The sequence below is a fragment of the Amphiura filiformis genome, chromosome 1, assembly GCF_039555335.1.
Source record: "Amphiura filiformis chromosome 1, Afil_fr2py, whole genome shotgun sequence".
NCBI lineage: Eukaryota > Metazoa > Echinodermata > Ophiuroidea > Amphilepidida > Amphiuridae > Amphiura > Amphiura filiformis.
The window spans coordinates 72,463,787-72,535,875 of record NC_092628.1 but is presented as its reverse complement, the minus strand read 5'-3'; the positions used below and the strand labels follow the sequence as shown (position 1 = coordinate 72,535,875).

General features: G+C 35.4%; 2 protein-coding genes across 2 annotated transcripts; both read right to left on the bottom strand.

The window, feature by feature from the left end:
• Positions 1 to 13,893: 13,893 nt before the first annotated feature.
• LOC140152869 (uncharacterized) lies at positions 13,894 to 42,271 on the bottom strand. The gene is made up of 3 exons (XM_072175399.1): positions 41,914 to 42,271; positions 33,128 to 35,188; positions 13,894 to 18,310 (listed from the first exon to the last, which is right to left on the bottom strand). Exons 2-3 carry the CDS (start codon positions 34,159 to 34,161, stop codon positions 17,332 to 17,334), a joined length of 2,013 nt encoding a protein of 670 aa, XP_072031500.1. The 5' UTR covers positions 34,162 to 35,188; positions 41,914 to 42,271; the 3' UTR covers positions 13,894 to 17,331.
• Positions 42,272 to 50,495: 8,224 nt separating this feature from the next.
• Positions 50,496 to 68,772, bottom strand: LOC140152859 (fas apoptotic inhibitory molecule 1-like). The gene is made up of 5 exons (XM_072175387.1): positions 68,656 to 68,772; positions 65,434 to 65,572; positions 55,615 to 55,837; positions 54,258 to 54,307; positions 50,496 to 50,898 (listed from the first exon to the last, which is right to left on the bottom strand). The coding sequence occupies exons 2-5, from the start codon at positions 65,545 to 65,547 to the stop codon at positions 50,743 to 50,745; spliced, it is 543 nt and encodes a 180-aa protein (XP_072031488.1). The 5' UTR covers positions 65,548 to 65,572; positions 68,656 to 68,772; the 3' UTR covers positions 50,496 to 50,742.
• Positions 68,773 to 72,089: the final 3,317 nt, after the last annotated feature.

Below are 72,089 nucleotides of genomic sequence, written 5' to 3'. Positions count from 1 at the left end.
TATAAAACGTTTTAATAACATTCCAAAAACATTTTTGAAAATTTGATACAAAACATGCTAAACAAAATGTTATTTTGGGGTTGAAAAAATATTTTGCGAAAAATGTTTGCCCAAAATATTCGCAATGTTTTGAAAACGTTTTCATGACCTTTATATAACCCGACATTTAAATGTTATTAAAACGTTTTGAAAAAGACATTTTAAGAACATTTCTGTGTTTGCTGGGTGCAAAAATTTTAACATAATGTTATTTAAATGTTGACAAAATATTTGGCAAAAAATGTTTGCAAAAATAGTTTATAATACCATTTTGAAAACATATAAAAATATTGTTGTAGTGTGTTTTCATAAAAAAACGTTTTAAAACGTTTTCATGTCCTTTATATAACCCGACATTTTAATGTTATTAAAACGTTTTACCTAAACCAAAAGCCAAAATATAACTTATTTAAAACGTTTTTAAAACGTTTTTGTGTTTGCTGGGAATGTGATCACCATTAAGGTCTTGCTATGTGTAGGAGAGTAAAACCTAAAGCAGTAAGATGGCATAACATATTGACAAACCATCCTCAAATACATATAGATTGTAAATTGCCATCTTTTCATGTCCTTTTCGCTTTTTTGTCTTTCATTATATTATCAATGAATAAACAGAAAAGCGTGTATACAGAAATTCAGCAAACCATTTCATAATTCAATACTCTAAACTCTGTAATTCGTAATGTTCTTTAGTCTAAAAAACCTTGAAGAAGTTATGTGATTTATGTGGACACATGCTTTAAAAAGGTTTGTAATTTCACATATGTTAAACACTGTCACATATAGTCAATACAATAAGGAAATACCGAGCCCCTCATCTTAATATCCCCTGAAACTTTCACTCCATTTATCTACATTTTTAAAGCGATAAGTTTTGTAGCAGACGATACGCCACTTTGAAGTTCAATGACACGTACATCCGCATAAAATTTCCCGCCATCCGCCATACTCATCCGTAATATCACCATGGCTGTATAATACGTGTACAGTCAAGAGGCAAAAAGGTATTCTACTTTCATAATTTGTACCAAATCTAACTGCACTCATATCAGAATACAAGATAAACATTATCTCTTGCTATGGGCACTTATATAGATATCATATTTCCCGTTCATGTCCAGAATATGAGCAACTGATTTGATTTAGTTCTCTTGGACGTATCGATTTTAAGCTTTTTAATGTTTTAAAAATATGTCATGGAGGGACTTCAGATAGATCGATTTTTTTGTAGGAAGTTTTGTTGGTCTTTTCATTGTTTCTGTTTTAACTGAACCTAACTTAGAATATCCTTTTGGGCATATTTTGCCCGATATTTTGGTACGTTATATAACATATATCATGTTTATCATGTTAAACATAATTAACGATATATACCATTCACAACATATACCATCCGCAAATATGTAGTTTTTATCAATAGATATTGCAATTTTTAGTTATCGACGGCGTCAATCTGTGAACAATTCAACACAAAAACATGTAAAAGCACTATTGTTTTATGCATGATATCTGTTTAAACAAAAGCTGTTTCTTATTATTCATTATTTAATTTACTTATCAATAATTAATCTATGATATTGTTTATTGTGTAAGCACTTTGAATTGTTTTTGTTTGGATACGAATTATTTTAATTCAATACTCTTATTGCATTATTGCAAGTTGTTGGGTGACAGTATAGATATAAATAAAAATATAACGATAGCACTTTTATTGCTTTTGGTTACTAAAGCCATAATGTTCGATATTTTAAAATGATTTTGGTCAATTTTTTAAAACCTGATTTTTTGGCATATTTGTAATGTTTACACATGTCCCAACTTAGCTCTTGGTTTCAGTCAAATTCATTGTGTTTTAGGACAAACAGAATAACTTAAGTCATAATAATGACTTTAAAACCCCCATGGAACACCACACTTAAGGGTAGACGAGATATTGTTGGTCGAAGCAACCTAAAAATCGATTTTCATTATCTAGATCAATATATTATTGACAAATAACACTTGATGTTTTGCAAAAGTTCATTCTACAAATCGTATACTTTGCAAACTTGCTTAATTTATTGTTGTTAATAAGTTATGTACGTTTTACAAAAGTGTTGTTGTTTCAGCCCTCTTTGCAACGTAACTCAAGAACCGCAGCAACTATAAAAGTATATCTGTGATGTTGTAATTCTTCTACACGCTCGCTATGAATTGAGCAATGCAGTTTTATCCAAAGCTCACTACCATTCGTAAGATGCTGTGAACTACCAAATCACAACAGTTTAAAATAGTTAATAACCTTAAGTCATAATAATGGCTTTAAAACCGCCATGGAACACCACAGTTAAGCGGTTAATTTTACCCCATAAAATCAGCTTTAAATGACCTTTCTGAGAGTTGTTACTTATAATATTTTATAAATATTTGGCAAAGACTAATCAAGTTAAAATTGACCGAATCGTACATGAAGGCTTTAAGCATGGTCTTATATTAAGAGCTGCCATATGAATATGTGACGTGTCATGTCAAAATCAGACACATTTGGGCAGGTTATAAATTTTGAGGTTTTTACATATCTTAAATATACCTCTTTTTTTTTAAACAACATTTTACTCAAGTTAGACTATCTTTTGAATAAAGTGCTCAATCCCAAAAGGGAGAGCGTATAAAAATTCAAAGAACAGACCTTCCAGAATAGGTAGTCGTTACTCTGAGTTTCATGCCTAAAAGGCAATCGTCAGACGACACGTCTTTTTTTTTAATATAGAGATATTTTGCTCCATAACGCCATTTTCCCCAATGAAATCGGACATTCCTAAGCGAAGATATGGTATTATAAAATTGGAAATTGAGATATCGGCCTTTAAACATATTATTGACAATGTTGAGAGTAGGAATTACCTTGAAAAATGTCTCAAAAAATACAAGATGCCAGTTATATTCCGGTCTGAAACTATCAAACAATATTTTTAACATTAATAACAACACAAATTCGCAACAAACCCAAATTATTTAAAAAATCACCCCGGGCAGATTTTTGGCTATTTCTCCATTTACGATCCTGCCCAAAAGTGTCTGCTTTTGACATGACACGTCACATATTTTCATTTTAGTTTATACGGTTTGAAGAAGTCCTTTACGGCTTTACCTTTCAGAAAAATTCTATAACAACCAAACTAACTAGCAGTGTGACATTTAATTACAGCCTCTTTATTTAATAATGTATCAGATGTGGCACCGTTAAGACTATTCAGTTAAAACATATATATCTCTGGTACACAAACTATGCCTTGTCTACTGTATACGTATGTCCTTTTGGTTTTCAACATTGTTGTTTGGAGCATCAGAATTAGTTAATTGGTTATGAAAATATGTTTATTGAAAAGGGGTGATTAAATTAACCCAATTGGCTATACAACAATATTTGCAGGCAAATATTTTTGTATACAAAGTATGAGCAATTACGTGCGATGACGATTTGATAATTCTAATATTACTTGATAAACATCACAACGGGTAGTTCGACATTTGCATGGGCTTATATCTTCTGCCGAATTTGTAATGCTAAAAACTTTAACGATCTACATTATTTCGGGAAAAGTATTATTGCGATGCGAGGAAAAGGGTTGCCCGTACCACAATAAAACATCGAATTTTGGTTTTGTTTTCATTAAGAGAATCAAATTAAGTTAATTACTTTCCAGAGCACTGAAAGCTCACTGCGGACTAATTCACCACCTATTGGGTTTCTGTTTAACATAACACTCGCAGATCCTCTGATTTGTCTGATATTGGGTCACTTAGATCATATCATTACACAGGAGTAGCTAAAAGGTATTCAACATTTTCAATATGTATTGTTTATTCAACTTTATTGTCAACTTTGGCATGTACATGTACTTAATAAATATACACACCTGTGACATCTCTCTCAAGTATAAGGGTGCAATCGGAATTGAGCAGTGAGCGAAACCCACACACATTTCGCTCGTGTCTCTAAGGTAAGCATGCTAAGGCGGCCAACTTGAGCAGGGAGTGGAACCCACATAAATACACATTATTTCGCTCGGTGTTTCAAGGGTACAATTTGTATTGATATTGAACACACATACATCAATATTCAGCAGCGATCAATCTACTTTATCGGAGTAAAATACCTAAACTGTGTATTTTGCAATGACCTCTTTGGTCAATTCACATGATCTTTAACTTGACTAAAAACGGAAGCTTCAATTATAATCAACAAAGACAAGCATACAATATATCTACAGATTGTCTACCATCCATTCATCTACTTGTTTTGTATTTCCTTCGATGTATTTCTATATCGCTACACGTATACGTAGTCATTGTATAGTTTCGTCTTTTGAAAGAGTAAAGTAAGCAAATTAATTTACTACACGCGGATGATGTGTACACACTCTAAAATCCTCATTTGCATGCTCAAGACGTTTCAAACCACCAACTACGGTATGACAAGATAAGGGCGTTGTCTTGATTTCATCAGTAAGACAACAGGTGCATCCTTAAATGAGATTAAGTGCTAGTTTAAATGTGTCTATCTTCTTACAACAAGTGTAATCATTCGAGGATCTTTTTCCTAGATGTTTACTCTTAAAATACATCTGCTAATTTGTATTCTTGTGTCATAAGAAGTTGTAAAACCTTGTATTAGGTATATGAAGGTAGGTAAAGCTGATGAGTAAATCAGTATAGTATTTGGAAAGTTTGAGATCCCTTTCTTCATAATTTTATTGCAGCAGCATCAAAAGATGACACATGCATGAACAGTTGTACTCATATCTCATGTTTATTGAGTTATGAGGCACCCGTATCTCATGGTTTTTGAATTATGAGGACAAAATATGGTGTAGATACTTCCTAGTTCATTTTGGAACTTTATGGCCTGAACTCATGACAGATTCCATCTTACATATACATTGTGCATCCATTTCCATCAACTCTATTTCTTGCAGAATGCAAGTTCATATAGAGTATAATAATTCAATATTTTAAACTGCGTTGCATGATGAGTATAGATGCATGAATGACTTTTCCAAAGCATATATAACTAAAATGATGTCAAAGTAGCTTTTATTGGACCGAAAAGCAAAAATACCATGTTAGTCACTTCTCGCCAATTTTAGGTCATTCTGATCCTATCAAGTCACATTCAGTTGTCGTATTTAAGATACATAATTTCATATATGTATGGGAATCAAATAATGTAAACGTAGAATGGACTCTGATATAATCAGACATCGCAATTACTGTGGCGACGCGACGTCTTTTTAAACTCTTCAGAAATGTGCCACGTAAGTATACTTCTTGAGAAAATGGAGTAGTACTAGCAAAACATGAGTATATGAGAATAACCACAGACAGGAGTTTTCACACTTATAATTTGTATAGGCTTTGGCGCCAAAACCTCTTTCAAACCACACAGCGTTAAAGTTGTAATTTACTTCTTCAAATATCAGCAAATTTGTGGAAATGGGTCTTAAAGGGTAGAAACGTGCTCTTGCATCAAGTAGATTTGGGGTTGCAGAGATTCTCATAAACGTTCTTTTATTAAAATTAGACTCCTGCAAAAGTAGGACATTCCTTGCTTCGCCATGCTATAGCATCTTATACATAAATTTATCCAAATTATACATGCAGTTTGTCTATCAATTTAACAGATATGAGCCAGTTTACTCGCTCGATCGTCCCATTTCTTCCATATGATAATGTCTTATTTTTTTACATAAGCAGGGAGAACATAACAGCATATCCAGGACAGGTTTTACACCTGCATATCGTTCTACGCTTCGAAAGGTCTATCTTTATACAGTTTTTATGCGCTCATGCAATAAAATGCACAACACGTTTAATTTGATCGTAGTTTTCGATTGATTGAGCAAGAGCTGATAATTCGATTTGGGTTTATAAACACGAGATTGCACTAAAATACTTTTTTGCCATTACAATGCCTCGTATAAAATGGCAGAAATAGAATATTTAAAAAGTGTGCTTTAGTTATGTTACCTATAGAAATTGCTCTTAATGTTTTATGCAAGCAAAGGTAGGTAAACTAAGTGTCTTAATGTAGTATAATGCGGGGAAATGTTTGCAAAGTCTATTCATAGTAAAACGCATAGAGCTCTCTAAGAAATCATTAAATCACCACGCAGTTTTGACACAGGTAAAGGGCAAATGTCCGGGGCAAATGTAAACGAATTGGTATTTAATACTTGGGGAACTATTGTGCGTCTGAAAGCATCGGCATCCGATTCCCAAACATTGCTCCTGTTGATTGTGTGTACTTCAACAAGCATACACGAACAATACAATAATTACAAACCGTTTGGTCGAATCAAGGTTGGTCAAATACGAAAGAGGTTCAATTACGGAACCACAATTGGAATATACACCGTATATACATGGTGTTATATTGATTCTGAAACATTCAAATAAATTCACCTTCGCATTGAGAGATTGCCGGTAGAGATTTGCTCTAATAATGGAATGAGTCGTGGGTTGTTTTTAAGGATTTTGAAAAGATTGGATTTTATAGCATATAGCTAATAACATTATATACATGTAAATTATATTGAGCTGGAGGTGGCTGTAAACCTGATCAATATAATATGTTTCGTCGCAGTCTTTACACAGAATTTGAAACCCTCATATGGACACAGGTGTGAAGCATTAATATAACTCCTTACAGAGGAAGAGTCCATCCAAGTGAACTATAAAGATACATGTACTTTTTATCATGCTTGGTACTCCTTAAGATATTTCGATTTTCCTCTCACTTTCTCAGATAAAAATCTTTGCACACGTGTGATGCAATATATTCGCCCCAGTTAAAAGCAAACTTTGGGTAAATGCTTTACAACGTACCACGCATAAATGTAGCTTGTTCCACACGTGCCATGAATATATGAAAATCTGAGGGATAGCTGTTAAGGAGTAATGCCAAGTAGGATAAACGTATTAAGTAACGACCGAGTGGTATCTGATGAAAGATATGATATCTATATACTTGTATGGAATGGGAAGACACATGGTAAATGAGGCAGCTTCAAGTTCTAAGAAATATGATTACTGAATTTGCTATTGTGATTTGTTGTAATGGAAATATCTAATTGCAACATGATTGTTCTTCTTCAAAATAATGAAATATAAAGCTTTGGTTAATAACCTCTTATTTATATTAATTGGCGCGCTGTTGTATCAAATGAAAGGAAGACGCAATGAAACGAGTAATTATTAAGAAATAAATCAAATAACTTTCATGTTTTATGCAATATTAGTTTAACAGGTTCATGATACTGTGGTATATTGATGCATATGAAATAGACTCAAGCAATTATTATTATTCATACATATATTCGGGAGAATATGGATAAGAAACTGTCAAGAGGGTTTGCTTTCAAACTTTCATTTACCTAAAAGAATAGTCGAGTAGCCACATAAAGCAAATGCAGCGTCATTCCAGGCAAATAATGAAAATATCATGGCATTTTGGATAGAAACAATAATTTTTATAATTCCGTGCTTCAGGATCAATTGCAAAAGGCCTGAAATGTTTCTTGTAACAGAATTCGTCATTTGCAGTTAAATAAACTACACACTGGTAGTGGTAACAAAAGTTATGTATATAGGGGCAAGGAATCCAATTTCTTCACTGAAATTTCAGTGATTCAAGACAAGTGGTTCATTATATATGTCAAGAAATGGAAGAAATGAGGTACATTCTAGCGGTACCTCTTTTCTTAGCATAAATAACGTACCGCTTTATCTTGAGTCACTGAAATTCCAGTGTAGTAACTGGATTCCTTGCCCCTATAATATGCATAACTTAATATAACATAACTTCCAGTGTGTTATTATTTTTTGAGAAAAATGCAAAAATGGTCACAAATTTATCAAGGGGTGTAGTACCACCTTAGACATTGTGTGAAAGCTAATCATGAACGCTTTAACTTAAATCATTTTAACAAAAACAGAAACATTTCTTTTTAATTAATCTGAAAGAGGTCTCAAACATGCAACGTTTGTTTGGCCAAAACTTAAACGGCACTATTTCTCAGTGACTGAAGATGATAAAAGGTAACAACAAAAACCCGCTCACTAATCAGTATGTGTTTCAAACTTTAAAACAAGAAAAATTATCGATTAGTTTGTGGATTATTCCAAAAAGCCTTAGGGAAACATTACTTCTTGGCAGCCATGTATCTTATTATTTATTAAACGTCATGATTGGGAAGGCCAGGAGTATAATTTCATATTCAATACGCAGGAATCCTGCATGCAGGGTTGTGTACTATTTTGATTGATATTGGCAGTCGTTAATGATGAATTGCTAATCAGGCAAGCAAAAATAATGGTACTTTGCAAAAAATTGAATGCTTCAGAATAACATAATAAAATTATCAATTAAAAATGGGATCTTTTGCGCTTATGTTTTTACCCAGGTTGAATTTTCAGTAAGGATGAACAAGAATACTTTTACATATCATCACTCACACCACCACCTCTGAATACTTCATTTTAAACCGCGTATTAAAATGGTTCATGACTATGGTGACAACGCGTTAATTCGTGGTTTTTCGAGATTTGGTGGTTTTCAAGGTCAACACATTTTAAGGGTAATAGTAATAATAATAATAATAATATACACTTATAATCATTATAAATATGTATACAATTATAGCACCAGAAACAACATAATAATATGCAAGCAATAAAAATATGAAACACAAATATAAGAACGAATTAGCCAAACAGAAATGCATTTATAAAATAACACTAATTGCCGTGGGAAGAGAAAACCGATGTTGCACCCGTCCAAGGCAGGACAAATAACACAAAAGACAGAACAACACCAATATAGCTCAACCCACTACAAAAAGCTAATACACAGGCATATTGATAAGTAATACATATAGCATAAAAATATAACATAATATAATATAAGACAGTCTGAACAGATCCAAAAAGATCAAACAATATTGCACGAGGATGAAAGATGGGGAAAACGAGGCGTCAAGCAAAGAAACTACCCTCGTGAAATACAGAACGATCATATCATTATAAATATGTATACAATTATAGCACCAGAAACAACATAATAATAGGCAAGCAATAAAAATATGAAACACAAATATAAGAACGAATTAGATATCCAAATCACAGGTATGTTTTTAGCAATGACTTGAACTGCTCAACAGATCTTGCTTTGCGAATGTCCATTGGTAGACTGTTCCACAGGTTGGGGCCCGCGATGGAAAAAGCCCTGTCGCCGAATGATTTAGTCCTGCTTTTTGGGACGACGAGAAGCTCGCGAGAAGCGGAACGAAGGCATAGAAATAGGATGGTATGGTTTGAGCAGTTCGGTTATGTAGTTTGGAGCAGCGTTGTTGAGAGCCTTGTATATGATCAGAAGAAGTTTGAAGATGATGCGTTTCTTGATAGGGAGCCAATGAAGGTCTCTTATGACTTGACTGATGTGATCACGTTTCTTTGCGCCTGTAACAAGTCTCGCGGCCGAATTTTGAAGTCTCTGCAATTTGGAAATGAGCTTATCAGGTAGGCCATACAGGAGGCAGTTACAGTAGTCGAGTCGAGATGTCACATATGCATGGACAAGTTTCTCTGTTGACTCTTGGTCGAGATACTTGCGGATTTGTCCAATAGAGCGAATGGCAAGAGAAGCGGCCTGGCACAGTTTGTTCACATGTGCTTTCAAGGAGAGGTGATGATCAAATGTGACCCCTAGGTTCCGGACCTGATTAGATGGTAAAATATCACTTTGTCCGATAGAGATAGCACCAATGGGGTCAGTGAGTGTAAAAGGAGAGGTGATGTGTACTACCTCAGTCTTGCTATCATTGAGCTGAAGCTTGTTCAGTAGCAACCAACGCTTAACATCAGCAATGCAGCTCTCCAACCGGGAAATGGCAGCATCTCTTTCATCAGGGTAAAATGAACAGTACAACTGTGTATCATCCGCGTAGGAGATCACATTGATACCATGTCCAGAAATCACATCTTCAAGCGGGGCACTGTACATGGTGAATTTTGAAGGTCCAACCACCGATCCTTGCGGAACGCCGTAAATAAGTTTATGAGATTGAGAAACTTGAGAACCAACTGCAATCGACTGCACCCGATCAGTGTTGTAGGACTCAAACCACTGTAGTGCAGTACCGGTAATTCCGTGCCTGGACTGCATACGACTGAGAAGTATACCGTGATCAACGGTGTCGAATGCAGCCGATAAGTCCAAGAGGACAAGGACTGCATCCTTCCTACTGTCCAATGCACAGAGAAGATCATTTTGTAGGCGCAGAAGAGCTGTTTCGGTACTACAATTGGGTCGATAAGCAGATTGGTGCGGTGCGTACAAGTTGTTAGAGGCAAGGTGTTCATGCAGTTGACTACATACAGCGCGCTCGTTCAGTTTGGAGATGAAGCTCAGGTTCGAAACAGGTCTGTAGTTGGACAAAACCTCCGGATTAAGGCTAGCCTTCTTGATGATAGGCGTTACACAAGCAACCTTCATACAGTCAGGAACATGGCCTTCACTCAGGGAGAAGTTAACGATTTTTGTCAGAGCAGGTAGGAGGTGATCAAGGCAACGCTTCAGAAGCCAGGTAGGTAGCGGATCAAGGACGCAGGATTTTGATGGCATGTCCGTGACAATTTTCCTGACCTCCTGTTCAGAAAGTTCTTGAAACTGACATAGAGATACAGGGCAAGCACGGTTATTGTCCTTTGTAACAGACGTCTGTGTGTCGGAATTGTCTAAGTTTGCTCTTATGGCAGAAATCTTGCCGGTAAAGTACTCCCCAAAGCGATCAGCGACGACTTGCTCCTCACCTGATGGTAAAACCGTTGCCGATTTGAGACCACAAATCTTGTTAATGGTACTGAACAGCTGCTTGGAGTTGCAATTTGCGATTTCAGCTCTATGGTGCTGAGTCTTTGAGTCCTCAAGCATGGCATGATATTGTTTACACTGTTCCTTGTAAGCTTGCCTGTCCACCTGAAGACCAGATTTAACCGAGCAATTTACTTAAATATGGCAAATTCTTTTGTTCCAGTACAAATTTTTGTTTGTTTATTTTCTTTGTTTTTGTTTTGTATGTCGTGTCCGACGGTTTGGTAAGTATTGTGTTACGTCTTGCAAACTATATCAAACATTACAACGTCATTACATTACTATACCCGCTGAATCTGCTTGATAACGGTAGATTACATGTGTCGTGTGCTGAAGTGATACACACCGCAGGTTTTGATATATAGGCAGACTATATCAGAATTATAAAATCACAGCTTATTATGGTGTAGTTGATTATAGGTTAGCTGGATGGAACCTCTCAAATATGGACCGGTTCATCTCAATTAAAGGAAGAAATCACTGTCAAAACTGGGTTGCATTGTCTAATCAAATAAGGTGCATAATTAGCCTCACTGATAGTTCAAAACTTGTTCACCTGCCTAAAAGATGGTTTGTCACTAGAAATACATTAGGATTAAGTTAACTGATATCGAGTATAATATAGGGTCCACAACTTATAAGTTCACCCCCCCCCCCCTAAATACTTTTTAAAATAACTCGAAAAATATTTGGCAAAATGCAAACGTGTAAAATGGTATGAATAGCCTTATTTGTTTTACACATTTGGTCCAAATTATAGCGTCACACGTCATTGCGTTTGGTCACAATGGTTCATTATGTAAACAAAAGAGACCGTTTTTAACAGTGTTAAAAGTTGCATCGGAGTCCATAGGAGGCAATTCTAAAACAAGACAGTAGGCCAGGAAAATTTATGTGTTTGTTAAAGAAAACTTAATCTTTGTTTTTCTTCATTTCAAAAGCAAAGCAGGTGTTTAATTCTTTTCTCTTTAATGATAAATGGCTGAGCTATGCGGGATATGTACTGCGGTGAGAATAGACCTTACATTGCCAGTAGTTCATCACATGCCAGTAGTTCATCTTCGCTTATACAGTTGCCTATATATTGAGAATACACGCGAGCAAATGACCGTGGGGACTATTTGCCGCTTGTTCATCAACTAAAAAAAAGCGCAGTGATTTATAGTGCACTACGCCAGGCACAACGCCTAGACGTTGATCCACAAGCCTCAGCACACTTTACATGTTGTCGCTGACCTCTACGGCTCCACATCATTCCATAAACCATTTAACAACAAATCAGGGACTTTGCTGCTACAAGAGCGCACACCCTAGACATTCCACAAATAACCATCGCAACCAGGATCATCTCCCCGAGTTTCGTACGGGTTACAACTAAAATACATTTGCTTTACCAACTTTCAAATTTGAACTTTGATTTGATAAACAAGTTTTCATTTATTGAGAAAGGCTGCAAGAATAAATTAAATAATTCTATCAACTGTTAAACAGGTATTAGAACTTAAATAAGAAGTTACAAGGAGGCTGAAAATGGCACCTCAAATCTGAAATGTGAAGGCGAGTGGGATGACAGGAGCCAACTTTTGCCCGACATCTGGTGTTAGCCATTAAACTAAAAAAACCACAGGGAACTGTAGCTCAAGTAACAGTCAAGTTAGCTCAATCGCTAAGGCGTTCGACTATGGTGCGAGATGTTGCGGGTTCGAACCCTGGCGGTGCCTAGAACGCTCTCGTGGAAAAATTGAGTCAGCTTTAAATTCCCCTGGACAAGGAACTTACTGCAAATTTGTCTCGTTGTAACCCGTACGAAATTCGAGGAGCTGATCCTGGTTGCGAAGGTTATTTGTGGAATGTCTAGGGTGTGCGCTCTTGAAGCAGCAAAGTCTCTGAATTGTTGTTTAATGGTTTATGGAATGATGTGGGGCCGTAGTGGCCATCAAAAACCTGTAAAGTGTGCTGAGGCTTGTGGATCAACGTCTATGTGTTGTTCCTGTGCGTAGCGCACTATAAATCACTGCGCTTTTTAGACAGCCCTTATATCATTCGACCACATTATAAAATGGATAAATATGTTTCCACTTGGATCAATAAAAAGAAAAGCCATTTTACTGTATGAAAATGATATATAGAATTTATGAAAAATATCAGAAATTTATATTGACGTGAGGGTGTTGTTTTAACACATCTAATTTTGAACTGATGCGGTCATATTATGTTACAGACATGCCAAAAACCTTCAGAAGGATTTTGTTTAAACACAAAATCAAAATGAAAATTTATTACTCGGCAGCAATGCACACAAAAAGTATCCGTACACTTAAAACAAAAGCAATATCTTAAAGATACTCAAAATTAATCGAAATTAATTACCAAATAAAGTAATCAATATGGACATTGGTGGATACCTTTGTTCTGCGTATTTTGATATCTCATGCACGATGCAACTTACTGAATGAAAAAAGAACATTTCAAAAGTGACATATTTAGGATATTTCCTCCATCACCCAATTTGGGTTGTATTGTGCGGTGGTTTATACCCCGGTAGTATATACCCGATAGAAAGCCATATCCACCTACAACACCGACCTGTCTTATCCAAATTTGTTCTCCTTTGGAGACTTTCCCAGTTTAAACCATGTTGTAAAAACACAACAAAACTATAATTCCTATATATTTCCTTATTTCGACATGCATACAAAGGGCACACTATCGCCGTAAATTAACATCTAAACTGTACATGGCAAACATCGGGACTTCAAGTTGGCCAATTAATTTAAAACACTCGGATACTCCATAGTGTGAAAAAGTCACGCATCTACAAGTGGGGTTCTCTTTTAGATATATTTTTTATAGCATGTCGCTTTTCTACATTTCAAGCACTTGTTTCCCTCCTCAAGTTCCATCAAGTCATACCCTAATAATAACAACACACCAAACAGTCGTTTTGCTATTGATTTGACAAGGTTTTATTTTGTATTTACTTTAAAAATGAAAATACAAATGATGAATATTTTTTATACATTTTTATCAAATGTTATAAAAAAAATTTAGCAGTGTTAATGTACGTGTTTCAGCAGGATGCCAAAAGGGACATAATAATAACAACCAGCGTGCCTGTTGCATCCTTAATGTTCTATAGAGATGTCACAAAGATGAATAGCTAAGAAATTCGAGCGCATTCCGCGCGAGCGTCGAAATCCCTCCAAATACTTATAATATATTGGTAATATTACGCCACGATCGAATGCTCAAATCAAAGAACATTATATCTGTTAGCAAAATTCATTTTGCATAAACTTTTACATTTGACAGAAAATTACCCTGTTTTGTATGACTATCTATATTTCAGCAATTGTCCGAAATTCGAAGATATGATTTAATATGTAAATAGATCACAGAAAAGACCATATTATACACGCTTGTGGTTTCATGTCACTTTTTACACCAGTTTTGTAGCGTATAACCCTTAAGCTGTACAACTACGGCGACTTGTAGTAGACGCACACCATTGAATTTATTATTTTTAAAAAGATGGAGAATGTGCACACAGCCTTTTTCACGTCAATGAATTGTAATGTAGCGACTAATATTGGACAAATCTTGAACATCTGGCGTTACATTTATGGAATGATTGGGCACATTCAGCAGTGGCGCGATGTTATTACCAAAAGTGTAGGCAAGTTGGCCAATGTAAGTCCAAAACTGGGCCAAAAACTTCATTTTCATTCCCAATTTCATGATCTGATGATAGACAGAGTTTGTGATAATTCGCCAATACACCAAATGCGTCCTATTGCGTAATTCACATTTCAGCGCTAAATTTCGGCAGCACGAAATTAAACCTTTTGTTACATTACGCGCAAAACGCGTGTGCCAAAACTTTTTTCAAATTTCGTATTCAATAATTCAATAATTCGATACGGTACATATTTCCGCGCAATACGTACCTCAAATTTTGTTAATTGATAGCAAATAGACACCGCCGTCTCCAGATCTGAGAATGAGGCAATATTCCAAATGAAGCAATATTACTGAATCTTGTAAATTGCTTTTAACTGGCCATAGAATATACAGCATTCAAATGTCTTTCTTTGCTACAAAAAATGTAAATACTTTGCAGTTGAACAAGTTCTAAATGACCAATTTAGAGAAGCGTGTCTTTTGCCCTGTAATGCTGTCTGTCTGTTTGGTTCGGTTCTCTTGATCATGTTGATGAGCAGCAATTTATGTTTCTTGATAACAACATATTACGATTCCCTTATGCCATGCAGGTTTTCTCTACGTATAACGAAAACACTTACCCACTCGAGACACCAGTCATAATTGTAACTAATCCCATTATACTTAAAACAAGAGATTCCAGAATAATATTATGGCCTTTGCTGAATGTTGCTTCAGACAAAATGATACATGTACAGTATTACTGTCGTCTCGTCGTCCCATTTGACAATGTTAACATTTTGAACATCGTGGAACAATACAGACATTGTGTCAACATGTCGCGTGGTAAAATATATGAGATTAATACAATTATTTTTAGATGGTGGTTACTGTGCCATGTTCCTGTCCTTACAGCAATCATGACGAGACAGACATTTCATACAGTTTGGACCTTTTTATCCACAAATTTCTATTTATATTGTGAAAACTTTTCCGCATTTCTCACATCGCTTTCTCACAAGGGTCAACTGGATTTCCTTGTTTTGTATATTTTTTGTATATTGTAATTTGCATTCATTGGATCAAATTTTTAATTTAATTGTTTAAAAGACAGATTCACATGTCGAAAGCGGGCAAGCAATGGAGAATGCTCAAATTCTTGACATTATTATGTTTTGATGAATGCAATTGTGTGAAAATATTGGATCCCAAACATAATAGTGATAACATTGGATGCTTTATACCCCAATATTTATTGGTTTCGCTATAAGTTTTAAAATATTGGACGAGACGTAGTAGTCATAGCTCGACCAATAAATATGGGCTCAATCGATCCAATTTTATATCAAACGTGTGCATTTTACACCTTGATGCGAACCAATCAAGTATTAATGGCATTGAGAGAGTCATCAATTTGACGTCTTCCATTACATACTCTTTACAATATAAAATAAAAAAGATTATAATAAAATATAGAAATTCATGAGCCCTTTATTAATCTGGTTCCCAACTACCTTAATCTCGTTTTAATTCGTATTCAATTCTGAACTTATACATTTATAGCACACACTTATTTTTGGAAGTTTAAACAATGTCTTCCTTTATGACAAACCCATAAAGAATAAGGAATAATGACGCAATGTTACCAGATAATAATGTGATCATCATTGGCTCCTCAAGCGGGACTTTTCAAACCGAAGATCATGCACAATGGATTCAGATAATTATTTAAATATTTCAACGAAATTCTCCACCAATACAATGGAAAAGCGACACAATTAGTTAAGCCAGGTGGCTTTTCCGGGATTGTAGATGGAGATCTTTCAGTAGTGCATTACAAGATAAATCTAAGGTCATTGTTGTCGTGCGACTAACAGCCCAAAAATAAGGTTCAGGTGCACAGATTGACGACATCATCATTAATTTTTGCATTACTTTCAGTAATGTTGTACATTGCACCATTGTCACTGATTACAAATTGAATATTGTACTCGTCACCTTTTCGTGCTTTATAGTATTAAATATTTTTCATATTTGTACAATACCCGTATTACTACAAACATGGTTATATTATTCATCAATATAGTAAACTCTCAGTTTTCCCGAACCAAACTAGACTGTCTGTTCTTTCCGAATCCAGGCAGTAGCTATAAAACCTTTGAAGGCAACGTTTATTCTGAGTCAGAAAGACTCCGAATGGTCATTGTTTATTTAAAAATCTTAATTTAGGACAACTTAAACATTCAAATGAGAGCCACTAGCACAAACTTTCTGAAGGTGCTCGTCGCATCAAGGTCATATGGAATATTCCAAGGAGCAAATTCTTTATTATGAAAATGTAAAACTTGTCGTGAAAATTATCAGCGAAAGTCTCACAATCTGTAATCTGTTGAAATAGTTTTACTGGCACAGTCAGTATCTCTTAAATTTACTTGTTTGTGTTGTCTGCAGAGAGACGACATGAACGTAACAAATTGTGATCTTTGAATCAAGGCAATAAACAAATTGTATCGGGAGACATGATCAGACTCATGAGCAGCCAGTTATGACTGCCGATATCTCTCAATAATGTAATAAGGTTAAATATGTTTCCTCGTTAAAACCCGTATACATTTCTGAGGCTATACCCGTTATGCATCCATAACCTGAAATCATAGTCAAATCGTGTCTCCTCAGTATCAAGCACGTTCCTATAAATAACAAATTTGGTTGATATAACATCATAGTATAACACAGGTTGTCGACATATTATTTGGAGGCAATTCTGTTCCTTTCTCTGGTGCTTTGTGAACAATTACGGAAGGCGTCGAAACCACAGACGCGTTGTCTCCTGATCTGCCTTTCAAAATTAGGGCGCCATTTTCTTTAGGCAAATGACTGTTACTTTTCCTTCTTTCCGCTTTCTCCTTTTTCCTCTCTGACTTTTCAGATTTATGTTTTTCATTATTTTCATCAGTTTTGGATTGCTTAGATCTTTTACTGTCCCGTCTTTTAATTGAAGGCGTAGATTTTGGCGATACAGAGTTAATAACATCAGAAAGAATGCTCATAGTTCTACTTGGTGAGCGTTGAAGGGAACTACTCCTGCTTGAATGCCGTGTCGATGAACTACTCTTTTTAGACTTAATAGGAGAAGATGACGATGATCTAAAGGACGATCTTGTAGAAGATCTTGAAAGAGCAGATAGTCTTCTAGATTCTGTTGAAGCAGTTTGATTACTAGCGCTGCTGGAACTTCTAGATGATGATGAAGATGATTTATCAGATTTATCAGAATTTTTAGATTTGTCAGACTTAGAAGATCTGCTTGAAGTTCTTGATTTACTAGGGCTTTCAGTTTTATTACCATTATCAGTCACACCTGTCGCAACGGAATTAGTTGCTACACTGGAAGCATCAGTCGTAGTTGATTCGCATATGCTCGTTGCGTCAGAGCCATCTGTGGTATAAAATGTACTTCTGCTCGTACTCGCACTCCTTGACGTAGCAGATGATGAGTCATCCTCATCGCTAGAGTCACTGTCCGAAGAACTTCCATCAGAGCTACTGTCGTCAGATGAACTGTCGGAGCTGGTCGATGTTGATGACGAAGATGTGGTGTACGATGAGTCGGTGTCAGAGTCTGAGTCTGAGTCGGAACCGGAATCGTCGGAGTCGGAACTATCAGTTGTCCACTCGCTCGATGAACTGTCACTTCCACTGGAAAATATAAAGAAGAGAAACGAAAGATAAAGGTAAGATTTTAGCATCGTCAATTGACATAAATGAGAAATTCAGCATCTTCTTTCGTAAAGACAATATTTACTACTGTTATAGAAAATTCCGGGTAGTAAATGTCGTTGAACTGAAAAGATTTTTTAAGGAGCACTTTGTATCATATAGGAAAGAACAAGATATACCGTAAAGATTCGCCTAATGGCGCATATGGGCTCCCTTGACATAACTGGAATTTTAGGCACAAATTAAAAGTGCCCTTCCGTAAAAATCCCACCAGCAAATAAGGGCACGTACCTTTATTCTTGTTGGGACTTTCAGAGGATAGTTGTACGTGAAAATCAGCCTAACCAAAGGAACCCATGTGCGCAATTAGGCGAATCTTTACGGCATGTTATAGGATCCTTTCAAGCAGATACTTCATATGAAAAATTCAAATTCTTCTAAACATTCTTCTAAACTTTCTAAACATTTTTTGTCTTTATTCTTTTAGAATTCTTTTATAATTGTTCAACAAATCTTCTAAACATAGTTGTCTTGTTAAGAATGCTTGTGTGACTCAGCTGCAAAATCAGGAAGAACATCTTACCCTTGAAAAAGACCTGTTGATGGTTAATAAATTATCTGTTTTACTTGATTTGGTACGAACTGCTCATTCAAAGAATGAGGAAAGTAAACATTTACAACGACAGCACAAAATATAATTATTGACATGCGTGTTTTAAATGAACAAAATGTAAACAACAACGCCAACATGTTTGGTATCATATGTTTATATGAAGAAATCATGTGCAAACTACTACTACATGTCGATACTGACCATTAGATAAACACATAATGAAACACATAATGAACCCAATAGATTTGGTTTTAACCGAATCAGTCTGAAAAATTAAAAACACACTTTCTTCTTTGATTATCTTATGCAAAAATATGCTAACTGCGTCTGGTATTGTAACTACTTTCAAATTAATGCCGAACTCGGCATTGTCCGATATCATATTCCGCGAGGAATGTTTTCAACTCTAAGAGAAACAATGTATGTAAGGACATATCTTTCATATAAAATTAGGCTTTTCATTTGTCTTCTATTAAAAATTGCACGATGTTTACAGCCTGAAGAACTAAAACATGATTTCTGTGCGATGATAGTAGTTTTTTCTTCTGCCATCTGTTCTTTCAAGTTTCAGCTTGCCAATATAGAAATGCTATAATCAAATAGCAAACTATTCTCCGACTCAATCTTGACTATTTACTTGTTAAACATGTTCTATGTTGATGAAACATTGACTAGGATGTCATATAAATAGCCTATGGATGCTTCAGCAACATTGAAAACGCAATTACGACGTGTAACGTGTGCTTTAGCGTTGACTAGACGTAGTTTGCCATATTTTTATTATACAAAATGAGAAATCCAAGCCGCCGGCTAGAAATGAACTAATAAATTGCATCAAGATTATCAATCTTGATGCCTGCTAGTTGCACATTGCGGTCATTTAAAAGGACCCCAGTCTTGTCTATACATGTTCTTTGCGACTTTTATTGCGAACTGAAATATGCGTGAATGACACTGGGATGAGTAGAGGGTAATTTAGTTATTTGAATTATTTGGAGTAATTTGTGTTTAAACCCATTTTTTGAGCTTAACTTATTTTATTTAGTATACATTGTACTGTCTGTTCAAATGAATAAACTCTTTGATTAAAAATTATAGCTATTTCGATCAATTAAACCATATCAGTCATGCAAAATGTTTGCAACTCCACAAATGCACAAGAAAACGTACTTGACTAATCGTTATCCAAAATTTTCCAAATTGAACAAATCAGTAACATTTCTATTGGTTTCTATCGAAATATGACACAAACAAGCCCAACTGTGCATGTTAACTCGCAGAAGCAATTTCAACATCTATAGTCAAAATTATTACATTTTCGCTGCTGAACCACAACAAAAACACCCCATGCTCAAACTATATACATGAAACTTCTTTCGCATGCCAATATCGAACATCTTCTTTTTACCTCTTTCATTTTTTTTCAATAACAAGTGTTTCATCACAGGCAGTGGCATGGTTTACAAGAAATAAATTCACCAGTGAATTTCAATTTAATTTGCAACCTGAAAAGGGAGAACCTCGGAAATATACGTGAAACTAACACCAATGTAAACCAACTACAGCTGTACATGTACATTCGATTTTACATTGAACTGAAGTTACATTTATACCCAAATGCAACGCTCCTTCCTGCCTTGGCATATATGTCGCACATGGAATTATTCAAAATCTTACAAGGTAAGAGTAAATTAATTGATAAAATACGTTGCTTTGTTTGTTTTAAGCAATTGCATGATAACGTTATTTGCACTTATCAGGCATCAGACCGTTCCTCAAGCATGCCTTTTGCCTTTTTTCTTTTCCTGTTTAATTGATCAGATGATGTGATTTTGACATATGCACTAAGCCAAAAAGAAAACTTATAATTTTTCACATGGTCATATCTTAAAATCCTGTCCATCAAAATGAACCAAAATTACACACATGATTACTTCAATACTCTACTCTAAACACATGTCAGTAATCACATGTCACTGCGCTATGGGACAGCTTCCTGGGCCACATTCACATTGCAATAATTGGCACCCATCACAAGAAATCTGTAAGAATGTGAACAAGGTCCTTGCACAGATGATAATCCCCAAAGAGTAAGTGGAATAGTGTGGAACAAGACCTGTTTCTTAAAGAAAGTGCGTGAAAAGCAGAAAGCAGCGCCGTTTGTAAATTATCATCTGCTCAACGATTCTCACAGAGATTTCTTGTGCTGGGTGCCAATTATTGGGCTCTGAATGTGACCTTTGTCAGTTGGTTTCATTATAGGACCAGACCTCATTTTTACTTCTAAACAGATATCACTCTTAAAGGCTTGTCTCATTCTTGAACCGCAAGTTACGAAATGTTTTGATACAAAATGGTCTAAATTTAACACAAAAGCAATCATCAACACAAACAATTAAATAAACAAAGGTAACAACACCAACAAAAACAAAATCATAAGAAATAAAGACCGAATTAAGTTTAGCTGACGTATGCATCAACATTTTGAAGCATAAACTCTAAAAAACATGCAGGATGATAAATCTTTATCATAGCATCGTCTTAGCCGGATTTGTGAGTAGATTCTTCCCGTACCGTCCTGCATATGTCATCGTACTTCGAATTAAGGCATTGCTACTTCCTAACTCAGTATTAATACACTTCAGAATATCATAAATATCAGGCGTCTATAAAAAAAAAATAGATTTTCTAACAAATATGTAGGTAAGATGAATTTGCCTGCTCCATTTTATTTCGGAACGTTAACATTTCCATATATATGTGGTATGCATCAGGTACAAGTATTTTAATACTTGTACCTGCATGCATATAAAATTGACTTCATACACCTACGTCCGGGGGTTTTGTTTTTCAGAAACATCTTACTTTATTAATCTATTTTCTCTGAACTTAATACTTATTTTAACCCACTTTTACAAAATTAATAATATATATGTATTAACCCAGCAAACACAAAACGTTTTCGACATCATTCGCAAAAGGTTATAAAAGGTTGTCAGGAAAGGTTTAAATGTCGGGTTATATAAAGGGTATATTAAGGGTATAAAACGTTTTCATAACATTAAAAAACATTTTTTGATAATCTACTGCCCAGCAAACACAAAATGTTTTACAGAAAACGTTTAAATGTCGGGTTATATAAAGGGTATAAAACGTTTTAATAAGATTCCAAAAACATTTTTGAAAACTTGATACAAAACATGCTAAACAAAATGTTATTTTGGGGTTGAAAAAATATTTTGCGAAAAATGTTTGCCCAAAATATTTGCAATGTTTTAAAAACGTTTTCATGACCTTTATATAACCCGACAATGTTATTAAAACGTTTTGAAAAAGACATTTTAAGAACATTTCTGTGTTTGCTGGGTGCAAATATTTTAACATAATGTTATTTAAGTGTTGACAAAATATTTGGCAAAAAATGTTTGCAAAAATAGTTTATAATACCATTTTGAAAACATTTTAAAAATATTGTTGTTGTGTGTTTTCATAAAAAACGTTTTAAAACGTTTTCATGTCCTTTATATAACCCGACATTTTAATGTTATTAAAACGTTTTTACCTAAACCAAAAGCCAAAATATAACTTATTTAAAACGTTTTTAAAACGTTTTTGTGTTTGCTGGGAATGTGATCACCATTAAGGTTATGTGTAGCTATGTAGGAGAGTAAAACATAAGGCAGTAAGATGGCATAACATATTGACAAACCATCCTCAAATACATATAGATTGTAAATTGCCATCCCGCATCTTTTCATGTCCTTTTCGCTTTTTTGGCTTTCATTATATTTTCAATGAATAAACAGAAAAGCGTGTATACAGAAATTCAGCAAACCATTTCATAATTCAATACTCTAAACTCTGTAATTCATAATGTTCTTTAGTCTAAAAACCTTGAAGAAGTTATGTGATTTATACGGACACCATGCTTTATAAAGGAAGTTTGTAATTTCACATATGTTAAACACTGTCACATATAGTCAATACAATAAGGAAATACCTAGCCCCTCATCTTAATATCCCCTGAAACTTTAACTCTATTCATCTATATTTTTAAAGCGATAAGTTTTGTAGCAGACGATACGCCACTTTGAAGTTCAATGACACGCACATCCGCATAAAATTTCCCGCCATCCGCCATACTCATCCGTCATATCACCATGGTTGTATAATGCGTGTACAGTCAAGAGGCAAAAGGGTATTCTACTTTCATAATTCGTACCAAATCTAAGTGCACTCATATCAGAATACAAGATAAACATTATCTCTTGCTATGGGCACTTATATAGATATCATATTTCCCGTTCATGTCCAAAATATGAGCAACTAATTTGATTTAGTTCTCTTGGACGTATTGAGTTTAAGCTTTTTAATGTTTTAAAAATATGTCATGGAGGGACTTCAGATAGATCGACATTTTCTATAGGAAATTGTATTGGTCTTTTCATTGTTTATGTTTTAACTAAACCTAACTTAGACTATCCTTTTGGACATATTTTGATACGTTATATAACAACGGACTTTATCATGTTAAACATAATTAATCTTAACGATATATACCATCCACAACATATACCATCAGCAAAGTATTGTATACAGACTTGACATTTAATATGGAATATTTTTTTCGCAAAATTCCAAGACTGGTCTGGACGGAGTCTGCATAAACCGCACGGGCTAAATAATAATTGGGGTGTGTCGGGAGATGGTGTAAAACAATTGTTGGATATAAAACGTGCTTTCCATAAGTTTACATTATGGTGCTCTTAATGTAGCGAATTTGTCTAAAATGGCGGATTTAGGGAGGCTGAATCTGTGCTTTGTGGGGACACAATTTTGGACTTTACGCAACATTGTGCTGTTATTATCAAATTTATAGGGATTTGAGGTGATATTTCTTAAACTTTATCAGCAATTGGCATTCATCACAGCTGAAATACGCTTGTAATGTACCAATTTTTTTAACAGGGGAGGAGCTTTAAAATAGGGCTCTTAAGCGTGGTACATACTCAGAAAGTGTGAATGGCCCCCTGGGGTCAAATGTTATAAACTTTCGGTACAAAAACAACTACAAGGATTCCTGGTTGTCTAATAAACGCACGCTGTTTCTTTGTGTACATTAAGTTTATAAGATTTGGCCCCAGAGGACCATTCAAACTCTCTGAGTGCGAACCACTTTTAAGAGCCATATTTTTTAAAGCTCCTCCCACTTTCAATACTGGTAGATTACAAGTGCATGTCAGTTCTGACGAACACTATTGGTATTTAGGTTCAGTAAATATCGCCTCAAACCTGAATGCATTTTATAATATCAGAATAATGTTGTTCAAATTAAGAAATTTTTCCCCCACAAAAATCAAATTCAGTCTCCCTAAATCCGCCATTTTAGGCTAATCCACTACATTATGAGCGCCATATTGTAAACTAATGGAAAGCACATTTTCTGTCAAACAATAATTCTACACCATCTCCCGACACACTCCAATTAATATTTAGCCCGTGCGGTTTATGTAGATCCCTTCCAGACCAGTCTTAGAAGTTTGCGAAAAAATATTCCATATTAAATGTCAAGTCTGTAGTTTCGTCTTTTGAAAGGGTAAAGTAAGCAAATTAATTTACTACATGCGGATAATGTGTACACGCTCTAAACCTCTCATTTGCATGCTAATGACGTTTCAAACCAACTATGACAAGATAAGGGCGTTGTCTTGATTTCATCAGTAAAACAACAGGTGTATCCTTAAATGAGATTAAATGCTTTAAGGGGTTGTTTGGAATGACAGGTGAGTCAGGGGTCAAAAACAAAATTTTTACCTTTTTGACCTCAGCACATGTGTATGTATGATCTGCCATACAAAAATTAAAAAAACAATACCTCAAAGTATCATTTTTTAATGTTTTTTGTCATAATCACGCTTTTCTACAAATGTCATCTGTTTGTACCGGGGGCGTGTCTGTTGCCAGGTAGGCCTACATGACAGCATAGACACACGTTACAACCTTGAATAATAATACAGAATGACGTTATATTCTTCTTAACCTATCTTAGAACTGCCTATTATTTCAATTGTTATACTGTTCTGGTTGGTTTATTGCATATACTGTATAGAAATTATGCAATATGACGTCGAGCATGACAGAGTCATCTTCATTCAAATAAAATTCAGGTACCCGTAAGGTACCACGGAGCAATTCGCACGATAATACAATAAAACAGATGAAAGGTATGAATGGTTGTGGAATCGAATTGCAGACCTGTCCCTCTGTCACCTTAGAACTGCATCTCGTAGGCAATGGTAGGTAATAAACCAACCGGAACGATATAACAGCATGTCTTGGTCTCAATTCAAGATGTGCAATTTGGACACACCTACTCGTTGGCTGATTTATACTTCAACAGTTCCTCAAAGTGATATCAGAAAAGCCACTATCTCATCTATCTCATTGTTCATTGGCCCGCAGTATGCGCTCGCCCCGGGGCACTCAACTTTAGAATTGATGGGTATATGTGCCTACATTTTGTACAAGCGTCGCGAAGTAGGCGCATATCAGTACAAAGGGTCAATTATGTACAATCAAAATGAAAAAGGGGTCATTGGGTATAATATTTTGAAAACTGAAGGTGCCTGGTCATCGGGTATAGTCGGCTTCAAAAGAGGGGCATATATTGACAGGCACATACCGTCACCTCTAAAGTTGATGCCCCCGGGTGCTCGCATTATATTTTGTTCATGGCTCGGCTTTTAAAACTCCCACACATCACAATAAGGCTATTGAAAAGTGTATAGAATAGCTAATGATAGACTGGTCCCTGCGATTAGTCGCGGACCCGAGCGACAATATAGTAAACACATCGAGTTTATAACACAAGTGACAGTAGTCGTGAATTATGGAGGGTTTCATTGAACTTCTACCAGCAAAATATGGAATAATACTAACACAAGACACCAATCGAGATGATGATACCAGCCATAATGGAAGGCTTGTATTTGACCTTCTTATGAATCCAATTTCGTGGCGAGAAGTTAAAAAGGTAATGTATATTTCAAGAAATTTGGGTTCAAAAATTCCGTATCAGCTCGTATCATCAATTCCGTAAATATGGCGTATAGAGGCACAACTTGACAATAAACTGAACTATTTAAACGTAAAGGACGCACTGGATACACATAAATTTGTGTTTCCTTGCTGGCGGAATAGTTGCAAAACTCTTTTTTTCAAAAAAGTTGGACAATTTATGAATTATGATTGGCAAAATAGCGAAAGGAAATAGACTTTTCCAACCATGTAAAACTACACTGGGTTGTTGACATGGTCGACATACATTAAGACATACGCATGTTCCTAAAGTAGGAGGTAAGTACTATAATTAATTGTTTAAAGTGCTCAACATACCAGCAAAAAGTCATAGGGTCATCAGAGTACAGGGACTTTGTGAAATACTGGGTACAAAAATAAAGTGCGTGAGCCGATATGCAACATCAAATATAAAAGCCGATTTACATAATTTCCCATGACCTTACAGAAGTGATCGTGCTCAAATATAAAACTATAGAGTTTGGTCCTTGATATGCACCATCAATTGTGTACTTGTGATCAATATTGCTAGGCAAACAATCACAGCAAACATGCCAAAATCCTCCCATTTCTCCTCCATTTACACACATATAAACCCATCCCTTAATGTGTCTATCTTCTTACAACAAGTGTAATCATTCGAGGATCTTTTTCCTAGATGTTTACTCTTAAAATACATCCGCTAATTTGTATTCTTGTGTCATAAGAAGTAGTAAAACCTTGTATTAGGTATGAAGGTACACAAAGCTGATGAGTAAATCAGTATACATGTAGTATTTGGAAGGTTTCAGATCCTTTTTCTTCATAATTTTATTACAGCAGCATCAAAAGATGACACATGCATAAACAGTTGTACCCGAATCTCATGGTTATTGAGTTATGAGGTACCCGTATCTCGTGGTTTTGAGTTATGAAGACAAAGTATGGTGTAAATACTTCCGACTTCATTTTAGTACTTTATTAGAACTCATGACAGATTCCATCTTACATAATACATTGTACATCCATTTCCACCAACTATATTTCTTTTAACCGAATGCAAGTTCATATAAATGATAATATTTCGCTTTTTGAAACTGCGTTGCATGATGAGTATACATGCATGTATGACTTTGTCTTCCGAAGCATATAATACAAAAATGATGTCAAAGTAGCTTTTTGGAGCAAAAAACTGTGAGGTTAAAAATACCATGTTATCCATTTCTCGCCAATTTTAGGTCATTCTGGTTCTCTCAAGTCACATTCATTTGTCGTATTTAAAATACATAATTTCATATATGTATGGGAATCAAATAATGTAAACGTAGAATGGACTATGATGCAATCAGATATAACAATTACTATAATTCAATGTTCTTTAAAATATTTCAGTGGCGACGCGACGTCTTTAAAACTCTTCGGAATTGTGCCACGTAAGTATACTTCTTGAGAAAATGTAGTAGTACTAGCAAAACATGAGTATATGAGAATAAACACAGGCAGCATTTTAACACTTATAATTTGTAGGATTTGGCGCCAAAACCTCTTTCAAACCACACAGGGTTAAAGATGTAATTTACTTCTTCAAATATCAGCAGATTTGTGGAAATGGGTCTTGAAGGGTAAAAACGTGCTCTTGCATCAAGTAGATTTGGGGTTGCAAAGATTCTCATAAACGTTCTTTTATTAAAATTAGACTTTCACAAAAAGTAGGACATTCCTTGCTTCGCCATGCTATAGCATCTTATACATAAATTTATCCAAATTATACATGCAGTTTGTCTATCAATTTAACAGATATGAGCCAGTTTCTCCGCTCGGTTGTCCCATTTTTCCATATATGATAATGTCTTATCTTTTTTACATACGCAGAACATAGCAGCATATCCAGGACAGGTTTCACACCTGCATATCGTTCTGTGCCTCGAATAGTCCATCTTTATACAGTTTTTTATGCGCTCACGCAATAAAATGCACAACATGTTTCATTTGATCGTAGTTTAAGTTTTCGATTGATTGAGCAAGAGCGGATAATTCGATTTGGGTTTATAAACACGAGATTGCACTTAAACACTTTTTTGCTATTACAATGCCTCGTATAAAATGGCAGAAATAGAATATTTAAAAAGTGTGCTTTAGTTATGTTACCTATAGAAATTGCTCTTAATGTTTTATGCAAGCAAAGGTAAGTAAACTAAGTGTCTTTAATGTAGTATAATGCGGGGAAATGTTTGCAAAGTCTATTCATAGCAAAACGCATAGAGCTCCATAAGAAATCATTAAATCACCACGTAGTTTTGACACAACTAAATGGCAAATGTCCGGGGCAAATGTAAACGAATTGGCATTTAATACTTGGGGAACTATTGTGCTTCTGAAAGCATCGGCATCCGATTCCCAAACATTGCTCCAGTTGGTTGTGTGTACTTCAACAAGCATACACTAACAATACAATTACAAACAGCATGAACAGTTTGGTCGAATCAATGTTGGTCAAATACGAAACAGGTTCAATTACGGAACCACAATTGGAATATATACCGTATATACATGGTGTTATATTGATTCTGAAACATTCAAATAAATTCACCTTCGCATTGAGAGATTGCCGGTAGAGTTTTGCTCTAATAATGGAATGAGTCGTGGGTTGTTTTTAAAGGATTTTGAAAAGATTGGATTTTATAGCATATAGCTAATAACATAAATTCTAGAATCGTAGGAGAAAAAAGCAAAAACATAAGAGCTAAAACATTATATACATGTAAATATATTGAACTGGAGGCTGTAAACCTGAGCAACATAATATGTTTCGTCGCAGTCTTTACACAGAATTTGAAACCCTCCTATGGACACACGTGTGAAGCATTAATATAACTCCTTACAGAGGAAGAGTCCATCCAAGCTAAGTGAACTACGATACATGCACTTTTGTCATGTATGGTACTCCTTAAGATTTGTCGATTTTCCTCTCACTTTCTCAGATAAAATTCGTTGCAAACGTGTGATGCAATTTGCCCCAGTTAACATGTTAAGAGCAAACTTTGGGTAAATGCTTTACAACGTAACACGCATAAATGTAGCCTCTTCCACACGTGCCATGAATATATGAAAATCTGAGGGATAGCTGTTAAGAATAATGCCAAGTAGGATAAACGCACCGACCGAGTGGTATCCGGTGAAAGATATGATATCTACTTGTATGGAATGGGAAGACACATGGTAAATGAGGCAGCTTCAAGTTCTGAGAAATATGATTACTGAATTTGCTATTATGATTTGTTGTAATGGAAATATCTAATTGCAACTTGATTGTTCTTCTTCAAAATAATGAAATATAAAGCTTTGGTTAATAACCTCTTATTTATACTAATTGGCGCGCTATTGTATCAAATGAAAGGAAGACGTAAAAGGAAAAGAATATAATCAACAAATAAATCAAATAACTTTCATGTTTTATGCATGATAGTTTAACAGGTTCGTGATACTGTAGTATATTGATGCATATGAAATAGTCTCAAGTAATTATTTTTTTCATACATATATTCGGGAGAATATGGATAAGAAACTGTCAAGAGGGTTTGCTTTCAAACTTCATTTACCTAAAAGAATCGAATAGCAAGATAAAGCAAAGACAGCGTCATTCCAAGCAAACGATGAAAATATCATATGCCATTTTGGATAAAAACAAATAATTTTTATAATTTAGTGCTTCAGGATCAATTGCAAAAGGCCTGAAAAGTTTATTGTAAAAGAATTCGTCATTTGCCGTTATGATTTCAAGTTTGATTATTTACACATTTACACTAAATGATGACAATTGCGTACATCTGCCAATGTAGAACGGCAACTTTTGTTTATGTACGAAATTTCAGAAATGGCTGTTTCTCACTTAGCCATAAAACATGTGTGAAACCTAAATCAGGAACACTATAACTTAAATTATTATAACAAAAACTGAAACATTTCTTTTTGATTAATCAGAAAGAGGTCTCAAACTAATGCATAAAATGCCTATGAAGAAAAATGCAACTTTTGTTTGGCCAAAACTTAAACGGCGAGGAAGATGATAAAAGGTGGCAACGAAAACCCGCTCACTAATGCATAACTAATCAGTCTGTGTTCAAAACTTTAAAACAAGCAAAATTATCGATTGGTTTTTGGATTATTCCAAAATGCCTTAGGGGAATTTACTTCTTGGGAACCATGTATCTTATTATTTATTAAACGTCAGGCTTTGGAAGGCCAGGAGTATAATTTCATATTCAATACGAGCTAATACACAGGAATCCTGCATGCAGGGTTGTGTACTATTTTGATTGATATTGGCAGTCGTTAATGATGAATTGCTAATCAGGCCAGCAATAGTCAGAGCAATAGTAATGTGGTACTTTGCAAGTAATTGAATGCTTCAGAATAACACATTACAATAAGCAATTAAAACGGGGTCTTTTGCGTTTATGTTTTTACCCAGGTTGAATTTTCAGTGTGGATGAACAAGAATATTTTTACATATCATCACCACCACCAATAATTCATTCTTTAAACCGTATATTAAAAAGGTTCATAACTATGGTGACAACGCGTTGATTCGTGGTTTTTCGAGGATTCATGGTTTTCAAGGTCACCGCATCTTAAGGGTAATGGTACGAGCAATTTAATGAAATATGACAGGTTCTTCAGGTGTTCTAGTCACATATGCTTGCGTTGTATATATAAATATGACCGTGATGATAACGTATTGATTCACGGTTTCAATGATTCATGGTTTCAAGATCGCAGCATTAGGTAACAGTACGAGTAAACATGGTAATATGATACAGTTTGATGAAATACATTTATATCATGGTTTTCAGGTGTTCCAGTCACATACGCTTTTGCCATATTATAAAAATATCTACCTACCTATCTATAGCTATCTCATATGCAATGAAAAGCAATAATATTCTTATATTGATGTGCAGTAGAATAACTCGCATTTGATATTAGCAAATTTTGGATTCGGTACATTGATAATAAAATTATGATACTTTGCCTGCCTGCAATTGAATGTTGTAGAATTACGGCTCAATTCATTAAGACCGGGATCTCTGGTATATATCTAAATTATTGAGGAATTAGGAGTAAGATTAACTTGACACCTACACATCCGGAATTGTCTGCTGGTTATTTGAACGCTTCCCAGGTTCTAGCCCCTGTGTATACAAGAGTGAAAGTTCATGGTTTCTAAGTAGAGTATCATCATTTTTATGGGTAAAACAAGGGAAGTAATTAATATAAGTGACGCGGTTTGTCAATTTCAGCTACCAATCACATTACAAAAATGTATACCCAAAGTGTAACCGACATAGACGACTTGTCAATCCCGTGCAGTAGACGTACATGGTAGATGGTTTCGTACAAATCGTAATTGCGCCTTGATATTTTACACGTGTAAATTTGTAGCTACTACATGTAGCATCAGTTTGTAGCAATACTACATGTACATTGTGTTTTTTCAACCATAGTACTTAAGGTGGTACTACACCCCCTGATAAATTTTGCGACTAATTTTGAATTTTTCTCAAAAAATAACTACGCAAAAGTTATGTATATTATAGGGGCAAGGAATACAATTACCTCGCTGGAATTTCAGTGATTCAAGACAAGTGACTTTGTAATTCATTTATTTGTTGTAAACGCTATATTACCTTGTGAATAGCGTCCTAAATACCTGTTTGTTGTTGTTGTTGTTGTTGTTGTTGTTGTTGTTGTGGTTCATTATATATGTCAAGAAATGGAAGAAATGAGGTACATTCTCGCGGTACCTCTTTTCTTATCATAAATAACGTACCGCTTGTCTTAAAAGGGCATTTCGTGATCAACAGCCTCATCCCCCACTTTTCTCAAAAAAAGTTGAGATTTTTATATCACTGGAAACCTCTGGCTACATAATGTTTATGTACAAAATATTTCTTGCAGATTAATTCGTTTAGCAAAGATATCGTGAAATTTGAATTTCGTTCTGGTGCACCAGAACGAAATTACAACGCATTGTCTATGGAGCAGTGTAATACACATAATCATGCATAACTCGCGAACGCAAAATCGGAATCAACTGAAATTTTGGGAATAGGTTTTTTCGTGGATATCTAATGAAAAATGACATAACTAGAGGATGCTAGGATCACGAAATACTCCTTTAAGTCACTGAAATTCCAGTGTAGTAACTGGATTCCTTGCCCTACCAGCAAACACAAAAACGTTTTAAAAACGTTTTAAATAAGTTATATTTTGGCTTTTGGTTTAGGTAAAACGTTTTAATAACATTAAAATGTCGGGTTATATAAAGGTCATGATAACGTTTTAAAACGTTTTGTATGAAAACACACTACAACAATATTTTTAAATGTTTTCAAAAAATGTTATTGTAAACTATTTTTACAAACATTTTTGCCAAATATTGTGTCAATACTTAAATAACATTATGTTAAAATGTTTGAACCCAGCAAACACAAAAATGTTCTTAAAATGTTTTTTTCAAAATCTTTTAATAACATTTAAATGTCGGGTTATATAAAGGTCATGAAAACGTTTTTAAAACGTTATTGAAAATATTTTTTGGCAAACGTTTTTCGCAAAATATTTGTTCAACCCCAAAATAACATTCTGTTTAGAATGTTTTGTATCAAGTTTTCAAGAATGTTTTTGGAATGTTATTAAAACGTTTTTATACCCTTTATATAACCCGACATTTAAACGTTTTCTGTAAAACATTTTTGTTTGCAGAGCAGTAGATTATCAAAAATGTTTTTAAGGTTATGAAAACGTTTTATACTCTTAATATACCCTTTATATAACCCGACATTTAAACGTTTTCTGACAACCTTTTATAACCTTTTGCGAATGATGTCGAAAACGTTTTGTGTTTGCTGGGAGTGTGTTATTATTTTTTGAGAAAAATGCAAAAATAGTCACAAATTTATCAAGAGGTGTAGTAGCACCTTAAACTACTTACCCACTATAAACGTATAATTAACAAAGCAATCAAGTAAAATAATATCATTTACATAAGCAATTGTATTTATTAATTAATTAGTACAATCATGGCAATTGCAACAACACGGCTTGTACTATTTCAAGATATATACCTGGATGTTGTTTCGCTTTCACTCTCACTTCCAGTTGGCGAATACACCGACTCAGCAACCTGCGATGCAGTCCCGTCGCTCTTATTTGCAATACTATCCCTTCTCTCATCACTAGGAGTTGCACCAGCATCTTCTACAACGGAGAACTGAACCTTGGAGTCTTTTCTCTCCAGTTTTGCTTGCGTTAATTTCTTATTAATTTCATCTATGGATAGCGTAGATTGTTGTCGTCGTACATGTACTTGATGTGGATAGCCACATATAGTAACTGTTGATAGTCTACGGCGGTTACTAGGAGGAGGTGTATATGGATTTCTTTGAATGATGAACCCGTATCTCGGCAGGTGCGTTTTCCGTGGAATAACGCTATAGACCTCAGAGTTTTGCCTCGAGCCATTGTAACCTGTAGCTGGGACAACCGGCACAATTGTAGCTCCTCCACTCACAACACCATCTGCCAATGTTGATATGCGTTTTTTCAATCCGTTTCTATCAAGTAAAACTGTTGAACCTTTCCGTCTTGCACCAGGAAAATTATAACTAGCACCAATAAGAGCATCAGCAACTGATGAAGGTCGTCTCTTGATCTTGTTTCTTTGTGATTTGCGACGAGGTGGAGGCGTGGTAGGGGAGCATAATACTGCAGCATCCTCTTGTTCGAATATCACTGGTAAACTTTTGCGTTTATTCAATGCGTATCTTTGATTTTTTGAACGTTTGGATCTTACAGAATTACCAGATGGTCTTCGTCTACGAACAGGTGATGTCATGAGCACCTGAGGACATTGCATATTAAAATCCATTAGGAACTGCTCACCGGAGTTTTGACTGCTATATCCAGAATCGAGAGAAATCTCAGTTTCTGTAATTGACGAAGTCGAAATATTGCTGTTATCATTTAAAGACTTCCTTCTGGGCGAATGTGGCGATGTATCAGTCATGTTTGAAGTCTTTGGTCTCCTGTTACGAGACCCTCGCAAGACACGGATTGGGGAAGGTTGATTATCAAGTTGTACCTCCCGATCTCCTTTCATCTTTGGCTCCGTAGTTACCTACGCTTATTTAGAAAGATAAGAGAACTCTTTTTTCGGTCAACGACATTATGATGTTATTCTTATCTTGCCAAGCCATCTAGTGATGCGCAAGAGACCTCAACATAATACGTATGTCGTTAAACTGCTCAATTTATGTGTTGCTGAAGAACTTGATGAAGCACACGCTACACTTGACAGATCCAAATACACATTACTTAGGCTGCTATCCAAACCGTATATTGCATACAGGGAAAATCCATTAGTATACGTTGAAATAATTCATAGCGTTATAAGTAAAATGTGGCTGTCATCAATTAGCGTAGTAAAAGTGCACCAATATAGACGAGTACTTCCAACGCAACATGGTTTTAAGCCGTCCGTTATATTCCGTCTAAATGCAAGCTAATGTCTCTATATTGAACAACCTGCATAGTAAAACGATGTCACTGCTCTATTGGCTAATTTCATATCCAGGAACTTCTCGTTTATCCACAATGCACCGCGGTAAATTATAAAAATAAAGATATCAAATGTTGGCTCCTTTATACTACAAATAAGGCAAATCAGTTCAGTTTATAGTTAACTTAACAATATTTTCCACATAGAATTACTCATCCTTCGATAGTTCAATCACAGACAGTCCGTTTAATATGTCTCTTCTTTTACTTTAGTAGAGTTTCCTGAAAAACACACACATAAGATTGCCACTGATGATTATATACACGTTCTCAGGAAGCAATTGTCCCGTTTTGTGAGGCCCGTTAGGATTTAAAAGTGCATCGAAAGCTAATCCCTGGGAACGAGAGTAGCTCTTAATGATGTACTTCCTGAAGATAGCAGCGTAAACTTCCACCATAAGAAAAAAACGGGTCTTAGGGATGTTACACTTGATGGATAACTTTTGACGCTCAGGCAGACTGATGGATGCGGGCCGGATATTAACTCGTCCACGGGCAACCTAGCGAAGTACGGATCAGCTTTTGACCTCCTGATTGCTGATAGCTTGCAAGTCTGGGTGATGCTACACCTGGAGGGATTGAAAAAAAGAAAGATGCCAAATTTGTTAAAGTGTAAAATTATACGCTAATTGAATCAGACATACAATGCACTGTTGATTGGCTGCATTTGGGGCACCTGATGATACACACACCTAAACATACGTGTCTTGAATTGTCTTGAAGTGAAATATCTAAGAAACGTATGTTATGGTCATGATGGTGAACAAATTGTACAAGTTATCTTCAACTCAAAGATTAGTGGGGCAATATCATTTTTATATAATATCTGGTATTTAGGCCAGAACGCTTAATTCTAAGGTTTAGCAACAGTAGTGTTATTTGGTAGTATAGTTCATTCATTAACAAAATTCACATAAGTTTAAGGTTGGTTTTGGTTATGCTCCATTCATCATACCAATCCTGTATGAACTATGATATATTTTTTTATTTCATTTATTCATTTATTTATTTATTTATTTACTCATTTATTTGGATTTTTTAAACTCTAGTGTAAGACATGCATACTGGAAACGGGACTGGAAAGGAGTTATCACACACTGATTGTAAATTGGAGTCTATAGTCCCAAATAATAGTCAATGGTGCCAATATTTTATGAAGTCACCGCTATAACATGTATCTGATTCGGAATGTTTAGTACTTTAGGTTAGGGGTAACGTTAATAGGGTTGTTTAGGGTTAGCATTAAGACACATCGGTTAAAATGGACGCATGTACACTTGAACAATAACCAAAAACTTAGTACTTCGGATTAGGGTTGCCTAACGCTTTAGAGTTATAGGGTAAGTGTTTTATGATTAGAATTTGGTGTTTTGGTAAGAAAGGGTGGAAGTGTTTAGGGTTCAGGTTAATAATATTTACATGTAGGAATAGTAGTAGAATTGAATACTCGATTAAAGACTGCGCAAGTTAAACTGCTCAAACTCTCTGAACATAAATGCAATCGCCTTAGCCTTATCATGCTTGTTGTAGCAGGTAGTATCTCATCCTTGTACGCTATGCTTACTGGTAGAACCAGAATCTTGATTCTCTGAGAACTCGACAAGCTTCGAAACACTACACTAACACGGCTGACTGCTGTACAGTTGACTAGGGGAAAATTACTTTTTGAAATAACCTAGTGTATTAGCTTGTATTTCTTGGCAACTTTACATTGGAAAACCAGGGATCTGTCTGTGACAAGGCTCTAACTACAGGGTCTATCAGTGATATCTAATATTACATTAACACTTGCACTTGCTTATCGTAAAAAATTAGTGTGGTCATTGGGTTAAAGGATTTCAAAAGAAACTTTTTTCTTGGGTGACGATGTATATTTTGTATAAAATAAGGGGTGTTTTGTCCACGAATGTAGTTACATAGGTTTAGTTTAAGCGGACTATCATGACTATGCTGTATATGGATTTACTCTTGAATTTCAGACCGCCGTTTTAGATGGGAAACAATATTCGCATATCAAACGTCGATAAAGTTGCATACCTCGAAACACACAACTTCGACGTCAGCAACTGACTGAAGGTCATTATTTAATAATATTATTAAAACTCTTGTTGTCATTTTCTGATCGAGTCTTCAAACTTGTCGAGAGTTTCCTAGTCCTAGGGACATCTTTCAAGTTTGAGATAGTGAAGTTACATTATCCCACGTATACCATTATATTCCTGTTGACGTGTTAGATGGGACTTGTTCCAGAGATGGATTTTGTTGGAATCACGCAAAGATTGGAAAATAATTACGATATCTTTCTTTAGGTTGATTAATGATAAACAAATGAAGTGTAATATTCTTACCTTTATTAAAATCCTCAGCGCTGCAAACAGTGATTCTTCTGCTGTAAGTGTCTTTTCAAGTAAATTAATTCCAGTGGATTGGTTGCAATGTTATTTGAAAAGAATATTCCACAAACTGTTATTTTTCCGAAGCGATACATAAATCCTATAAAATTAGGTAATTCCTGTAAAAGCTATCGTTGTTACAATCTGCGAGGTTGAAGATGCATGGTATTAGTACTACCTACATTACTTCTTTGCTTTCTGGCATAATCTACTCTGCCGTTGAAAATAAAGAATTTTGCATATCGTTACTGTGGTAAGCAAAATTCCCAAACTACCTCTGTCACCTACGACTCCTGGCTGATATACTGAGCCACATACTGGATGAGAGTTAGCTTCTGTACACTGCGACCAAATACAGAAGTTTATTGCAATGCATTAAGTGCATTCTCTCTTAGTCTTCTCGCGTACAAGCTAATGCTCTCGAGTCATTATGAATCAAACTCAATCAAATAGGAAGATTTTCTGAAAACATGGTAGTCACAAGCAATACATCAAGTGTGTGCCGCTAAGATATTCATCCTTTAACGAACTGGAAAGAGGGTTCAGCGGCATCCCGAGTCACATGTCGTTTATCATCTGCATCAGTTTGGATATGTTGTTGTTTAGAATTCTACTCACTATGCTCACTGGTTCACTCAGTACGGTTGATAGGGTTGGTTCGATGATGTTTTGCTCGCTTAAGGGGGATCGATAGCACAAGGGCCTGTAAGGAGGTTATAATCTACTAGCATCACACACACTATCGCAGTTATTGTTTGCACGTAACTCTGAGTAACGTAAAGGACCCAAGGTTTGGCATACAGGGGACGTGTGAAAAATACTAAGAAATAAAGAGCAAAATATTATATATTGGATGAAATAAACGGATTTCTCATCTAAAAAGAGGTTTCTACAAAATCTTTTACTAGGTGCAATTATTATAATTTTACATAAAATTGGTATTTTCCATTTCATCCGTTCTTTCAGAATAATTTTGGGAATTTTTCTAACAAAATCCCTTTCGTAGTATAGTAGGTTGAACTTGATGCACGCATGCGTGAGATCGATCAGCTGTATTATTGTATTGTATTCATTCATAAAGTTGGCGCAGCCCCTTAACATGCTTATGTGGTAAGACTAAGAGCAGTGTTCCGTGAGACAAACAAATTTTATTATATTTATAATAATTTGTTGTCTACCTCTAGCTCTTTGTTAATCACCGCAGCACAAAAAAAAAAAAGTTTGGGACGTTAAACATTATTGGGACGTTATTACTATTATCAAATTTCTAAGTTGATCCATTTAATATTTCTCTAAATTCCGATTTTATCTCCAAACCTCGACTGCAAACACAATCTCGACTCCAATACTGAACCCCTTGAGGCCTGAAAAGGAGCAAATCCGGATCATGGATTAAAATTGTATTTGTTTCAAATTCAACTTCATCATTTTGAATCTTAATCTCATATATCGACATCTAAAAAAAAGTTCAAATTCAGATTTTCAGTTCTTGTCGTATCAGCTTAGTAGCTCTTAGTATTTTTATGCTGCTGAGCTTCTACTGAGGTATAGGTATGCACTGTCTCATCTGTCTGATATGACATCAGTATCATCTCATCTCATCAGTAATCATGTTTGTGCCCTCACTGCATCATTTTACTTGGGAATTTTAAAATGACGGCGCTACACACACGTTCGTGCTATCCACATAATGCATTACCGTATCCATGCATGTTCGAGTTCTTACTGACTTGCCTGCATTTGGTTAATTTCTAATTTCATTTTAATGTTTTTCCATCCCCAAGCCTTACTATAATTATACAAACCCATTCAAGCCCAACTAACCTAAAACCCCAGCCCTAATCCAAAAAAGAGAATACTATGGTGAAATAGATTTCACCTAAAAATCTTACCTATATTAATTTTATTTTTATTAAATGCATGAAGGTAACGTTGTAATTACTTCATAACGTTGTAATTACTTCATAATTTATTTAGCCTCATATCATCAAAATTTTATTGAAACCTTTTACATAATTTTAGAAATTGTATATAAAAAATCATTGCGGGTTCAGCGGGTTAGGCCTAGACATTGGATACTAAGTAAATATAGGCCTATGTCATCATACAAAATTTCTAACCCGCAAGGAAAAAAACCACAAGTCAAGTGTTCCAACAAATGAAAGAAAAAGGAAACAACAAAACAAACAAATTTTTTTGGTTTATATATATATATCGGTTTCAGGCGGTTTATCGGTTTTTGAAATAACGATTATTTTATTATGTTTATTACAGTCATAATTGTTTTTTATGTAGCAATGTATCATGTATTTTCTTGCGACGTATCCCAGGCCCCTGGATGTCGCATTGCTGTATTAAAATCGCACCAGAGAACGAAAAGACGCAACGTCTGGCGTTTGACCCGTGTATATATTCCTAAGAAAGTGGTCGTCTGTATTTTGTTATCATAACCAATGTGCTGCCTAAGAAATTTAACAACAACGTTTTCCTGATCAATAAAGGCCAGATTATATAGTCCGACGTTTTACGTTGCAGCAGACGCTCATTCGGTCCTTTACTGCGATTTTCACAGTTCTTTGCTGCAACTTTCGACAAAAATTATTTGCTTCTTCTTTGTTCTTCTTCTCAACTTTATTTTGTGTTTTTTTTAAACCGAATATCGCACAGGAGTACCAAAAACGCAACGTTACAATTGAATATGCACGAAAAAACGTCGGGACTATTTTTAACTCGAAAATTGAATTTCTATAGTTCTAAATCATGGCTTCAAATGGCTTTGTTATTTCAACAGAATTAACCAAATCAGTGATAGACGACTCGTTGCTATTCAGATGGAAAGTCTTTGGGTGACAGATCTATATCTAAAGGAAACATGGGGTCTTTGGGTGACAGAGCATGTGCTGGTCACTGGTCAGGGTTCGCAGGTTTTTCCCTTTGCCGCAGGTGGGAAAAACCGCGGTTTTAACCACTTGGCCAGTTTTTGCCGGCAAAAATGGCAAAAACTAAAAAACTGACAAATAGTTCACTTCATCTCAAAACAAATTATTATGTTACAAAAATACTTTTCTGAGTGTAACAAGGCCAGATTTTGTAATTATAAGTAACATATAAGAAATAAAAGGCATGGGTTTTTATTGCTCACTAGTGCATTTAACTGAAATGCGGCTTATCAAATTCAAAACTTTTTCATTTTAAGGACTTGATGAGACAAAAAATATGTTGAATGATTCATTGAAATTTGTGTGTTACTATTTATGAGCTTTCTGTATTACTTTTTAATATTTGACTGACTATATATGAGTTTTTGCCATTTTGTGCCATTTTTGCCGGTTTATTCCATGCAGGCAAAAACTGGCAAAAACAGGTTTTTGCCAATTTTTGCCACTTTGTTGGCAAAAACAGGTTTTTGCCGACAAAAACCGAACCCTGGTGCTGGTAATGGGGTCTTTGGGTGACAGTGATGGTGAAAAGGAGGGTCTTAACAGCCCTACATACGCGTTACATCCAAAGTGGGAGCCCCCCCCCCCCAGCACATCAAAGCTCCCATTGGCCGCCCATTCTTTTTTAAGGATTTTTTTTTATTAATATCGTGGTCGAAACGACACATAGGTGCAGGGTAAGCTACTGTACGTTTTGTCATATTAACATTGTTGGACAAAAAAGCAAGTAGGCATTTTTTCCTAGCGCTCCTGATTCACATGTTCAATTTTGAGGGACAACATTTTGATGAAAATTGTCACTTATTGCTCAGCCTATAACACTACTCTTTTTAGAATACCTTATTCTTCCTTCGGAACTCTCCATATAGGGCCTATTATATCTCCTTCTTTGCAATTTAATAACAACCTAGACGCCGTACGTACGCGTGGTCCAAACCCGAAGGCCCGTGGTGTGAACTAGCTCAACTAGGGGCTACGTTTGACGGCGTTACCATCTCACTCATTTATTTTGAGCTCTGTGTTTACGATCTTTTGTTGGTCGAAGCAACCAAAAATCGATTTTAATTGTCTAAATCAACATATTATTGAAAAATAACACTTTGATGTTTTACAACAATTCATTCTACAAATCATACACTTTGAAAACTTGCTTGATTTATTGTTGTTAATGAGTTATGTATTCTCTTAAAACCAAATCTTAATGATTGTGTTGAGGAAAAGTCTAAAATTAGATTGAAAATGCAATGGAATTTAGTTTGAATTTTCAATCTTTAAGACTAATTTCTCAATCATAATTTGGACTTTTCTTCACCCCAATCTTTCCATTTAAGACTAGAGAGTACGTTTTACAAAAGTGTTGTTGTTTCAGCCCTCTTTACAACATAAGTCAAGAACCACATGCAGGACCTACAAAAGTATATCTGTGATATTTGAATTCTTCTACCCCACTATGATCAATGCAATTTTTGCCAAAGCTCACTATGTACCGTACCTTTCGCAAGATGCTGTGAACTACCAAATCGCAACAGTTTAAAATAGTTGCTAACCTTAATGAATTTATAACGCAAAACAAGATGTTCAATCAAGGTGCAATACAAATAATAATTTAAGAAACAAAATAACAAACTTAGATATACAATGTAGCAATACATTAAATATAATGATGAAACCAATACATAAAAAATACAATACATGAAAACTTATTAAATATAGGCCTAATGCTAAACATAAAGTCAATTATTTGTATAGGCAGTACCGTGTTTTAAGTTATTTTGATCAGGGATTTTGATTTGAGCGCAAATTGCGTGATGGATTGTAAGTGTTCTCACAATTAAATAATTATCATTATTCAATATATTAAAATAATAACAACCCGGGAATAACAAGCGACAAACGAAACACGCATAGCATAGAGAGAAACATGACTACCAACGTAGAGACTTTCTTTTGCAGCTGACTTACTTGTGAATATCGATACCAGATTCCGATTCCATTCGCCGTCGATTTCCGTCGTCAATTTTAAAATAATCAGTTGCCATTAAGTTCACAAAAACATCAGAAATAGGTTCCACGTTCCTCCTGGCCATCATTGCAAAAACACGTTTAGGATCTCTGAAGGATCCCAGCACTAATAATAAGCAATAAGTCGTCCTTTATATACGTTTGTAAGGCATATGCATCAAGAAAACGGATGAAGCCTTCGTAAAAATCAGGAAAGAATAATCATTTTATGTAATACTTGCAAGGACCCATCCTTAAGGTTGTCACGTCTATCTGTCACTCAGTCACTTCCTAATCGGACATTGCTGGATCATCTTGATAGTCCTTTTCACAACTCTTACTTTTCTCTTCAAATGTCAATAATATCATTACATATTGACTTAAAATATTGATATTAATATTGAAAATAAAGGAACCATGAGAGCGTTAAAAGTTTTTTTGTGTTGTTGGATAATCAACGTCATGAGTCGTAAGCCAGTTTAGTAGAAATATTGCGATAATGATCATTCATTCATATAAATGATTGACATTTCAAATTTGTGTTCAATATATAATTGACCATTTCAAATAATTATCAATTATTATAGGCCTATCAATGGTGTTCCTGGAACGAACTTGGTGTTGAGCCATTTTGAAGGTTAATCACTGATCATGTTAATGTGCAAGAAATTAAGCAAATTGGCCTATATTGCCATGCTGGCAGTTCTTGACTTTCAGCCTGCATGTAAGAATGGCTGGAGACTAGTAACTAGTCTCAGGTCTGGGCTGGGTATTTTGTTTTGTTATTTTAATAAATTAATATGGTCATCAATAAATTTTATATCAGGCCCACATAATGCAAGCTCTCTAAGTCTAAAGATTGATTTAGTGTTAAAAGTATTGAATAAGAAATATGAGGCATGGATTGTTCAAAGAAAGCCTGGGAAAGAAAGGATCCAGAAATCATGCATACAAATCGATACCCATTTAGCCAAAGAAGCGTAATAATAGTGTAAGCAGCAGGTCTACTATGAAATAAGATGTCCTTTTAAAAGGAAATGACGACTGCAAAGGTAATTCCAGGTGATATAAAGATGTGGGTCATAACATGATGCGTGTTCCACAGCGTATTCATACAGGATTCCATGAACATGATTCTAAATTCGATACCAGACTTCTGAAGTCTTCTGAAGAGCTGAAGGCTGGTCATTAAATTTTCTTAGACTTCTTTACCATCAGTTTCTTTAGATATCAGAAAGCAAAAAATGTCGGGTAAATAACGAGTTTCTTGAAATTCTGCAAATCGGAACAGATATTCATGTCGACAATATGGTGGCATTCCATATTAATACATTAATGCATAATGAGCCGTTTCCAACTGTAACTGTGAATAATAATAACTTTCACATTGACTATCATGTTCAAATGAAGAGGTTAGATGCAAAAATCGATATATCCTATTTTCTTGATTTAAAATATCTAGGCAAAATAAAACTCGTTAATATATGAAGAACTCGGTGGGGTGAGGGGGTGGTAACGCCAAATATAAATAACTTGAGACACCATATTATATTCAGGCTTTTTGTTTGGTTTCACAATTTTATTGAGCAAAATATTCATACAATGATCACAAATCATGATATTTGGTAATCACTTCCAGCACTAACTAAAAAATTCACAAAAAATATTAACAAAATTAAAGTTATTCAAATTAACTTTATCATATCAGTGACCTTTGCAGTTAAGCTTCAATGGGCTATTCCAGTTGAAATCCATACAACCCCTATGGTAGAAATGACCTTAATCTCCCACACAGGGGGTGTATACATTCACACTCCCTGTGTGGAAGATTAAGGTCATGTCTACCATAGGCGTTGTATAGATTTTTAATCCTGGTTTCATTCTTTTAAAAAACCAAATTAGATCAAATAAATAACAAGTATTTTATTTTCAAAAGCTGCAAAATAGTTTAAAAAACCCACCTCAATAAGCTTCCACACAAAGCCCAGGTTTAATGTACAAGTTGACTTCTTTTCTTGAAGGAAGGTATATAAACTAATACATCTTTCTCCAATTGAATTGAAATATTCCATCCATAAAGTTTTCATCTGACTTCCTTCTATACATTTGAAGAACATTTTGGAATGATTACATTTTATTTAAAGCCAATAAAATACATTTACTGCAATTATGTTTGGTACACTTATCAGGGGTGGATAAACCAGGGGGAGCTGGAGGGGGGGGGGCAAACTGCCCCACAAAAAATGGGGATGGCAAAGAGTAAAGTGTCCTTAAAATGATTAAAAATAGGATCCTGTGGCTACGCTACTAACTTATTTCATAAATTGACAAGCCTTTTCAAGCAAATAAACCAATTTCACACGTTATTGATACCCTCTTTCCTTATTATTACAGTCATTGTATAACAGACAACATCACTACAAATTATGAATGACTTTAACATGAGGAAGTAATAAATACTTTGCTAGCAATTATTTACAATTGTTGAATAATATAAAGAGTACACTGTACTGAAAATTCAAGGTGGCTTTTCATTTGGTACATATAAAGTTTAAAATATTGGAAATGGTACACGCTATAAATTCAAAATGTGCTATATGGAACGCGATGTCACTAAATAAAGCTTAAAATGCATATACATAGATTTGGTGTGTCAAGTTTATGCTACAAAAAGATACCATGTTTAATAACAATTAGGTTATTTAGAGTGAATGTTTTTTCCTTGTTGAGTAAGTTTCATACAGTAAAATCATCTCATTGCTGAGATGATACTGTTTATAAAAATAAATATGGCACTGACAAACAATATAATATTCTCATAATCATTGTGAATTTCTCAAAGTGATGTGAAATAATCAGAAGCTCGATATGTACCATCATCATTAGAACAATAACCCTTTTGGAATGTTACAATGAGTAATACTGGTTTCATACCGTCATGCTGTTTGGTGTTCTGATGACAATTTTGATGTCATATCAATCAGACCAGCAATGCCAGTGGTGACCACTGGCAAGCCGATACATCAATCACTCCACCACTTGACTGAAATGGCATATCACTTGGAGCTGACTTCACTCAGGAGCATACCCTCTCTGACATAGGATATTTTTGCCAAATGAGCAAATACATGTAGTGACAACAATGACTTTCAGAGTCATGACACTGCAGTTTGGATCATGCCACTTGCAAAACAATGCAAGTGGCATGATAAAGCATCACACTGCTCAGCAGCAATAAAGCGGCATGATAGAGTACTCAAAACTTTACAATATTTACTTATGATAAATTGCGCTACAGACTGAAATAACATAAATCGTGTTGACTTGTTATTAACATAATACTACCAATGATATGAATCAATGAATAAAGAATTCCTATTACTTTTCACTACAAACAAGTAGACAGAGCACTTGATAAAGAGCATGTCCATACTAGGCTCAATGCATATCTGTATTTGATAGAAAGCATGTCCAGCCTACAATTTGTGTTACCAGCATCCAGCATGTATATACTTAAGTAATTTTTGTTGTGTTAAATAAAGAACACCCTCAAGGTCACAATCAGGTACTTATAAAAATGTAGAACAGTTTACTAACAAACTTCCAATATACACAGCAACTGTTACACAGGTGTGTTTCTTCAACAAATAATAGACACAGCCTCACATTGCAAGGTATACCTTATGAGCTAGTTCATATTTGATTGGCCAATCTATAATATACCAAAAGTTTATCATCCTCTGTTTCAGGTCTCACAGAAACCAAACTACATCAAATGACCCTTTCCAAGTAGAAACATCCAGAATGAAACAACACATAGTACATTGTTTTACAGCTGCACTCCATGATAGCCTGCTGACACATCACAACTTGGGTTAGCCATAGACGAAAAAGATAACAGACCGCGTACAAGCAGTCAAAGTTTCAGTATCACCCAATAATGAGGGGCGATTGTTCCATGAAATGCGACAGGCAAACCTGCTACGCACTTACCGTGTATTTTTATGGTCTATCACATAATCACGAAGGCACGCAATGCTCTATCGCGTATACGCAAAGGCACGCAACGCTGGCGTGATTGTTAGACATGCCACGATCGTACAATCGGCCCTCATGAATATGCAAGAATAGCATACAATGCACAGGGACTTTGACCGTTGATACATGGTCTGTAGTAGTCTGTGGGATAGCGACATAAAATTAAAGCAAGCTTAAAAATAAATGTTATTCCCATGGATAATGTATATCCAGCTACAATCTTAAGGACATGGAAAGATGTATAATTAATTATTGGCATTTTGCATTTTTATTCTAACTTGCAGAAAAGTCTAAAAATTAACATTATTATTATTATATATTTTCTCAGGCATGTATCCTCTGGATCCTCGCATTTAATATTTAATGTCTCATATTGACTGATGTCATGCTATGACACAGCAGATAGGCCGCCCTCTCTAATTATAATTATTATTATTTGTTTGTTCCCATTAACAGGGTAAGATAGCACACATACACTTGATACATGCCAAAATTCAAGTTCATCGAGTAAAACAATGCAGTTCATTGAATTATAAACATGATATTACAATAACATTTTTTGATCCATTACATAACATATTTGGTTACCTTCCACATCTATACTAAAACATAAACAAACACTCACTGTACAATGAAATAGACAATAATTAGACTGGTTTCTCAAAGCATGGCTAGTGGTCAGGCTTAATAAGCCATGGTCTGACTATTGTTTACTAAACCATGAATGGTCACATGGCAGAGTACTATATAGTCGGATAATGGTTACTTGCGGTCATACCCACATGTATGCTAATGATGCTATTAGCACCGTTCACAGGCCGAAGCGTTGCTGAAATGCATGATGGGATGACACATTGTGGTCATACATGTTTTTGTTTATACTAACTATAGGCCAATCATAGTAACTTGGGTGCTAACTATACTATAATGATGCTATTGGCACCGATCACGGGCGAAGCGTTGCTGAAATGCATGATGAGATGACACATTGTGGTCATACATGTTTTTGTTTATACTAACTATAGGCCAATCATAGTAACTTGGGTGCTAACTATACTATAATGATGCTATTGGCACCGATCACAGGCCGAAGCGTTGCTGAAATGCATGATGAGATGACACATTGTGGTCATACATGTTTTTGTTTATACTAACTATAGGCCAATCATAGTAACTTGGGTGCTAACTATACTATAATGATGCTATTGGCACCGATCACGGGCCGAAGCGTTGCTGAAATGCATGATGAGATGACACATTGTGGTAATACATGTTTTTGTTTATACTAACTATAGGCCAATCATAGTAACTTGGGTGCTAACTATACTATAATGATGCTATTGGCACCGATCACGGGCCGAAGCGTTGCTGAAATGCATGATGAGATGACACATTGTGGTCATACATGTTTTTGTTTATACTAACTGTAGGCCAATCATAGTAACTTGGGTGCTAACTATACTAATTAGCATCGTTGGGTGAAAGATGGTACGACTATAGTCTGACCATGGTCGGAATGCGGTCACACGATACCCGTACAATGGTCCAACTATATTCTGACCATCTTTACTTGGTAAAAACATGCACGTCTGACCGGGGTCTAAATTACTTCAAGCCAGGCAGTCTTTGTATATCTCAAACCTTTATGCAACATTTTCAAATAAATTTCTCAATCAAACATAAATTTATGAACAGTAAACAAAGCCAAAGTAACAATAAAATTTGACCTTACATCAAATGAATTGAATACAATAATACACATGGATCATTAGTCTTTACATAATGTCAAATATTAGTAACTGAAAACAGCAGCTTTATGAATACAGAATGGAAAACGATGTTTGCTTCTTCTTTCCTATGATTACATACAAACCTCCAATTGCTTATGAACCTACATACCTGGTACCCCCAACATTTTATCAAATTATTTTATACATCTTTAGGCTCACAATAATCAAAATAATTATTATCTCTTACTTTATACATTTCAACACAAAACACCAGCTTATGAGATGTGGATATTCCTATTCAGGCCCTAAATCAAATCACTTTGGTAATTTTATAATATGGCACAAATCACTCATGCTTTTCATTGGCACAAACCTGCTGATGTTTTGTGATGATTATTAAAAAGACATTTTTCCAATCTACTCATTATACTTTTTCAACTTCACCTGTATGGGGTACCCCATGCCTGAGATATTCCATATACATGTATTCTCTAGATTCACATACTCATTATTAACAGCACCTATGTGGCGGCTAAACTTGTACCCGGACTATATTATTTGTCAAGGTCCTGCAGTGGTGTCTGACTGTACTTCTAGCTTACTGTGTAAAAAGAACTACGTCACACATTGCTACACAGCCACAATCAGCGAATGAAGTGGCGATGTGATGATGACATGATTCAATTAACCAATCAGAAAACCACTTCCGTGTTTACGTTATTAACAGTGCAAAATCAGCAGACTGCTGAAGAACCATGCCAAAAACTATAGTACTACCTACTTACTTACATAAATAGTAAGTTTTCTTTTCTTCATGGTAGTAATGTCAATGCTTTGGTGATGCATGTATACCACTGTGTAGCCTTAATGGATTTAATTTGATACTGCAACTTGAGAACATACTAACCTCACTACCTTAAAGACAAGACACATCAATGACTTTAAAGTACCATTACACACTTCATGGCCAACCCTGGTATCCTACATAAAGCCAAAAAAAGTTGTTTGTTTGTCCTCCACCACCCGCTCCTCAGATTAAGGCCTGACCAATATTTTTTTTTTTTTTTTTTTTTTTTTTTTTTTATATAAAAATAAGTCAAATTAATTTTTTTTTTTCAGATTTGGAGTATCTCTGGACCTAGCTAGAGCTAAATGCTAAGATCTTTCATGGTTGAAAATAAAGAAAAAGCCCCCAAAAAACATTTTGTGTCTTCAATATGCAAAGTTATAACTTGTGTTCATGTCATAGTCTATTATTTTTAGTGACTTCAAAATACATTGTATTTGAAATCATTAAAAGACTATGACATGAACACAAATTATAACTTTAACTTCATATTAAAGAAACAAAATGTTTTTTTTTTTAAGTCACCATGAATGATTGTAGCATTTAGCTCTTGCTAGGTCCAGGAATACGCCAAATCCGAAAAAAAAAATTTCAAAAAAAAAATCCGGCCGCCCGCACGTCCTCTTTCAAAGCTGTGGAGGACAAACAAACAATTTTTTTTTTTTTGCCTAATGGCATCTGTCAGCAGAATCCACATCCACATCCATAATCAGTCTATTAGATTCTTAAAAGACTAAACTGCCTTACACTGATTTAATCCATTGATTATTGATGGACTGCATATGACATTGAAAATGATAGACTCAATATGACAGGTGAATTGTGTGATCCCAATATGATTCGTACCTGCTCCCTTCTGTTAAATTGTATATATCATTCTAAAGATAAATCAGGGTTAGTTTTCAGATGATTTTAAGTACATTTTTCCCCCAAGTTGCCCACATTTTTGTGCGAAATACAAATCCACACAGCCTTCTGTGCTCTATTTTATTCTGGTATACAGAAAGAAATTAAAATGGGATATAAAAGTGACAATATCTTCTAAAAAGACATACTATGGAAGATTGGTTATGTATGCATTCTTAGAATATAATAGTCACAGATTTCAGATGACATAACAATTACAACAAGTTCATACTAGGGAAATGGGATGAAATTTTGGATCACAAAGTGACCCTTAAAATATGAAATCACAATGGTATGGCAGTGGTACTACTTAAGTATACATACCCTACTCATGATGCCAGAATAATACAGTATTATATACTATAATATTGTATACACTGATGTAACAGTGACGTCAACGTGTTGAGGTAGCTGTTTCGTGCGTATATATGCGACATCTTCAAGTGCGCACATGTGCATGCCAGCACTTTGAACGTCTGCTAACTACTTGAAGCTGCACCTAATGAAATGCGCACTGACGTCACTGCCACATCAGGGTGAAAAAGGGTTTAGTACCTTGATTTGCCAAATAAAACATAGCTCAATCCTAATCCTTTACTTAGGCCCAACTGACAATAAAAGTCAAATGATGTTGATATTCAGCCACTTTTTGGAAATAAGGGCTAAAAACTTGCATTTGTATGTTTTTGTATGCTGTGATATTCAAGCCTGAAGACTTGTATAAAGACTAATTTCAGTCTATAAATTTTGATTTTTGCAAAGGGGATTCATATTCTCCTTTTAATCAATTACAAAAATAAAGACAAAAGCATGAAATAAAAAGTGATATTTTAGCCTATATAAATGATTTTGAATACTTTTAAGTCTTAAAAGACTTGTACCAAATCTGTGACTTTGTTGATAATTATTGTCAGAAAACATGCAAAATAAGGGTTTATGGCTCTTTTTTCCCAAAAATTGATTGAATATATATGAAATTGTAACTTTTATTCAAAGTTAGGTTGAACTAAAGGATTGATTGAGCCATGTTTCATTACGCATTGCAATTTAATATTGTTTTAATTTTTTTTTAAATGAGTGCTGTATAATTCTGGAATTGGGTGTAAGTACATCATAACCATAATGAACGTATAACAGCTAGACATGTATAGATGAGGATAGCTGATTGCAGTAAATACACAAATAATTGTCAAATTGGGTATGTAAGATTGCAAATCATACAAACCAAAACTAATTACAGACAATAAAACAAGATAATGCTAGACTGATTTAGTCATTACTCTCTGGTACTTCTATTCCATTAACAAATAACACATGGATGATCCCCTCTCTTCTTTTGCCACTGCTCACTGCTTTAATATATGCGGAATGGTCACTCCCTGGCAAGTTGAAGTGAGTCTCGGTCCCATCGTCTACAAATTCACCCTATATTATGTGAAGAGAAAATATGAGATTACAAAATTAAAATTGACAGTGGTTTATAGAAGAGTAGCCAAGGGGGGAGCCACCCCCCAGAAATTTGACTTGCCCCCTTTGATACCCCTCTGTAAAAGTCCTGGCTCCGGACTCAGGCTATTGTTCATTAGTCCCCTCATCCTTATGATATAGGTCTAATAGTTTTGCCACTAAACATCAATATATCTAGAAAAACAGAGCATAAGCTAATAATCTTGGCCATGTTAATTAATTATACTCTGCTCTAATTGTCACTATGGTCGTTTTCTATTAACAGAGGAAGGTTACTAATTAGATGTAACTTTTTTATATGGTATGGAAAGTAATTATATAGCCTATATATGCCAATTATGATAATACAGACACCCAACTTCATGGACAGTATGGATGCAATGTTGTCCAGAGCTAGGAGCAGGGGTCAAATTTCAGGGAAGCCACCTAGGCCATTGCCTGCCGTTTTTCAGTTTTGGCCTTGATGCCCCAGATCTTTGTCAACTTCCAAGGCATTCTTCATTAACATTACTTATTGGCCTTGATGCCCTTCTTTGTCTTTGCCCAGTGGCCTTGATAAAGGATGCCCCAAAAAATTAAAATCCAAGGCCTGGCTAGCGGTATGATGAAATCCTGCCCAACACATTCAGCTAAAGAAATGTGACCCACCAGCAGCCCGGGACCAGCAGTTACTGGAAACCCCCCATTTAAAGATGATGAGGAAAATATGTTTACAAAAATAAAGAAAATAATATTTGTACTATATTTGTCCCATGAGATCACTATTCTACATCTAGAACATTGGATATGTCATTTTAAAACAAAAAGTATTTTTTTAACTTGATTAAGAAATCTAAATTAACATTTTCCTGGACAATTGTCATGTTTAATGTAATAGGTCACAGTTAATAACCAATGTCAACAGCTGACTTATTATGTATACTAAATTCATTAGAAATATTATTATACAAATCTATTGGATCTATCCTTGACCAGTTTATCTGTTGCAATTATCAATAATTAAATGGCAAGTTATTGCATACTGACAGAAATCTACAACCCTTTCATAAACACACTTTATTCAGGTACCTGGGAGATCAACTTGATGAATTTCAATTTGTATATTATTCATGTACAAAGCTTTTTTCAAAAGCATTTTACTTCGTGGTAAATCATACCATAAATACTAGTATTGTTTTCTTATCCTCCACAAAATCGCTACATTTAACCAAATATATTATATTATTATATGATGAGACCTGTTTAATATTGCAACTGAATTGAATGGGGAAATTGGTCTGGATGTTGAGAGGAAGTAGTCGATACTTAATGGGATCCGGAGATGTGTTGTAAAATTTTTGTATGGTTTGTGTGTATATGCCAAACTGTTTCACAGTAGCTTATTTCTAACAATGTATATCTATAGAATTTCCTGTCAAAATAATATTTTATATAATAGAGTTTTATCTGTGCAAAGATACCTTCATGTGTATGGTCAATTGCTAAATACCAGAGTTATGAATGCATACAATAGTAAAGGACTTTTGGGACACCCTGTATTTATTTATTTTATTGTTTTTTGGCAAGGGGTTATTATTAATATAATTACCAATTAAACCTAATGATCTTTCCTGGTTGCTAGGCAATGGCACACACATATAACACACTGCATGGTGAATTATTATAACACTCCTGATACATTGACTCACTAATCAAGCTCTTGATAGTATTTTTGCTTTTTAATCAATATTAATTGTCCAGTTTTCACACTCTGGCTTGATTTGACTGTACCAAGCCAGATTGTGAAATATTAATATCACCAAGCAAACACTTAAAGGGGGGTAACCCTATTGGTTTTGGATATGGATTGTCTTTAAAATTACATAATAATATCAAATATCGCCTCCTTTATGCTGCTTTGTGAAAAACGAGAGCATTTTCAGCGTAAATGTGAATAAATAGCCAAATTTGCAATCCAATACCTTGGTATACGTGAATTGCATTCTGGGCAGGCAATGACGAATGCTGACATGCTGTACAATGCCCGGCCCGTATTGAACGGAATTTTTTTTTTTTTTCGTTACTGTTTCAGAAAAAAGGAAACAAAATATATTTCCCTTGCAATATGTACATTTCAAATGAATATAAAAAAGTTTGGGTAAAATGGAGAGGAAAAAAACCTTCCGAGACCGGGTTTTTTTTTTTTTTTTTATCGGGTAAAAAACAAACGCGCTAGTCAATTGAGCTATTTAGCACACCACGCTTACTGTTGCCGTTTTCATAACTATATACGGCGCACCGTCTCCTCAGCAGTTAGTGTGGTTCGCTTTTTCACAGAATGTGTATGACGCTGAAACCAAAGTAGCTGTTGCAGTGACTGATTTTTCGTTCATATTTCCCTCCCAGAAATAAAAAGTATTTACCATTGTTTACAAACTGGTATACCTGTAAAACCGCTGTGATTCATGATTTCTCCGAAATACATCGACTTGGAGCGCCAAATTTCAGGATAGTAATGAGAAAAATAGTATCTATTATGTGATACCAAAACCTCATCAACAATGAAAAAAAATCGGGGATGATGCTGTCGATCGGGTTACGGACCTTTAAATCATTTTTACTTTTGAACCATTGCTTGCAATCTTCAACTAAGCTATATAAAGAAACTGCCATGCTATTTATCTTAATTCCTGTGACATTGATTGAAATAGTGGGAATATAACCAAAGTTTACATTCAGAAAGTACATGTCATTTAAGGGTCTCCATTGCATGCCTCTCTCTGCATGGTGGGTTTCTCATTAATATAAAGCCTTGGTTCTCCCTGCTAAATTCTTTGACAAAAATGCTTCCTCAAGCTAGCAACATCTATAATAAATATTGTGTTTATTATATAATGTGTAATGTGATATCAGATATGCCATATTATCCGAAAGTGTATTTTAATTAAGATTGTCACCTTTTTTGACATGTGTCGTAAAATGTCGAAAAAAGACAATTTATTTTTACATGTCTGATTTAGGATCATTTCGACAATAATACAACACATAAGACAATCAATAACAGGCCTACAAAATATTAAGAAGTGAATACTAAAATTCATGTCATTGTCATCATCATGCATATCAAAAGAGCTATTTCAGTTTTCACAACTAAGGTGTCACTTAATTTGTCTATTCATGAAATAATATTGTCATATCAATTTTGTCAAGAAGAAATAAGTCGTGCTTATTACTTGTTGCAGTCAGGAGTTAACTGTTGATACAGACCTGACATGGAAATGAAAAAGAATCTGTTTTTTTCATACATGCATTTATAAATGGTTATATTTCCTACTTACTGCTGTATCAAGTACTGCTCCATTGCACCATACATCCATTGTATCTTTTTCTGAAAAAAAAAACCAGACCAATATATTCAGTCAACATCTCTTATTCAATCAATCTTTCTGTTTGGATGTCTGCCTTCCTGTGTCTGTCTGTCACTCTGTCTGTCAGTCAGTCTGTCAGTGTGTGTGTGTCATTCAGTGATGCCAAAGCATGATGCCTATTGCGTAGGCACACAATTGGAGTACTTGGTGATCACTTGCCACTACTCCAAAATCCTTCTTTACTCCAAAATCCTTCTTTCCTAAAATTGGCCCAAGTGTCCGGCCGCAGCAGTAATTTTACATATTTACCTTTAAATTTATCCAAATTATAGAGGTTTTAAGTATCTAAAAAGCATAAAATTTCAGTAACAATGGGTTCTGTGACCATGTATTGATTGATCAGTGACTTTTAGTACCGGTCAATTTAGTACCGAAAGTTTGTAAGTCAAGTCCTTTTCTGCCCAATTGAGTGATTTACGTTCCAAATTTAGGTAAAACAGCCCAAGTCTCCAGTTAGAGTCCTAGTTTTGGAATCTTAAGAATTGGACTACCTGAGAGTCATTCACTGTAGTCTGGTGAGCCAAGTTGCTGCGCCTTGGCACTAAAAAGTCTAGGCAAAACTCCATTACTCTGTTACTATCCACCTGTTTTACCCTCCCCATAAGTTTTCACCAGTATGATATTTGTGTGATCTCGTGAGGGAACGATTTATTTATCTACTGACGAATATTATTGTTGATTTCATCTTACTTGAAAAGCTTTTGACACAGAAACAATAATTTGCAATGTTTTTCATTGGCATTTTATTCACAAAATGTGTCTTTTCTGTAGTAAATTGATTCCCTATAAGAAACAAACATGGTAATTTTTTTAGCCTAAAATGTTGTAATTTGTGATTTTGAATTCCTTTAATCTGACATTTACAATAAGTTTCTCAAACAGTTTTATGTTTGCTTAAAAACAATCGGAAACCAAGGAGCCTGAATGGGCCATTCCATTTCAAATCCTCACTATCCCTGTGGAAGATTTAGTTCCACAGAGGGAGTATGAGTTTCAAATACAATAGACAATTGGGTAACTTCCATTTAAAATACTCACACCAGTTGTGGAAGATATAGGTAAAGCCATAATACAGGGGGCGTATGTGTTTGAAAATAATTAACCCTGACCAGTTACATTTGAAAAACATACTCCCTCTGTGGAAGGGTATGAATTTCACCTGGAATAGCCCAATGATTGTTTTGATTAAATCACATTTTCATGACAATTGACATCCAACTTATTGCTAGCTTGATAACAAACCATAGAGAAATATAAATATCCTTACCAAGTACAATCCTATAGTCCATGCCAGCCACAGATGTGCACCACACTCTTGCTGTCTTTGATCTCTGTTCCACAAACTTCTTGAGACTCTTACCATCTACATCCAATGTGTACTCGTAGGAGAATCCCCCTGATGCGTCTATGTTTATGGTACCTTTCACCTTGCCGATGTTGAAGGTCTCTCTACCAACTAGTTTGAACATCCAATTCTTACGTAAAACTTCCTGGATTTGAATATTCAATCAATGCAAAAAAATGTTTGATGTTAGGAAATTCCAACGCTAAACACATAAAATTCAATCAAAGCAAAATTTTGTCATATCAATGGCGTAGCCCCGAAGGAGGGAGAGGGGGCAAAGGGGCAGCTCCCCCTCCTGTGAGAAGTCTTAGCCCCTTATTACCCCCTGTGGGATGCTTTTTTGTACTTTTAAGCCCATGTTGACCATTTTTGTCTAAGTTTTCCCCCTTAAAAGTTTGCTTGCCCCCTCCCCCCTCTGAAAAAGTGCTGGCTACATATATAAGGAGGGCGCACTATAACGTATAAACACGTATAATTTTAATCGTGTGTATTGACTCAAAATAATCATCAAATATCACCATTTGGTTTTGCCATCAATCTTCTATTTTCATCATCACCTACTATTTGTATCCTGTGGATCATACTTGGACCATATTTGACTGGTTTTGTTACTTTCAACGATATTTAAGTGACTTTTTGTGTCCGGAATGGGTCCACCAACACCAACAATGGAACTGAGAGGTAGGAGCGGAAAGTTAAACCCGTGAAAGATGATGATGTGAGTACTGATATTCAACCTCAAACAGAGCCTGACTTCGAAACCTTTGTCAGAAGCTCCCTAAGAACGATAATTGATGGTCAAACCATGGAACAATATCCTGGAAACGGCAATAGCTCATTTGCATGAGCCGCACTGTTATGTAAATAACGTATTATTATTCAAATTTGCTCCCTGGTCTTATAGTCGGCGCTATTCATAGCATGCATGCGAGCCTGTCCGAACTAAATGGAAGTGTGTAGGCATGTTAAATTGATCCCTAATATCACCTTTCTGTGTTATGTATAAGCTAGTATATTTCGTGCACCTTGGTTATATAAAACAGAATGTAATATTCAATGTATTGAAGTGTATGACATTTGACATATAGTAGCCTTGTTATTGTCTGAAATGCAGAGCTCTGGCGACTTAAGCTAGGCGATGTATGCAACGTGTCCGTCCCTGGCTGCATGTAGAATTCAATTCCAATAATATTGAATTATATCCGATAAATTTGAAGCAATCACAATTGGCCTGCATTTAAAAGAAATGTTAATTCCTAAAGATATATAATCGAGCATCACGATGTCATTCAATCATGTTAAAGCAGCTATAGATCTTCAAAAGTTCAAGGACATGGGTTACGTAATTTCCACAGCACGCGTTTGATGATAGACCTATGAATAAGGGATAAAGTACTCTTCATTTATGATCCGCTACTGAACAACGCCGCGCCATCACTGGCACAATAATTAAGGATTAAACCTACAAACTTACATCCCTGTTAGTGTTAGCTCATGTTCATGAGAATGAGCCTTGGGTAGGCATATGCTTTATATTACACAATGAATCGGTGATTCTGATATGTAGACTCGGGTATTTAGGCCGAGATTTGCTTGTGGGTAGGCCCCTAGCCTATACTTGCTTCCTTTTAAAATTTTGTTTTTATTTCCCATGATCATGATCACACGCGCTTTCTCCCGATCGGAATAGAATCAATCACAGATAGATTTGTCAACAGTCTGAACTGACCAGTAGATAGTTGGCGTACATCATGCATCAAGGTGTGCAATGACACAGTTAGTAGATCCTCTTTTTTTCTGGGGTCTGTACAAATGTAGCTGAAGGCGTCGACCTATCTGCTCACCTATGCCCTAAAGCAGACTGTGACCAATCAGATTTTTGGTCCATTGGTGCTGATATACATAACTAAAATGGCAATATGATGTAAATTTCTTTACATACTTGTAAAAACATTACTTCACGCCCATAGCCGCAAGCACCAATATGTCTGATTATTGCAGATTGATAATTTTTTAATGAGAATAGGAAAGGAATACAAACACACATACAATACCCCCGCATACAAGCTAATATATCGCCATGTTGAAAGGTCAGATGTCATGTCAAAGGTTTTATTGACTTGAAATACTACTTGTATTTCATACCTTGCATCTGACACGCGTTTTCATCGCATTATTGACAGCAAGTCCTTATTTCAACATTACTTTTGTAAAAAGTCATTCCCGACTCAAACTAGTAGACTTTCTGGAAAAAACAAATCACTGGTGCCTGATGGGAAATACTAGTGCGCCATCACGGATTGCTCCCTGCTCTGCTAGCTGGCGCTCTTTCAAGCTTGCTACTACGCATTGAACAGGCAGAGTTCGCAAAACTAACGGCGTCGTTATTTGCCAACCCTAATTAAACATAATCAAGGGATCGAAATTAATTATTCATAACCGATCGATAACTGGCCTCATTTTCTAACGAGCAAACCAGCGGGGTTTGTCATAGGTTTGCGTTGGGAATAGAACAACCGTGAATTTAGTGTCACCCCCTTGGTCAAACTTCCTTACGTGAGTCAATTACAAGCCTCCAAAAACGTCAAGACAAACTGGAAGCTATGGTTAAAGAAAACGAACAGAATTTTGATGAATCGATTGAATTTCAATCATCCCGTACATCAGACATAGAAAAACAGGTCTCAGCTTTAAAACAACAAAATTCTAAGCTGATACACCAAATAGATCAACACAAAAGTGATGTGAAGAAATTACGTGAATCAAGTGATAATCTAGAAAGGCATTCATGGCGTCATAACTTGTTGTTATGCAACTATGGTCCTGAGAAGAAAGATGAGGTCCCCGAGATATCGTAAACAGAGTTCTGAAAAAAGATCTTGGGCTGAACATTACGGTGAGGTTGCCCATCGGACGGGTAGACAGAGTCAAGACAAGAATCGTCATAGGCCAATCATTTTTAAAGTACTTTAAGCTAATCGATAAAGATTCCATTATCACAGCAAAGAAGGAACTTAAAAAGGCCTCATATTACATCAAGACCGGCGAAAATCGAGTCAGACAGAAAGGAACGGTTCAGACTGAAATCAGTTGCGGAGACCGCGTATAAAGCTGGCAAGAAAACAGTTTTCAAACGCGTAAACTGTTCATAGATAATAAACTGTACAAAGAATCAAGTGACAACGCTGAGAATACGGGTTCTCAAGAGAACACGGGTTCTCATCACGATCATTCGGACTAGGACAGAGATGGCTGTCATCATTCAGTACGAATTGGATGCTGGAACAGTGGGGGGTGGTACTTAGAAAACTGTGAATTGCGTAAAAATATTATTGCTAAGTGTGATTTTGATATTATGTGTCTTGTAGAAACTCATATGAAAGAAAATGATGTTATAAATGTTCCCAACTATATGTGGTTTGGTCATAATAGATCCGTTCTCCATTGTAAAGCAAGAAAAGGTTCAGGTGGTGTTGGTATTCTTGTACATAAACGTATTCTTAAATCTTTCACAATCAAAACTGTGGAAAAAACGCATGATGGTATATATTGTGGTTGAAATTTACTAACAAAAGTGCCAAGGAAAGTTTTTATGTTTGCTGTTGTTATTTACCACCCGAAAATTCAAGTCGCGGTGGTCACGCTGAAGAGTTTTTTGATGCATTAATTTCTGATATTTACAAATTTCAAGATACTGGTTCGTTGCAAATATGTGGTGATTTTAATGCCAGAATTGGTGACAGTGTAGATTATATTGAAGGTGTTGATGAAGTTAAAACTCGTAAAGTCATTGATTTTAGTACTGAACTCACAAGGTAAACCATTCATTGACTTTTGCATAAGTGCTAATATGTGTTGTCTAAGCGGTAGAAATGATGATGTAATAGATAATTTTACTTGTGTTTCAACAAAAGGTAAATCAGTTGTTGATTACTGTCTCGTTCCATATGATGGATACATGAACTTTCTTGCAGTTCGAAGTGTCACTTGTTCAAGATCTTATTGAAAAGTATAGTGTGCCTGTGTGTAGTACTATACCTGATCATTCATTGTTATCATGGGTGTTCAAAACTAATGTTTTCTCTTGTTATGAAAAATCTGTGAATAAGTCAAATGTCGACTTGAAAAGTCTGGCTAAATTGTATGATTTGCGTGAAATACCGTCCACTTTTCTTATGGATGAGTCTAGTGTGTCAAAAGCAAATGAATTGATTGCTGAAATAAATACCAACCAAGGCAATCAGAGTGAGGTTGACAGTGTTTATGACAAGTTTGAAACTTACATTAAGTCTGCAGTTGAAAAGAACTTTAAGAAAAAGAACAATAAGCGTGGTAAACACAATAAGGGTATGAGACATACTCCTAAACCATGGTGGAGCGAATCACTTCAATTGATTTGGGATGAGGTGTGTTGTAAACAAAAATCTTGGCTAAGATGTAAAATACCAAACATGCGTAATACCTTATTTGTGCAATATAAATCAGCTCATAGACAATTTGATAAAGCTGTGAAGAAAGCTAAACGACAATTTCAATACAGTAAGATCAAAGATATTGATGATATGTTGAATGGTGACCAATCTATGTTTTGGAAAGAGATCGGTAAAATTGGTGTTAACAGTTGTAAACAAAATAGTAGTATACCAATGGAGGTAATAACAGATACTGGTGAAACTACAGATAATACTGACCATGTTTTAAACATATGGTGTAATGAATTTGAATCGCTTTTCAAAGCTGACGCAAATAATTTTGATGACGAGTTTTGTCACATATAAAGACAAAATTGAAAGATCTTGAAGCTAGTTCGTCTGAAAAAGATTATACTGCAGTTAATCTCAATAAACCTCTTGAGCTTGATGAAGTTATTGGTGCAATTAATAGAGCTAAATTGAATAAAGCTGCTGGTGTTGATGGTATTGTAACAGAATTACTTAAGAACAAAACTATGACAGTTGTCCTCCATGCTCTCTTTAGCCGTTGTTTTACATGTGGTATTTGTCCCTCCAAATGGAGATTTGGTTTAATAAACCCAATACCTAAATCTGGTAATAATGATCCTAGAGATCCGATGAGTTACAGAGGTATAACGCTGATTTCAGTGGTATGTAAAATATATTGTGATGTGATCCGTAAAAGGCTCACAGATTGGCTTGAAGAAAATAACATTATCAATGAAGAGCAGAATGGTTTTAGAAAGAACCGTGGTTGTCTTGATCATTTATACACATTTTCATCTATTGTACAGAATCGAAATCTTTGTAAAAAAGACACATTTGCTTGTTTTATTGATGCCAAGAAGGCATTTGACCGTGTCAATCGTGATTGTTTATGGTATAAACTTAGAAGTATAGGTATTAATGGTAACTTTTATAACTGTATTAAAAGTCTTTATGAAGATGTGAAATGTTCGGTAAGGGTTAATAACTTTATGACAAATTGGTTTGATGTTGAAATCGGTGTGAAACAAGGTTGTTTACTTTCTCCCGTGCTCTTTAACATTTATTTGAATAGTATTGTGAATGAAATACAAGAATTAAACTGTGGTGTTCCTGTGCTTGATACAAAAATTGATCTGCTAATGTATGCAGATGATATTGTACTTGTTGCTGAAAGTGAAAGTTCACTTCAAAGAATGTTAGACTGTGTATCAAATTGGACTAAAAGATGGCGTATAAGTTTAAATGACACAAAGACTCAGGTAGTTCATTTTCGCACTAAAAGCCGTGATAAATCTAATGTACAATTTACATGCTGTGATACTAACATCTCTACAGTAAGTGGTTATAAATATTTAGGCATTTGGTTTGACGAATATCTTGATTTTCATGTGTCTACCGAAATCTAGCTGCTTCTGCATCCAGAGCTCTGGGAATGGTCATCAGTAAAGTCAAAGCCCTGGGTGGTATCAATTTCAATTCTTTCACCAAGCTTTATGACTCTTTCGTTGGTCCAATTTTAGACTACGGCAGTGGGGTCTGGGGTATTGATGAGTTTTCCTCGATTAATTCTGTGTTCTACCGCTTGCCGATTTTTCCTTGGTGTTGGGAAATATGTTCCAAATGACGCCATGCTTGGTGACTTGGGATGGGTTTCCCCTTTTGAGCGTCAAATGCAGTCAGTGGCTAGATTGTGGAGTCGTCTTTCAAAACTAGACAGCAACCGTTACCCAAGTAAAGTTTTTCAATGGTCACAACATTTAGCAGGTAAAGGTATTAAGAACTGGTGTTACAAAGTAAGATCGTTATGTTCTAAGTTTAATTGTGATCTAATTTTGAGTATTTCTGAACAGATCGGTACTCGAAACTTAGTTAATCATATATCCGATGCTGCTAAATTGTTTGTAGAAAATCGTTGGAAAGAGGCAATCTTTAATGACCGAAGAAAGAACCCAAATGCTCGCAATAAACTTCAGTACGTATCGCACCTTTAAATCCACTTATTGCACTGCTGAGTATGTAAACACCATTATGAAGAAGTGTAATAGGCGGCTTTAGCCCTCTTCAGGTGTGGATGCGCTCCAATTGCCATTGAAACGAATCGTTATAACAACACTCAGGTACAGAACCGAATTTGTAATATTTGTAATATGAATTGTATTGAAGATGAGTTCCACTGTTTTATAATTTGTTCAACGTATAATGATATCAGATCCAATTTCTTTAATGACATGGTTAAATTTAACCCAAGTTTCTCAAATCTTTCAGATTACAATAAATTTATTTTTGTAATGTCAGATGGCAACCATTGTTGCAGGGTAGCAAAATTTGCAAATGAAATTCTCACACTTCGTCAATCTATTGTGTACACTAAGGGATAAATTGTAATTATTATTTAGCTGTCTCCTCATGTACACGTCAACATCATGCTTGCTTCTGCCATGTTGCGCATTTGCGGCTTGCTTATTTGGTTCTTTTGGTCTAGGCCTATAGCATGATGGGCGTTTGATGAGGTTTCAGCTAACATTTCCTTGTGTTTATTTTTTAAAAATGTATATGCATGTTGTTGTTTTTAAAAAACCTTGACTATATTTATATATAGTATTATGTGCTATTTATATGTATTATTATGTGCTATATTTTTATATTGTATATTATTGTTTTGTCACTCATAAGCCAGAATTGGCTGGTCTCTATGTGAGAGTGTGACGTTAATAAAGATTAAACTAAACTAAACTAAACTAAACTATATGGTCATTTTCACGGTAAAGGGTGTAACTTTTGATTTTTAGGGTCAAAATTTCAAACCACTTAAATATGTTTCTGTTTACTGTAATCATGCATAGAAGCAACTTAAATTCCAGTAAAATAGTGTTTCAAGGCTTAAACCTTTTGATTTCTGATAAAAATTTGACATTTCCATAACATTTTGGTTAAAATCTAAGAAAAATGTATTTTACATAAGCTCAGAAAATTATGACATGAAAGCTGGAATACATGTGAAATCCCATTCCAAAGTAAGTCAACAGATATAAGTTAAATTTTATACCATGTTTTGCTATGTTTGTAATTGCAATTTTGAAAATTTTTAACATCAAGGGTCATTTGCAATGGAAATTTCCCAACCTTAAACATATTTTTTAAGTTTTAATTGGGTTCCTAAAATAATTTAAATGTCTAACTTCATGTACAAATACTACTTGATGAAAGGAACCTCCCAGCCAAGTTTCACAGAAATTGGAGTTATTTTTTAGAATTGGCAATTCAAGCGATTTGTGTTTCGGAGGCTTCAGTTAACAACACAGGTGATCATAAAAGTAAAATATTTGGCTAACTACTACAAGTTGACATGAAAAAATAGGTAAAAATATCACAATTACCAATTTTCATGCTTTGCTTCTAAGTATTGAATTTCAGTTGTGACAAAAATTAAATTATCACAGCAAGTCATTTTTTTTTTGTTTCGGGCTTCATGTTTACAATGGTTAAACATGGCAGAAGTAGTTTTTTTGAAAACAACACTGTTGGGATCATCTAAGCTGTTATTTTCTTGTGTGTATTGAATCAATGATTCTATCGGCAGATATTGCAGATTTATAACATGATAATTTTTTCACCCATTTGTTAAGTATGGTGTTATTTGCATGTGAAGCCTCCGAGTGGGGCTTTCTTGGATATCAGTATATTTTTCAAGCATTAACCATAATATCAATTTTTTTTTAATTTATGACATTCTGCACATATCATGCAACAATTACAATGCAGATATCAATATGGAACATACCAATTTAGATATGCATAGATGATAATTAAGTTTACTGTTGTTTGGAGGCTTCATTTGTTTCGGAGGCTTCAATTGTTAACGGAAAGTTTGTATTGGGTCCCATTTTCAAACGGTGATATATATCTCCATGATTTAAAAACAAGTGACTTGAGGATCTACTTTGCTACATTTTGATAAATAGATTGGATGAGCTCTTTTATTTATATTTGCCCAAGCTTGCTGAACAGTTTGTTTTTAGGAGGCTTCAAAAAGTTAACGGAAAATCGGCTCTTTGAAGTCAAGATTTTATAAAAATTTTAAAAGCTTGCAAATCAACTAATTTTTGTTACCCATTTCAAGTTAAGATATCAACTGTTATGAATCAAAAAGAAGTGAAGAAATAAACAAGAATTATGAACCAAAGCTATACCCACAAAGTTTGTTAACAATTGTTAACGGAAAATGAAGCCTCCGAAACGACAAATATCGAAGTCCGGTTCTCAAAAATACAGGGCTGTTCACAATTAAATCTAATGTGGCAGTGTTTACTGAACATATGACCGTACTTTCAGGATAAGAAAAATTATCCATGAACTAACTGAAGAAAACACAGGGTTTTACAAAATGTTACTGTTTTTTACAGTTTTTCAAAATGGCAATATTAGGTACATTTAAGCCTGCTAAAACTGAACGCAGTAACTCCCGAAGATGATTATGCTACCCAAGGTAGCTGCTAACTAGATGACTTATGTGGCCAAAAATCATGGAATTCTGTGGCTTTATTAGAAAACTACGGATCAAAATGTTAAAAATCCAAAGTTACACCCTTTACCGTGAAAATGACCATATACATAAATTGCCCACTTGTAAAGTGCTGCTGCAGAAAGAACAAGGTCCATAAAATTAGTTCATTGTTAATATTTCAATTAATATTGCTGCATAAATGCAATTACTAATACTACATGAGCCTTTATGTGAAGGTTTGCTGTGTCTGATCATCACTTTGTTGTTTAGTGCACAGCTCTCATCCCTATATCTTTGTGTCAAAAATTGCTGTGATAGTACAGGGCGAATCCACTAGTTCTTCAACAGCCACGCATGGCGATTTTGTTCGAGATAGGACGAGCGACTCAGGCTAAGCACACCACATGTACGATAAAAATCTATGTTTCATTATCACTACGAATGCAGTGTTGCCATTCATCATCTGAAATGACTCATTTTTAATTTTTTACTTTTGCCTGATGTGGTCCCATGCTCAAAATTATATTCTGTGTTTCCTATCACACATACCTTTCCATCTACTGTGATGACTCTTTTGCCTGATGTGGTCCCATGCTCAAATTCTATTTTGTTTTTCCTATCACACATACATGTACCTTTCCATCTACTGTGATGACTCTTTTGCCTGATGTGGTCCCATGCTCAAATTCTATTTTGTTTTTCCTATCACACATACCTTTCCATCTACTGTGATGACTCTTTTGCCTGATGTGGTCCCATGCTCAAATTCTATTTTGTGTTTCCTATCACACATACCTTTCCATCTACTGTGATGACTCTTTTGCCTGATGTGGTCCCATGCTCAAATTCTATTCTGTGTTTCCCGTCACTTAGAGAGACTTCCCACAATGCTACTAAATCAGCCATCATTGGTTTGTCACTCTATTGGAAGTACCTGCAATATTAATAATAATCACAGAATTAGAGAAGGAGAACCGGGACTCGACTGCCATCTTGAAACATGCAGGCATGGAGCAAAAATTGGTGGTATTCGCAATTGTACATGGCAGTATAAGGAGTCTCAGTTCTCCTTCTAATTCCGTGATAATAATTGAAAAATATTAAAATATTAAGAGGAGCAAAAGTGTGTGACAACTGCTGGGCTGGGTAGAGACTAGAGAGAATGCCTCGCTGCATATCTACAGGTTTTTCTTACATATCAATAAATGTTTGAAAAGAAAGACAGATGGGTGATGGGTCACATTCAGATTTTTAAGCAACTAAATAAAAGTGGCAGCAAAATGAAAGATGATACAGTACTAGAAAGATGAATGGTAAAAGTTGTGTTAAGTTAAACTGAAAGCTTAGAGGAACGACATTTTTGACAGGTCAAAAAGCGGAGCAAGCAATTTTTGTAATTATAAACATTGGAGAAAATGTTCAATCATGCAAAATTTCTAGGTGGAAAAGAGACTGTAGAAATGTGTAGCAGCGTAAGGTGCCCACCTTTTTCCAATACACTGTCGTTTGTAGTAGGATATGAAAGGGAAGGTCATGATGTTTTGAAATACGTAGTACAACAATTCAATAAACACTGACAAAATTGGGTATGTTCAGATGTTGTGAAAATCAATACTTTCAAAATGTATTTAAGTCGGGTGTAGGACAATCCTCGGCATAACTTTACAATGTAGGGGCCCGGGTAGGGGCATTATTTTGCATATTTTTAGTGTTAGCATTTATAGTTTAAGGTTAAGCATCAGAGAAGGTGCAATGCATGTAAGGGTAAGGGTTAGGTATATGGTTAGGGTTGGGGTTTGCGTTTGGAATTTTGGATCAAGTAATTTATGCCTCTAAAACCTGGTATTGCCCGGGGTAAAAGTAGTACTGTACTGGGTCAGAAAAGTCCGGGGTCACTCCCATTGTGGCCTGTACACCATCCGAAAGGGGTAGTTTTATATATGTATACCAGAACGAAATTACAACACATTGTCTATGGAGCAGTGTTACACATAATCGTGCTTAACTCGCAAACTCAAAATCGAAATCAACTGAAATTTTGGGAATAAGCTTTTTTCGTGGATACCTACTGAAAAATGTCACAAAAAGAGGATGCTAGGATCACGAAATACTCCTATAAGTGAGGAATTGGTTTGAAATTTACCCCTAAACAAGGATAGTACGGTACTCAAGGAATTGGTTTGAAGTTTGCCCCTAAACAAGACAAAACAAGAATAGTAGAGTAAAGTCGGTAGAGTGTCATTCAGTGACACTGTGACAGTGATGATATCGGTTATTGGTAAACTTAAAATTGGCGCTGTTGAAGTCGGCTCCAATTTTTTTAAAAATCTGGTTAGTAAATTGCTCGGAAACCACTCTTTTGTGCTGAATAACTTGATAAATATGTCACCACTAATGTCCGTTAATTGGGTAATTTTAAAAAACTAACCTAAGCAAGGATCATCCTTAAAAAAACATCGCTTCTTTTAGTAAAATGAGTGTTTTGAGACCCTAAATCGCTGATCCGCACGGATCCTCGTTTTGCTTTTCAAAACCACCCTAAATCTGTGTTTTCTTTCATGCGGATGCTTACAACCAGGGTCTTAGCTAGCCACCCGTCTGGCCGTCATATTAGATGGCCAGTTTGCTCCTGGGACGGGCAAAATTAATGCCTTTGACAGATGCTATATTATAAATTGTATGTTTTGAGAAGCTAATTGACCTTTTTAGTAGACCCAATTTGTAGAACAAGGCTATATCATCACATATTTGAACTCTTTGAACCCCCAATGGGCTATAGATGTCTGGTAAATGTTTTAAAGGTCAAATTATTCAAATGACGGGCAACCATCAATTTCTAGCTAAGAGCATGAAGAGTAGACCCTGCTTACAAATTTCATATGAGTGGCCCCCCGGGCATTCAACATATTCAAAATAATACCAGCATAATATATAATATATTATTATTATATCAGGATGAGATATAGCATGACCAGCTGGACTCTTTTTTAGTAAAGTAAGCTTACGCAAAATTTTGAAAATGATTCTACTACACTTCCAATTTATAGGTATGCCAGGCAAACCTTAGTTAACACATTTGCTAGTCAGCGAAATTCGCCTAGACCGGGGACCAAACACAATACATATTTACATAGAAATTTCAATTTTTTTCAAGAACAGGTCGGTCAAGGAAACCCAGGGCCGTAGCAAGGTTGAAAAATGTGGGGCGGCCATCACAAATGTGGGGCGGCAAAATTACAAATTTATGGCCAAATTGAAATAAAGATATAAAGAAAAACATAACAAATTTCTCAAAAAGTGGGCCATGGCATCCCCAGCCGCCCGCTTACTACGGCCCTGAGGAAACCTACATAAATGTTTTCTATACTTCACTTGACCGAAATATATGATTTTTTATGGTGATGAGACACTCACACATGGACTTTTAGAGAGATTTTGATAGCAGTTCCATTAAAAAAAGCTGCTATCATCATGAGACTAAGATCTAGAAACACCCCCGTAATGCTGTTTTGGGGAATTTTGCTAGCAGAATCTTTTTGATGAAAGTCGATCTTTGAAAAATGTAACTTTGCCACGGAAAGTGCTATGACAAAAAGAGTTTCAGTTTTGGCTTTCTTTGCTCAAGGGCTTTAATTTGATATATAAAATGATGCAGTTTGATGGCAAATTTAAATTCACCTGGCATACCTACAATTTATCAAGTAAGCTTAAAATATGTAAAATGTGCAATGAACATAATGAAACAACTTGCAACTCATGAACTGGACTGACATGATTGAATGAGCATCCTGCATGTATCATTGGTATGCATTGACATTTTTACATGTACCACATGTACATGCATCATTGCATGACATGATGATGACATGCATTCATCATTTCATAATTAAATTCATACAATGCTTTCAGCTTTGGCATAAATTTTATTTGCATGTCACATCACCGGGCCTGGCCATCATGCCATTAGTAAATAAATTACATGAACATTGATTACAAAGTTATCTTTAACTTCCTCACCTGGAACGTCAGAGAAGTGATAAAGACGACAATATTCTGAGGGATTTTCAGTAAATTCACAATCCTGTGAAATTCGTTGGAATTCCGTTTCTAACAACGATCGGTATCCGCAGCCGGTCGTACACATTATGCCAATCAATTAAATAGCCATCAGAGGGGGTCAGGCAGGATAGCAGTGACGGCGCTATGGTGCCAAAAGCTTAACCAAAAGCCTGGGCAGGGGCCTGGGGATGGACCAGGTAACCTGGGATGGACTGAAAACTATTAAGACAAAACAAAACAAAACAAAAAAACACACACACAAAAACCAAAAACAAAACAAAACAAACAAAACAACAACAAAAACAGCAACAACAAACAAAAACAACTTAAACAACAAACTAGCAAGAATAGGCCTTGTCTTAAAAAAAAGACAATTCAACTGATTTTACCTAGTCTCACAAAAACTGTCTGATAAGCATATGATATTCATGAAATCTAGTTCAAAATGTTACATTAGGGCCTATCACACATATCAAATGTTTAACTGACCTTTAGGCTAAAATTCAATCCACTAGGGGAAGGTGGGGCATAACACTTAACTTTGAGGATGCTCTGTGACGTCACCATAAGTAATATGACTGTAAAAATTATATATTCAGTTGAAGTTTGTATTTACCTTTAATATACCATTAACCAATATAACTTGAATCTTACAAGTTTTTATAAAAATGAAGAAATATTTTCAACAAAAAAAATCCGTTTTGCCCCACTATCGGGGCAAAACGGAACCCCCCTATGGGCAAAACGGCACCCTGGGTGCAAACTTATATTAGTTGTTCCATCGGTAGGCCCTAGTCCTAGTTATCATGTAGGCCTATATTCAGTTACAATATTAAGTGGGCCTACCATCTCTGTGGAGTGAAGGTTAACTTCTTATAGGCCTAGTAGGCCTATAATATGTATGACCAATATTTGATTAGAAAGAAATATTCAGTAGGCCTACCATCTCTGTGGAGTAAGTCGTTAACTTTTAATCATTAATTCTATCTGTAGGTCTAGTTATATGTCTATGTTTCAGCGAAGTGTTTACCATGTTCGAGTAGGCCCCTAGATAACGCCTACATTTCCTTCAGTGAAGACAAGTTATGACGGTCCAATTGGGGCAAAACGGAACCCATCTGTGGGACAAAATGCCCGGGGCAAAACGCCCTGTTCCGTTATGCCCCGGACCTAGGGTTCCGTTTTGCCCCATACCCGATTTTTTAGAAATTGGTTGCATGCATAATACATCGTAGCATATAGGCCATGCACTTAATACAGCTCATGGCTAGTACCTTCGTGTTTACAATATACACAATTATTTGGGAATCCGATATTAATGAAGTAAAATTTCAGCGCATTAAACATCTACATATCTTACACCAGACGGGTAGTAATTTTTTGACTCGATCTTGCTCGAATGTCAGTGGATTGTTTCAGATAAAATTTTTGTTGTAAATCCTCGTAGCCATACTGGTGTTCCTCAATATAATTTGCATAGACGGCAGTATTGCCAAGGCCTATTTTTCCAGGTGGTTCCGTTTTGCCCCGGGGGTCCGTTATGCCCCACCTTCCCAACAAATTGAAAATATATTATGTTTGTAACACTTTCCTCTGATTAAATTCGGTAAAATTATCCGATGGATTAGTTCAATTTCTAAATGTGAAAGTCAAGATATCTGTAAATTAACCTCACGTCTACGTAAATTGGAGTTTTTACAACTAAAATGTTTGGGTTAATTTATTTTGCTTTACTTTACTTGAACATGATTAAACAAATTCATCAGGATCGATAGAGTAAACTAGTAACCAGAGTTCGTAGTATCTGATAATTGGTTGGGCCTATAATTTATATGCAAATCTCGGGTTTATTTTAAATGTTTATTTTTGCAGAGCTTATTTTCAGTCATGGATCATACTGATAAATTTCGCAAGGGAGGGGGAGGTAGGATAATATCTGGTAGAAATATAATATCGATTTTACGTCATCAAACATTCGTTAGAACTTAAACATTAGGCCTAAAGATATGTTACAATATTGCATGTCTAAGTGCATACTGCTTAAGGGTCGTTTTATCTTTTCAGTTTCCGTATAAGTCTATTGTTCAGATACGAAAACGCAAGGGATTAAGTAAGTTTACTGTAATCTGACTTCATTGTTAACTTTGAAGTACCAATCCTTATTTCAATAGAGGTAGATGCCTGTGTCAATAAAGGCTGGAGAGACAAGATTATGGAACACCGGTTACCGGTTGGCACCGTTGTTGTTAATGGTCTATCTATCGCCCTCTCGTCTCTGTCATTGTTAAATTGATTCACATTAATATATAATGACAAAATCGGGGACAAAATGCCAATCCGAATGAAAAGATCCAATTTTTTCTGTAAAAACGTTGAAAATGAGCCCTTAAATCACTAAAGGTCCGCTTACGAGCCTGTTGCACCCCAATGCACCTGTGCAGGGCGACAGTGTCGCCTTTCTCTCGTATCAATGTCTATACCGTAAAATGGGGTAACTTTGGGCACTTTTCAGAGTTTTTTTAACCACTGCTTCCCAACAAAACCAGTTTTATTTCTAATTATATCTTTTTTATGACATTAGGGTTCCCTTCTACACCTTGAAGTTAAAAAAGATTTGTAAATAATTTTGTAAGGGTGCCCTAGGGGTTAAAAATAGCCTGACCAAAGTTACCCCGCATCTGGGGCAACTTTAGCCTTGATCAGGGGCGTAACCAGACCTGATCTTCCGGGGGGGGGGCAAGATTGAAACATTTCCCAATTTTTGACCAAAAGTTGTATTATTTATGTGCGCATCGCGAGCGGCTTGCCGCGAAGTGATAAACGGAGCCCCCTGAAGCTCATGGTTTTTGGCATATTAGAAGCTACAAATCCAGTGTTCAGAGTACAAAATTTCACAATGAAAGTAGTATAGATCTTCTTCCCTCTTTCTTTCCCTTTCTCTTCTCCCTTCCCCTTTTCTCTTCTCCCTTCCCCTTTTTTCTTCCCTCTTTTTTTTTCTTTTTCCCCTTTCTCTTCTTCCCTCTTTTTCCCCTTTTTTCTCTTCTCCTTCCCCTTTTTTTCCCTCTTTTTCTTTCTTTCCCCTTTTCCCCTTCCCAATTTTTTGCTCTTCTTCCCAGTTTTTTTTTGTGTCGGGGGCAGCTTGCCCCCCCCCCCCCCAAATACTACCCCTGCAGTGCACAGTATGCCTGGGGTAAAGTATGATAAGAAAGTCCACTATCTAGCAATTCAAATGACAAATAGATTTTCACAAAGTTATGATGGTAAATAATTATTTTGAAAGAATAGATAACTTCAAAACTTTGGAAAGAAATAGAAATTTTTGGAAGATGTGGCAAAGCTTCCATGAATTTTACATTCACTTACTATGGACGCCAAAGGACTTGAAACAAGTC

Excerpts from the sequence above, each read along its gene's own strand:
- LOC140152869 (XM_072175399.1), bottom strand. The coding sequence starts at position 34,161 with ATGAAAGGAGATCGGGAGGTACAACTTGATAATCAACCTTCCCCAATC. Across the intron at positions 18,311-33,127 it reads GAAAGCGAAACAACATCCAG|TGGAAGTGACAGTTCATCGA; the intron begins GTATATATCTTG and ends TATATTTTCCAG.
- LOC140152859 (XM_072175387.1), bottom strand. The coding sequence starts at position 65,547 with ATGATGGCTGATTTAGTAGCATTGTGGGAAGTCTCTCTAAGTGACGGG. Across the intron at positions 55,838-65,433 it reads TCATCACAGTAGATGGAAAG|GAAGTTTTACGTAAGAATTG; the intron begins GTATGTGTGATA and ends ATTCAAATCCAG. Across the intron at positions 50,899-54,257 it reads GAGCAGTACTTGATACAGCA|GGTGAATTTGTAGACGATGG; the intron begins GTAAGTAGGAAA and ends CACATAATATAG.